Below are 72,089 nucleotides of genomic sequence, written 5' to 3'. Positions count from 1 at the left end.
GACATTAAAGTCGGGCTCAAACTACAGGAGTTTCATGCAAGATTTATGCCCGGTTTATCCCTCCCAACATTCAGAGAAAAACAATGCATCGGTTCTGATGTTGGCCCAGATTTTTTGGTAATGTGAGGCGTTTACAGATCAAATCTTAAACCTGATCGCGGACACATCAGGGACACTGGAAACATGTTTGAAATTTAGGATTTTAAACTGGTTTATTACGGCTATAATTACGTCAGTACTTCCACAATAGCCAATGAGAGACAAGTCTACAAGGAGACGGAAGTGACAAAACTTTTTTAAATTGCGACCACGAAACAATAAGAAGCTGTACGGGTCCGGTGGACAACGGGGATTGAGGAACGGCTGGTCGAAATGTGGCAACAACAACACGACTGCCTTTATTATGTCTCCTCATATAGGAGACATTATATTTTATTTACACCCGCTTTCCCGTGAGATCACGTGAGGTGCTAAATCTGGCATGATAATCTTAAGAATATCTTGTAGTGTGTGATGCGACACGATTTTAAAATCTTGTAATGTGTGCAGGTTTGAGATTTGAAAGAAGAAAATCTGTGTAGATTCTCCTCATGCAACCAGATTTCACAGTCGGTTAAGATTGAAAAACTCTGTAGTCTGAGCCCGGCTTAAAGGCCTGTTCACACCGGGACGATATTCGCCGACGTTTAACACCTCGTGACTAAACAAAGGGCGCCAATGTGAGTGTGCACACCGACGCGAAAAACGCCACGTGTAAAAGCGTAATTTTTAAAAAAACGCCTCAGGTTCGTTTTTTGGGTTTGACGCGCTGTGTTAAAAACTATCCGACCAATGAGATTGGCGCTTTTGCTCACGTGCCTGGAGCTTCTGAAGTTACAGTAAAACACAACTTGGGGACGCTCAAACACAAAATGGTCTTGCCGAGCACACATACGTAACGGCGAAGAAGAAATACGCCAAGTAGCGTCTACACTGCCGGGAAGAAATAAGACGAGGAAGATGCAAGGCAAGATGAGTGTAGAGCTGCTGGTCTCGTTGGTGTCGGAACATAAAGAACTATATGACACTATATGACTGCGACTACAAAAATCTTGATAAAAGAGAACTGTTATGGAGTGGTATTGCAGAGCAAATGGGCCTTGATGATGAGTTTAATTTCACTTAATTGTCTTTCATGTACATAGGCTTGTAACGGGGTATTTCTGTTTTACATTAAGCGCCATCTAATGTCAGGGAATGAATTTGCATGTTCACTCGGCTCATCGTCAGTGAAAATCGCTTGGGTGTGAACACAAAAAACGCGTTGAAAAACGCTGACGAATAACGCGCGCCGATATTCATCCCGGTGTGTACGGCCCTTAAGGGTACGTTTACACTACAAATGGAAAGGTTTTTCCTTTGCGCTTTTGAAAAATTTAGCATACGGACAACAAGGTTGTCAAAACGATCCCTGTTCACACGGATCCGCAAAAAAATAAAAAAATGCTGTATTATGCATGCCAGGCCAGTCAGAATCAAATGTTTCGGTGCACTGGAAGGATTTTGAGATTTAGACGGCCCTTAAAGGTTTGACTCCCTGAACAGTGCCCAGACTATTGAACTAGGGAGCTGATTGAGACGTTTGTAGTAATCCTGAAGAGCTTGATTAGCTTGTTCAGGTGTGTTTGATTAGGATTGGAGCTAAACCAAAGCCACTTGAAGGCAAGCCTGCAACCCTGGTCGAAAAAAGCATAACGTCGGCTAGCGCTGCAGGGAAAGAGACAGGAAGCTGTTTTTTTTAATGGATGTCAATTGAGGAGAGGCTTCACTACAAAACGTTTTTGTGAGTAAATAGCTTATCACTTAATGAATCGACAGCCCATTGGCCAATCTTCAACATGTTTGCTCTTAAACATTTGTTTTGGATTGATCTATTTTTAGAGGTTACACCAAATAAAATGCTGTTTTAACAGAGAAATCACTTGCGCTACAGGTAGATTTCAGTTTACAGCACTTCTCATTCATTTCTATGGTATCAGCAAACAGTGATTGACTGTCGCACAACTCAATGATGTCAAGGTTGTGATTGGTTATCAAGTCACACGTGATCCAAGTTAGCCATTACGCTTTCTCCCTCATATCTCCCAAAAAACTCTGCAGGAAAGTGGACCTTGTGCTGAACACAAAAGAAGATATATTGAAGAATGTCTGTAACCAAACAGTTGATGGACCCCATTGACTTCCATAGTAGGAAAAAAAAAAACATGGAAGTCAATGGGGTCCATCAACTATTTGGTTACAGACATTCTTGAAAATATCTTCCTTTGTGTTCAGCAGAAGACAGAAATTCATACAGGTTTACAGGGTAAAAATTGCTAGTCTAGTGGTACAGTTTAGCATGCAAGGAGGCCTGGGTCTAAAACACAATCTAATATATTACTTTTTTTTAAACCAAATTGTTGTCTAGAAATGAGATAGACTGACATTTTTTGGTAACACTTTATTTTACAGTGTCCTTGTTACATATGTTACATGTACTTACCATAGTAATAACAGTAAATTATGCATAATTACATGCAACTAACCCTCAACCAAATCCTAATCCTACCCAAACCCTATAGTAAGTACATGTAGCTGATTAATATTACTCAGTGCTTAAATATATAATTACACTGTAACAATGACACCTTAAAATAAAGTGTAACCCATTTTTTTATATATAATTTTGTGTTACACAGGAAAAGGTCATGGAAGTTTTGGTTGACATGAGATGGTGACAAAACATTCAGTTTAATGGCAAAGATTTGAGGAAGGTGCGACTAGATTTAGACTGTGAACTTGTTTCTGTCACAGCTTTTTAAACACTTTGAAAAAACCTTGCAACAACCAAGCAACAAAGTAATCAAAGTAATGAAAGTTGCATTCAAAATCATTATGATGGATGGATGGATTTGATGTCTTGACGAGACCGAGAACATGTTCTGTTTGCATGCAGCAGTGTTGCAGTGTGACTCCAGTCCTTGTGGTCGTGGGGCCACATGTCAAGAGACGGAGCAAGGTTTCCAGTGTCTATGTCCTCCATTCTGGAGCGGCAGAACCTGCCAGCTCGGTACGTATATAAAGCAACACTAGCTTCGCCTGTCCTGAGCCGTCCATACATGTCCACACTTGCCTGACTTGGCCTTACGCTCACACTCATCCGCAGTCTCACCTGCCGTAACCTGCCTCTACCTGCCTAAACTTGTCATAGACCGTACCTATCTGTTCTTTCTTGTTTTTGCTCGGTTCCTCACCTCACTCTCAGGGTACATGGACTAGCAATGCATCCAGGAATTAAATCTAAGAAACCATAAAAAAGAATATTACAGAAACCATGACCACCACCATGTTTGCCATTTAAAACCACTAAATCATAACAATCAAATCCAGAGATGGGAAACTCTGCTCGCACATCTTGTGTTTATAAATTCCATATCAGCACAAACCACATTGAAATTATTAATCAGCATCACTGCTCCACCGACCATTATCCGCTAACCCACATCAGACAATTTCATGCTACAGTGTGCAGTATATTTAATTGCTGAATAAAAAGAGCTGTCGCTGATGCTGTTGACTTCTGGGAGAGTCTCTCTCACACTCCATCGCCCCTCAGGCCCAGATCAGCTCTGGCTCTCTGGAGAGGATCAGTCTCTCTGGACTGTTGACACTCTGTGAAATACACTCATGTTTCACAGTGACACCTCAGAGAACAGCCGTTAGCGTCAGCACATCTGTCTTTGAAGGCGAGATGTGGGTTTTAATACGTACAAAAACAGCAACTGTGGATAGAAATAATATTTTCTGGAGTATTTTATAAGAAACAACTTAAAGGTGCTCTAAGCGATGTTGGGTGACGTCACTTCTTGTTGACGTTCGAAGTATTGTCAAACAAAACGGAGGCTAGCTCGACCCTCCCTCCTCCTCATCCCGTCCCCTCCCCCTCTTTCCGTGCTTCCTGAAACAGTCATGAACCATTTAGAAAAAACAAACTGGATTTACACACCTGTCCAGCAAAAACAGAGCCACCTGAATGTCGGATTGGAGGCCCTTCTGCCGGCGGAGTTCTCGCCACCTTTTGCATGCTTTTCCGATGTAAATTCGGGACTTCGCGTTCCTTCTCCTTTTCCCTATTCTTTGTTATTTGTTCATCGGAACGTCGTCTCTTTGGTCGTGTCGGCAATATCAAAATTCTCAAGAATATACTATTTTAACGTTAGTCGTTGTCTAGGACATCTCTCCTCTAGCTAACTTCCCTCATCATGCTTCCTCCCCCCACACCCCCCTTCATGTGCACGCGCACGAACCCCCCAACCCCCCAACCCCCACCCCCAAATCATTCTTGTCAGTTATTGGCTGGAACACTGTTTGTTATGTTTCGTGGTCCAGGCTGGGCCAGTTTGTTTTTCTTGCCGTTTGTGGAGCCTGTGGTGTCTACAGAGACTGTTTTTTTACAGTGTGTTCAGGGGACCGGCAGCTAGCGGATAGTGAGGAGATGTTTGCTGGATGTGACAAAAAATGTTTTGGCCTAAAAAACATGTGACATTGCTTAGAGCACCTTTAAGTGAGAAGTTTTACACTCTGATAAATATACACTCTTGCTCAAAAGTTCGGGGTCAGTAATTTTTTTTGTAAGAAAATTAATACTTTTATTCTGCAAGGATGCACTAAAAAAGTGATTTAAAAATAGGCATTTATAATGTTACAAAAGATTTCTATTTCAAATAAATGCTGTTTTTGAACCTTTATGTAACACAATGGTTTCCACTAAAATGTTCAACTGTTTTCAAGAATGTTTCTTGAGCATCAAATCATCATATTAGAATGATTTCTGAAGGATCATGTGACACTGAAGACTGGAGTAATGATGCTTAAAATTCAGCTTTGATCACAGGAACAAATTATATTTTAAAATATATTCAAATAGAAAAAAGTTAATGTGGCAAGTTAATTATTTTTGCTTTTTTTTTTGCTGTTTGACAACCAAGCTGTCACAAGTTAACTAATGGACTATTACTTGCTGATAACTATAATTATCATGTAATTATTTATTGAACTCCACTTAACATTGTACCAGTCAGCATCCTTTAACCATGATAAGCTGCCTTTAATTGTTTTAAATAGTATGTGAAACCTCATTATATGCATATTTAACTCTTTCCCTGCCATTGTCAGAATTTTCTGGCTTTCAATGTTTTTAATGTTATACAGTAGGGGCGCATCTTCTGAAAGAGTACTGAATCTCCAGATTAAAACACAGGCAAAAAAATTAAAAAATTAAAAAAACAAGCGATAAAAGCATTGCTTATGCACATTGTAGTCTTTAAAAAAAGCACAATTTTCTCAGCTTTTTGTTCAAAATGTCTTTTTTTATGAAACTTACCCACATACAAGTGTTGATAAAAAAGGTATGCATGAAGCTATAATATTTTTTTTCTGTTTGTTTGTTTAAAAGCAGAGGCTCTGTTCTTTATGTTCAGATATTCATGCAACAAAATATTCTGGGGGCCATGAAAGTTCTGTGAAAACATCAGAAATGCAGGCGTTGGCTGGCAACTTTAAAAGAAAATGTTGGCAGGGAAAGAGTTAATTCACAGAGTGGCATCTAGTTGAGTCATCTCGGAAATAAATTATTTTATTCCAATCTATATAGCCTATTTAAAAATATCTATTGGCAGCCTAGAAAAAGATGGTACAATTTGTGGTGGATATTACTTTCACTTCATTAGTTAAACTGGAAATTGGAGACCAAGTTGAGCGCATGGCATTGCGGGATACACTACCCAGCTCATTATGTTAGGCTGTATACTGCACATTTTGGCAAATATAGAAGGTCATCTGGATATTGCGAATGTGAAGTTTGCCAATTATACACACTATATACTACAGATATAGTAGTATGCTAAATATAGCCTCACTTCATGACTGTGCTTCGTTCCTCTTCCTTAGACACTAATGAATGTGAGACTGGCGTGTGTGTCAATGCTCGCTCCTGCCGCAATCTGATTGGAGGATATTTGTGTGACTGCCTTCCCGGTTGGTCAGGAGCAAACTGTGACATCCGTGAGTATTAGATGTGGTTTTCACAGATCCAGCAAAAACACTGTATGATTGAGTTTTAAATCAAACACGACAGATTCAGTGCTCGTGGGAAATGACTTCAGGGTGAACTCACTGTGAGCTTGTTCTGCCATGGTCTGCTCACAGTCATTGATGAATGTAGTTAGCTAGTCTCTTTCTTCAATGAAACCCAGTGTTCTGTGGGTTTCCACTTGGTTGGCTATTGATTTTTTTAAATATCATCTATTCAACAGGGAACAGCAGCTGCCAGGGCTTGTGTCTGAATGGAGGACACTGTAAGGTAAGATCCGATTCACCTCGATAAGCTTACTAGCACATTGAGGATGTGAAGTTACTTTGATATTTAACCATTTCTCCTTGTGTGTCATGTGCAGGACTCCCAGTGTGTGTGTTTGCCGGGATTCTCTGGGAAACTGTGCCAGACAGCAGTAAACGCCTGTGACAGCAATCCTTGTGTTAATGGAGGGCAGTGTGTCGAGCGTCAGGATGGCCGAGGCATGTTGTGCAGTTGCCCGCTGGGATACACTGGCTCCTACTGTGAGGTCAGAGATTATTACGGTTTGGTTTATTTTAACAGTGCCCACAAGTCTTTTTCTTAACCACAAGTTTCCGAGGTTGACTCAGCTCGAATCAGCAGTGTTTCTCTACCCTGTGCCTAGATGCACACCAACACTACACATTTTCTAACTCTTCCAAATCAAACATAAAGTGATTCAGCTCAACACATCGTTAACAGAGATTTAAAGACCAGAAATAGAATAGGTCAGATAAGTACACATCCAAAATGTGCAATGTTGAGTGCCTCCAGAAACAAGGGTTGGGAAAAGTCTGTGTGAACCGGAAGTCTCTACTGAGTTTACTTCAGTATTGTGACATATTCGCATATTGAATGAGACTAAATATGGTACTTTAATTTTTTTTGTAATTTTTTTTTTTTGGTAAATGTTCTTCTAAATATAGAGATTTAAGATTAAAGTGTTAAATTATCTGAATCTGAAAAAAAAACAAAAAAAAACTAGGCATCATACACTTGGCGACTGAAATTGGTTGCAGAGAAACATTGGTTACATTAACTCTTTCAACGCCGCTGATGACATTTCATTTTCCATTATTTATGACACAACACTTCCTCACGTTGACAGAATTTTTCGACAATCCATGTTTTCACATGTTTTATACTGTAGGGGGCGCTGTTACACATCTTCTGAAAGAGTAGAGAATCTCCTGATCAAAACACAGGAGAAGAAGAAGCAGAAACAAGAGATAAAAGCATTGCTGATGCACATGTAAAATAACATGATTATCAAACATTAAACGTCATATAAATCAAAACTGCCGAATGTTACTTAATGAAATGTCGAGCCAGGACGAGTTACAGGACTGTGAAGCTTTGAGTGTGTTGATGGACTCGATCGACTCCATCTGTGTTTTGATCATCGTTCTGAATCCAATCCAGGTGTAGTCTTTGACAAAAACATGATTTTCTCAGCTTTTTGTTAAATATTTTGCTTTTTTTTTAATGAAACTTACCCACATTCAAGTGTTGATAAAAGAATGCATGAATCTAGAATAAAAAGCACATGCTCTGTTCTTTCTTGTTCAGATATTCATACAACAAAATATTCTGGGGTCCATGAAAGTTTTGTGAAAATGATTTTTTAGTTTTTTTCTAATGCTGGCGCTGGCTCATATTCACACATAAACGTGCCTCGAGACATGACAAATGAAAACAATGTGTTCTAAAATCTGATCAAAACATAAAACGTATTTGATATCCTCCAAATGCATCTAATCGTAGTCTGAAGCTAAAAAAAAGGATACACATCATCATACACTGTGTATTTGCAACAAAATCGGTCTGCTATCTGTCCAAAATCTGGTAGTGTACTTCTGACAACTAGCGCTGACCCATCTACACTGCAAATCAAGGCAAAAATCATGTAGTGTATTCCAGCCTTTACGGTTTTTGAATGTTTGATATTCAAAATGTAACTGACGGAGATGATGCCACTGTTTATTTGCATGCTCATTCTTTCTTGCATACATAATAAATGATACATGTCTTTCTTTCTTGCAACTATTTTGATCTCCTATTTAACCACCTTCATAGGCTGAAAATACTGTATACTGACTGTATTTTAGGCGGAGCTGGATCTGTGTAATCCCAACCCCTGCCCGAAGGGGGCGCCATGCCGCAGTACAGGAGGAGGCTACAAGTGTGCCTGTCCTGACGGTTACTTTGGAAACGAGTGCCTGAGCCTGAAGGATCCATGTCATGAACCCCATTGCCAAGGTTAGAGGGATAAACAGTCACATAAAGCAGTTCTTTAGCATGTGAATGATGTTGACCTGATCTTTCTTGCTGTTCAGGATCCGTGTCAGACCCAGGGGTGAGCGGGTTCAGTCTTTATATGGTGTTGGTGGGTGTGTTTGCCCTGCTTGTGTCAGGCAGCTGCTCTGTGTGTGCATTACTACTGTCCCGTCTGCACCACCGCCATCGGACCAAAGAGCAGCTGCGCACCTCAGCGCCCGAAGACAACGCCATTAACAACCAGCGGCTCTGCACTCTCATCCGTAACCTGGACCACAGCGCGGCTCTGCTGCCTCCTGCCCAAACAGTGCCCACCTCTGTGCCCACGCCAGTGCTCTGCAGTGAAGAGATCGAGCTCACCCTTCCTCCATCACCTGCACCCTCTCCAGCTCTCAAACCAGCGCACGGACCCAAGACGGACATCTGCAACCGCCAGCGCGAGAAACTCAACCGCTTCCACTATGCAGAAAACCAGGAGCTGGAGGTGTGACTGACTGCACTTTGACCACTGGGGGAATAAATGACTTCTGTTGCTCGTGAACCTTGACCTCTGAGCTTTGCGTTATAGAGGTCTGATCTCAACTGAAGAAACTCTATTGACAGACAGAGTCCAAAATTTTAATTTGCTGTCTTGCCGATGATGGTTGAATTAAAGGCACACTATGTAAGATTTTTGGATTGAAATATCCACTATAGACCTTAGTTATATATTTTGTTGATTTGTGTACTTAAATTATCCCAAATGTTTCTTAGAATGTTTAAATCCAGCGATATAAGTCGTTTTTAACCAGGACACGGACCGTGTCCGTGCGTCGCCTATCAATGACATGATACCCTCGATTTCCGATTTCATCGACAGAAAACGAATCATTGTTATACAGCTCAAACACATCTCGTTTTCTTGATATACCGCGAGTATCATGTTTTACCATGCCTAATAGTCAAGTCAAGTCACCTTTATTTATATAGCGCTTTTTACAATACAGATTGTATCAAACAGTTTCACAGTGATAACATGAAAATAACACAACAAAGTTTGTTTCTAGAATCAAATTGTGTCTACCTGAAGTAAGGCAGATCAATAATATTGTTGAATATTAAATGTCTCCAACTAAGCAAGCCAAAAGCCAAGGTAACAGATAATATTGATCTTGCTTACTGCAGTGAGCAACAAGTGTCTCATATAGTAGCAGTTATAGCACAGAGTAGCATTATAACAACTTTCAACACACTCAAATGTATCTAATATGATAAAACAGCGCTGCGTTACCCCACAGAGATTCACTGATACAATTGTAAAGCGCTTTGGGTGTACAGTAGTACATATGAAAGCACTATATAAATGCCTCATTCATTCATTCACATACGCATGACCGGAAGAATCGCAATCCCTCCAGTGGCCTCGATCCGCTCCAACGGCTTTCTTAATGTTAAAGGGTAACTCTCTCCAAATTGCAACCTAGGCTCTTTTTGTTAATCTACCCGAGGCAAACTTTAGTTTAAAAGCATAATTAGGATGGAAACTCCACTTTTAAGTTTGACCGTATTTTCGTTTTCGATCAAATTGCCTTTCGAATGGGAGTGCATGGGGCACGACTATGATAGCATCAAAATTGCTATTTTTAAAACACTAAGAAGGCTCGACACAACATGAAACTTTGCTCAAAGTATCACCAGGGGCTCTACACATGAACCTGAGCATTGAGAACATTGTTTTAGTAAACACAGAGTTTACTAAAAAGAAAGATTTTGAACTGTTATTGTTTCCAGGCGCCGGCATTTTGTCAGTCAAAAATAGTCGATCTGCGAAATGCGAATGAACTGACCCTGAATTTTAGTATTGCTTCTTATATGAGGATCCTTTTTCAAATACAAGGTCAATATTGATTTTCACTAACGACAAGACAACAAATTATCCGTGAATTTATATGGAACTGAGCTTTAGGAGCTTTCCATCTTTACTCTCCTCCCTGTTACGTTGCATTCGGAGATCGACTATTTTTGACAAAATGCTGGTGGACGGAAACACTATGATAAAGTGAGTCTTACAAAACCTTTCTTTTTAGTAAACTCTGTGTACACAAACAATGTTGTCAATGCTCGAGTTCATGTGTAGAGCCCCTGGTGATACTTCCAGCAAAGTTTCATGTTGTGTCGAGCCTTCTTAGTGTTTTAAAAATAGTGATTTTGATGCTATCATAGAAGTGCCCCATTCACTCCCATTCAAAAGGCATGACTTAAAAAACTTAAAAGTGGAGTTTCCATTCTAATTATGCTTTTACACGAATGTTTGACTCAGGTAGATTAACAAAAATAGCCTAGGTTGCAATTTGGCGAGAGTTACTCTTTAATAAATCTTTAATACATTACTGGTCATCCATGAATATGATTTCTGCCCGAGTCCATCGTATTCTCCACCGGCTGAAGACTACAACTCCCATGACTCTGCGAAATCAAGGTGTCATAAAGCTACGCCTTTGTTTTGAATAAACGACCTCTAGTGGCGAAAAGTTACATAGTGTGCCTTTAAGAACATTTAACAGCCATAAATATTTCGTATCAGTCATGAAACTGTAACAAATTAATATATTTCTTTCAATGATAATTGAGATGATAAATCAGATGAGACCATGAAACAAAAATGTGAGGAATATTATCCCACGTACAATATGACACCATATAAAATTCTGTATCGGTCATGTCATTTACATCAGCGAGGATCAGATTTTCATTCTTACTAATCAATTTAAACCATCAATTTTACAGTTCCTGATAAAGTTACCAATCAACTGGTGAGTAAATCCATTTTATTTATCATATTTCATGCTTGGCGAGAGTTAATTTTGGACCCTGTCAGGTCAGAAATGAGTTTGGAAGAAAGAGCAAGAAGTGTTTTTAAAGGCCAGTAATTCAGCTTCTTTGAATCCTGGATATTTAAGTGTGTTTTGTTGTGTTTACACTTGTGCCCTATATATTTGTACACATTTGTTTTGATTGTAAGTGTGTGTTTGTGAGCGTGTAAGTGTATATGTATGACTGTGTTTGCGAACGATTCACCATAAATTCCCACAAAGCCATGCACATCATCACAACTCCCTGGGCCTCATTTATAAAACATGCGTACGCACAGATCTGAACATTGAGTTTCCGTACTCTAAAATCCACGCCAACTTTCATATTTACAAAAGCGGTCTTTGACGTGGAAAAGTGCTCAGCGACAAATCGCTGCAATGGAAATCTAAGCAATTCTCGCCGCTCTCTATTCTCAAGTAAAGCATTTGGACATTGACTGGCTCTCTTTTATATGCTAATAACATTAAAGGGATATTTCACTGCTGGAAAGATGAATGTGTATTTAAATTGGGTCATTTATGTAGTAGAAATGTGAAATTATTTTAGAAGTTGGTGCCTTCTAGACTGAGAAAAGCCAGAAAATGTATTTTTGGCTCATGTGGATGAAAGACAACAACTCCCAGAATGCACTTGCTTCGCTGCCCTACGAGGACACGCCCAAGCCACGCCTACCGGTTACAGAGGGCAGTATCGAGAGAAATGATACAACTAGGCTACTAGTCGACTTGAAACTGAAAAGACGGCGTTTATCGTGAGATCCCCCTATGGGCGGGTTGAACACATGCGGGACGAGCTCCTCCTACTGGCTGTAGTCTCTCGCCTCCGGACAAAAAAACCTGCGATGATGCTAAATGACGATTTTTGCGTCATTGGAGTTTTTTTTCCCAGACACACAATACAGAAATCTCTCGTCTCAGGGGGACATGAGGGAGGGAAGCACGGTCACTCCAAAATACTACCGGGTTTCTACTGATACAAAGCTTAATGCTAATCGGTGAAGTATCCCTTTAATTAGGCGTTTACAAGGTGGAGATCTGAAACCTTTCGGCTGCACACAATTTCAAAATCACTTGCGATTTATAAAATTCACAAACATACATTTCTGGACAGAAAGGCGTATGGATGAATCACAGTCACACATAGGCATATTAGAGAAATGATCATAAGCTCAAATGTGGGACAGGTTCTACGCAACATTGTATAAATGAGGCCCCTGACTTTTTGATACTTGCGTAAAAACAGTATATTTGTGTCCATGATTGACATTTAAAGGAATTCTGGAGAAAATAGCAGCACCGACTGAAAAAGTGCCAGGTGACATCCTTAAAAATCTTGTTAATTATTGCCTGTCATGTTGGAGATGTACAAGATGTATGATTTTTATAATACTTGGATGTATATAGCGCCATTGTACATATTTTGTACATATAAATTTTTGCCATTTTTGTACGCTGACTCCTTTCAAAATGTCGCCATTTTAATTTCCTGTTTTCACTCGTTCCACTCAGCTGGTATTTGCAAGATGGAATTGTAATTAAAGTGCATTTATCAATCAAAGGACGTGTTTGTGTGCATTGCATTAGCGGTATTGCAGCACATTTGGTATATCAGGGTGTGTGTGTGTGTGTGTGTGTGTTCGGTAATATTGTTCTGTATTACTGACTCTTCCTTACTGTCTAATTGCCATTTGGTAAGCTGTGTGAAGTGAATAAAGGACATTTGTTCACAGAGCGTCCTGCTCCTAACAGCAGTTTACTGTACGTGTCAGTGTCGACTTTCATGTTCACTATCGCAAATAATATTACAGCATGTTCGCAGAGACGTATGAACACCTCAATCATTTCTTTTGGTGGGCAGGCTTATTTGTGTTTATTTTACAGTAAGTTTGATTCATTTTCGATTCACAGATCAATCATCACTCAAATGTGCTCCTCATGCAGAATTTTACACAGAGGTTTAAAAAGGACAATATTTACAAGTTAAAATCAGTGTTGGAGTAATGCATTACTAAGTAATTATTGTAATTTAAGTACTTTTCCCTTAAAAAAGTAATGGATTACTCTTCATTTTTCTGTAATTTAACTAGTTACTTCTGATGTAATTGCATTAAATACTGCATTTTAATGCACTCTAAAGTGAAAACCAATATAAAGAAACCTGTTTTTCTCATTGTTCTGACTATGTAAGACTCTATAGGACACAGCAGATTCTGAATCCTCCTGTTTATTTTTTTAGCAGATGACAGATTTGAATATAGTGATTTTTAGACTAATGAACCCTTTTCACCTTTAGCTCAAGTTCATTAATCTACAAAATGGTTATTATACAAACACGTCCTGTGTACACAACACAAGTCAATGGAGATCCTCACATGCAGCTTCAGAAGACTTGGAGTAGCACATGACTTGAATGGACTGCTTTCATGCTGATGTGCTTTGATTCACGCTGTGCTGCTTTTTTTGGCCAATTTTGGAATTTTAATGATTCTGACAATTATGAAAATTCCAAAATTGGCCAAAAAAAAGCAGCACAGCGTGAATCAGAGCATTTCAGCATCATGAATAAAATCATGAACATTCTTAGAACTTCTCCTTTTGAGATCCACTGAAGTCATGCAGGTCTGGAATGACAATGAGGTGGGAAAATTATGGAAATGTGTTTATTCATTTTTGGTGAACTATTTAAAAAAAATAAAAAAAAATTGGCTGTTTAAAAGGAAAGATAAACTTATGGGAGCATGATTGTCACAGGATACAATTTTTTTATTATTATTATTAAAAATCAATGACAGATTTAAGTCATGATGAGGTACTTGTACTTTAATGTCCACGTGATTTTGTAATGGAGTAAAACTTTTTTATTATTATTATTTATTATAAATAGCTACACGTTTTGGGGTTTAACAGATTTCAAGGAAAGTACAGATTCCCCAAAATAATACTTATAATTGTTACTTAAAAGTAAACTACAGTTGTGAAGTACTAATAAAATACTTTATACATTTCATTTTAGTCGCAACATTTTAGTTGTTCATCCCTATTGTTATATTTCACAAAATCAACCTAACTCTAATGCATACAGTAGGCCTACGAACATAACCACAAATGTTTTGCAAATCGGTCCAAAATAGTGATTCACTAACATCACTCCTTATCTAGAACGATGATAGATATATAAAGTGTGAACTGATGTGCATTATAGGGAAAGTGAGTCAGGGATCAGCAGAGAGTAAGAGTGACAAATGTGACCTTTGACCTCTACAGAGAGGGAATGGGCGGATATAACTCTTGCCTTCCTGTTCCCACCCGTCCGTGAGGAAATGTAGGAAGTTGAGTCCTCCTAAAACACATAAATGAGCCGTGTCACACACACACACTGACAGTGATGAAGTCGGGACCCCCTCCCTCACACACCTGCTGGGTCTCAGGATACACAACCCTCCTCTCATTCACAGCATTGTGCTCAAGACCAGCAGGTCAGCTTCTCAATTAGTCGTTTTCCTGTCTTAGCTGCCATTTGTCTTTGACAGGGTGAAGTCTCGATGACAGTGAGGTGTTCGGTTAGAGAGACAATCATGAGGCCAGTCACTTTTACAAATGCTGGATAGTATTCAGGGTTTGAAATGCGAGTTTAACCATGACAGATAACATAGGAGGAGTTGCAGCTGTACAAGAAGCTCCACATCTTTAAAACTCAAATCTATGTAACAATGCAACACTCAAAGGTGGTTCAAAACCAATGGCCCACAGAATGTAAGGTTCTGGGAAGGTACAATGGCAGTGGCTATCAGAGTCGGGGGTAATACATTACAACATAATCAGATTACTTTTGTTAAGTAACTAAAGTAATGCATTAGTTGCAAAGTTACCTTTTCAAATGAGTAACGCAAGTTACGTTGTTTTCCCATGTTTCCCATGTGACAGCTCTCCTGTCCCGATGTAGAGAGAAATCAGGAGTAAGAGCAGAGGTGTTGTGTGTGTGAACATCATGATTATTATAGATCTACACTAATTTACTCATCTCACTTACACAAACACCTTCAATATTCCTCAAAATGAATAAAAACAGTGAAATGCAAAAGAATATTAGAATAATGTTATGCAAATGCTCAGAATATTCTGCAATAGTTAAATTACACAAATATACTTTCCCATAATACTGTGACATGTTTTTAAGTAAAACCATCCATCGATAACTGATTGAATTGTTTAAAGTTAAAATCAGTGAGGAAGAGGTTGATGTCAGCTGAAAGGAAAGTGTCCTCAGAGGCAGAGCACATTTTCTGTTGAATAATTGACAGTAAGAACAGGAAAACGCATTAAAAACATTAAGAGTGTAAATTCTGATTTCATGATGACTTTAAAACTGTCGTTCAAAGCAAGATGAAATGCAACAGGCAAACCCGTGGTGGTGTAGTTTCTGTCAGCGAGTCTGTATTTCACAGTCACACAGGGACATCTGGTGGTTGTCTGAGGTATTTCAATCTCCACACTATAACCATCAGATAAACACGTTTGTCATGGAATGAAACTTCAAGTTTAATATGTTCTGAAGGCTCACATTTACCACATAATCACATAGCATTACACATGATAAGTTGGGTATAATATCAAAAGATTTCTTTATGAGTTTCTCATCAAACACATGGAATGACCTACATAATGAAAGATAAAGCCTGAAGGGTGTTGTGTGGCTTCTTTAAGCTCTCCACACCATAACTATAATGATAATTGCTCAGAGGAACTGTATTGTTGGAAACACTTTCAAGGAATCTTTTTTTTTTTAACATGAATGGTAAAAACAGAGCTTGAGCATTTAAAGCGCCAGATGATATAAAAAAAAAATGCAGTGCGTGTTTATAATAACCAGAACAATATCATGCTTTGGTGTTTCATAGTAATAAATGTTATAGTCATTGTTCCTGTTGTGAACAGGCCTTAACAATAAAAGCTTAAGGTTTAATTTAGTCCTGTTTTATCTTAAACATCTCACAGTTAAAGACAATCATCATCACACTTTAAGAGTACAACGGATAAAACATACATGACAAGGACTTTGCTTTTGCTTTTTATCACGTAAAAAAAAAAATAGTCTGACTAATATAACTCGATACTGTGGCATGCAGAGATGCATCCAGTCATTATTTTTCCCATAATGCAGATCTGAGTGCCAAATGACGTATCCATGACGTCTGTACACATCTGGATGTATGAAGTGATCCTCACTATGAAAGTGAAGCTCAAGTGTTGGAGAGAGCGGTGACGGATGAGTTCTGCAGCGCTGCCGAGCTCAGCAGGAGAGACGAGGAGATGGTGGCCTGTAGGGGTCGACCTGTCGAAGAAACACACCATTTATCTCCTTCATAAACTCAATCATCTTCATTTATTATGGCTTCAACCTGGGGTTTATAAGACAAGGAATATGATCAATTTTAAAGGTGCACTATGAAACTTAAATGAGTCATCAATCCTTCTTCCAAAATAATCTCTTTTTTAGTTATGAGAAAGTCGCGCAGAGCTGAAGTATAACCAAAAAAAGAAAAAGAAAAAAGTTCTTCCGCAAAATCAATGCAGTTTTGTTTTTGAACCGCTAGAGGGCCAAAAGTTACTGACACTATTGGATGAGAACAAGATGTGTGAATGAATTGAGCTGGAGAAATGTCTGAATGAACTTTGCAATATGAACACGTTTATTGAACTGAATTACAACTAACATTGAATTGACTTGAGCTGAATAATACCATTGTCCTTTGTAGATATGGCTTAAATTGAGTTTCATAATTGATTAATTTTACGACATTGTTTTTTTTCCTGTTATTTACAACTTTTATTTTCCTTTTTTATTCGTGTGAAGCTGCTTTGAAATGATCTTATATTGTATAAGGGTGCTTTCACATCTGTAGTTCGGTTCATTTGGTCCGGACCAAGGGCGAAAAATGATACTTTGTAGCATTTTTAAGGTGTTTTGGTTCCTTTTCACACCACACTGATCGCTCTGGTCCGAATCAGTTTATGAGTTGATAAAACGAACCAAAATGCAGTCACGTGACAACATCCACATCACTCGGAACGCATTTCCATAACTGCACTTCGTTTGGTCAGAATTAATGTGCGGGAAAATTCCTGGAAGTAAACAAAGAGGTGAAAAATCCGGCAGACAACACGCCGATGTTTACTATGGAGAGACGACTGCGTGGGCTGATTGTGTCCTTGGTCATATTTTATTATAGTTTGTCTACACCACTTTAGACAAACAATAATATTTGAGAATGAACCGAGGATGCGGCTCGAAAATGTTAATAATAATGTCTATCAGGCGCCTCACCTCCTCACAACTCCAAGTTTGTCCGCGAGCTGCAAACTGTCAACAAACATTTCTCCTCATCCTATAATGCACAGCGCATCTGACTACGGCAACTGGCTTAGTCCAAAAATGTGCAGTTCTTTAGCAGTTGGTTCTGTTCGAGGTCGGATCACGTTCTCACCACAAACGAACCGCTCCAGAGTTCGTTTCAAAGCGTACCGAGACCACCTCTTCCAGGAGGTCTCGGTAGGCTTGTTTGGTCCGCTTTTGGTGCGCACCCGAGTGATTGCCGCATTCACACCTGCCCAAACGAACCGCACCAACGGGGAAAACGAACTCTAGTGCGATTCAACCGAACTAAATGAGGCAGGTGTGAAAGCACCCTAAATGGGACTTGACCTGCATAAATGATTTGCTGTGGATTGTGGGAACTGTCTGACCTGTGCTGCTGTGTTCTGCCGTGAGGTTCTGATTGGTCAGGCTCTCCTCACAGTTTTGCACTCGCTGAAACGACTCAAAGTTCACAGACGCATCATCTTCTGAAAGGCCATGTGCCACCTGTCCGTCACCAGGCCGACAAACCTCGAAACGCACCCACTGATAACTGAAGCAGGGAGGCAAACATACTCGATATTTTGCACTGAGGCCACTAGTGTGTCATTAAATACATTTTTATGACCTAAAAAGTTTTATTGTGGCTTCATAGACATTTTCAAAGCTTGAAGTAAAACTAATCTGATCACATCATTTAGTTGTGTAGAATAAACCCGAATGTGACTCACTTGCTGCACTTGCGAGCCCCAGGACAGCTCTGGATCAGGTTCTGAATGGTGGGATGAGAGAAACCAAAAAAGTCTGCTCCAGATGGGACAACGTTGATCAAGGGTTTGGCACTAGATTAAAAAAGAAGAAGAAAAAAATCAGTTTGGGAACACATTCTGTGTAGTACAAAGAGTAAACCAGTTATAGGAATGAATAAAAAACACATTTCTGGGTCACAAGGTGGCTAAATGCAAGATCATTAAGATTTTATTTTTAAATGTTTTTATTCATTTTATAAAAATTGTATACACACATTACCGTTGAATAGTTTGGGGTCGGTACGATATTTCAAATATTTTTTGAAAGAAGTCTCTTCTGCTCACCAAGGCTGCGTTTTTGATCAAATAAATGCAGCCTTGCTGCTATTTTAATTACTGTTTTAACTATTTAAAATAACTGTTTTCTATTGTAATATTTTGAAATGTAATGTATTCCTGTGATCAAAGCTGAATTTTCAGCATCATTACTCCAGTCTTCAGTGTCACATGACCCTTCAGAAATCATTCTAATATGCTGATCTGATGCTCAAGAAACATTTCTGATTATTATCACAATGTTGAAAACAATATTTTTATGGAAATATTTTTCAGGATTCGTTGATGAATAGAAAGCTTAAAAGAAAAGCATTTATTTGAAATAGAAATCTTTTGTAACATTATAAATGTCTTTACTGTCCCTTTTGATTAATTTAATGCACCCTGCATTAAATCAATAATTTATTAATTTAATACTGAATAAAAGTATTAAATTCTTTTTTAAATAAAACAGTATATAACAATGATATATATATATATACTACAATTTAATTATCTTTTTTTTTTTGCATTACAGTTCTGAGGATGTTGGGGGACAAAGTGCTTTAACGTGATGAAAATATGTACGATTCACACTGATAATGCTGGTTTGTAATATGTAGACTGCTTTAATTCCATTCAGTAACGAGTACGAGCTCCAGATGAAACTGATCACATGTTCCAGACCTCACCTGCGGGCAGCGATGGCTTTGAGCAGGTTTGTGTGGCAGGTGAGCGCAGATGAAGCAACGATTGCATTCTGTGGGTCATCCTCTGGTGCGATCTCAAACTAAATATTACAAGAATAAATGACAAGAACGTTCAGTGAGATCATCAACGACAGGTCGGCTACACAGAAGCACGCGTCTGCACAAGTGAGCACCTGTGGTCCTTGGCCGCCATCTTTGATTTGGCAGGTGTAGAGACACTTCTGATCAGAATTCTTCATGCTGGCGAAAACTCTGGTGCTGCAGAAGCCCACAGGATAGATCGCAGAGTCGTCATGAAACAGAGCCCTGTCTGTGATGATCTACCATGAAAACACAAACATAAGAGCTCAGGAAGGAAAGATACAATACAATATTTATTAATAAAGCACATTTAAAAACATCCAAGGCTGACCAAAGTGCTGTACAGAACAGAAAAAAATACAAATGAAACAACCAATAAAGGAACACACAATATATAAACAATAATCTGACCTAAATCCAGGAGTATTAAAAGCCAAAGAGAATTAAATAGGTCTTTAAAGAAGATTTGAAGGTGGAAACAGAGGGAGCTAATCCGATCACTTCGTTCTTTAAGTCTGGATCTAGGCACAATGAGTCGACAGTGATCACTGGATCTCAGAGTTCTAGGAGTGTACGGACAGAGCAGATTTTTTTTATTATTATTATACATTCAGGGTGAAAGAAAAAAAAAGTAAATAAACAAATACATAAACAGGCAGTAAAAAACAGTAAAAATGAAGGTGGTAAAATAAATATATAAATACAAATCCATTCTCATCAGCAGATAATGGAAAACTGAAAAATTAGTGAAAAGGGTTAATCAGACAAATTAAGGAAATGCAGAGTTTGTACATATGAAAAGTATGTACTTGGCCGGCGAAGAGAAAATCCACCTAGCGTGTGATGGAGGATGGGAGTGCTTCCAGTTAAGCAACATTTGTCGTCTGGCCAACAAAGTGAGAAAAGCAACAAAATCAGCAAAATAGCTGGGTACCATATAGTCAGCGGGCAGGACACCAAACTGGCCAATCATAGGAGAGGGTTGAATTTTGAGAGAGGTAATGAGTGAAAGGGAATTAAAAACAGATAACCAGAATGAGGACTGATCAAAACGTGTGTTAGAGTGGCATCTCTCGCATTCGGGGTCAACGGGCCAGTCTAGTCTTAGACCAATGCGCTCTGTGGACAACTTTACATTGTATCACTTTGTGACGAGCTCAGATAGAAGAGGAATGAACCTGATTGAGAGCTTCTGCCCAAGTTTCTTCATCCATTCCTATACTTTGTCTTGGGACCAAGTGATACGAAGTGAGTCGGTAGATATAGATTGAAAAGAGAAGATAGCACTGTATAACTCTGAAATAGACCCCTTTTGACATGGGCTAACATGTCTACCTCGGAGAGTGAAGGTTTGTTTGGAAAATTGAGAAATAGTTTGTGCATGAAGTCTCGAATCTGTAAATATCTTAAAAAAAAAAGTGACTTTTAGGAACATTAAAAGAATGAGTTAACTGTGAAAATGATGCCAAAATATAATCAATGTACAAGTCAGCAAAGGAGACAAGACCGCATTCTTTCCAAGAAGCAAATGCTCCATCCATGGTGGAGGGGGGAAATAGAGGGTTGGAGTAGATGGGAGATGACAAGGAAATGGCCTGAATCCCAAAATGACATAAAAACTGGGTCTAGACCTTCAGGCTATTAGTCACTAACACATTATTGGAATATTTGCCCACAGATGATGTGGTCGGGACACAGAGACGTGCAGACGAGGAGGAGAGCTTACAAGAGGCTTTTCCAATGCAGAGCTGTCCAAGATGGGACAGTTTTAGACTCACTATTTGCTGCCCAGTAATAAAATAAAAAGTTGGGGAGTCCAAAGCCACCCAAATGTTTTTGCAGGATACTTGGACGAATCCTTGGAACTTTACTATTCCAAATAAGCTGAGTGGTCAAACTATCAAGGGTGTGAAAAAAAAGATTTGGGGATGAAAATCAGGAGACACTGGAAGAGATATAGACATATAGACCAACGCTTAAAGTCTTGAGCTAACTAAATCAGGAGAGTAAAGTTATTATCAAATAAATCTGAAAAATTGTGTGTCACACAAATGCCTAGATACTTAAAGTTGTGCTGAGAAGCTTTAAAGAGCAATGTTTGCAGTGGATACTGTAAGACAGGCATCAGCTCACTCTTGCGCAGATTCAATTTATAGCCAGATATGAGGCCAAACTGCAAAAATAGGTTTAACACAGAGGGCATTGAGCTCTCCGGGTCAGACACAAATAACAATAAGTCATCCGCATATAAGAATAGCCTGTGTTCAACCTCTCCCCTAACAATGCCAGTCATAGTAACGATCTAAGAGCCACTGCCAAGGGTTCAATTGCTATGAAGGGTTCAATTGCTCTCGGCCCTCGACCTAACGGGAAATACTTAGAATGGCACTTGACTCCGTACACTAGCTAAAGGGGAATTATAAAGAAGCCTAATCCATGAGATACATTTGGAACCAAACCCAAAGCTACTCAAAGTATAAAATACGTACTGCCACTCAACTCTATCAAACTTCTGCGTCCATAGAGATAACCAGTTCAGGGGCTCTTGATAGAGAAGGCAAGTAAAGAACATCAAGGAGACGCCTGATGTTTTTAAAGGAGAGTTTATTCTTAATAAATCCAGTTTGATCTGGTGAAATAATGATTGATAAAATGGGCTCTAAACATTTGGTGAGGATTTTAGCTAATATTTTCACAGCAACCCCGATCAGGGAGATGGAGGGGCCAATTTGTTGAGAGCTTTATAAACAAATAATAACATTTTAAAATCAATTCTAAATTTGACAGGCAGCCAGTGCAGTGTGGATAAAACAGGGGTGACTCATCGACTCGACTCATACTCGTGGGTCCCAGTGGGGAGTCTGCGTTTTGCACTAGCTGTAGACGGAAGAAGGAAGACTGAGAGACACCAATATAAAGTGAATTATAATATTTACAACTCGTCTAGACGAGTTGGCACGAAAGCATGAATCACTGTTTGAAAGTTACTCTGGACTTTAGAGGTTTTTAAGTAGGAAAGTTCTTCACTAGAACTCTAAGACAGCGAGTTAAGCGTGCCAGTGATGGACTCCTGAGGATACGGCCAGTGAGAGGGACAGTAAAGAGTACAGGATTTCTGTGGGATTTCTCAAGGCTACTGATTTCTATGCTTGAAATAGAGAATTTCACTCTTAAAAACTGCTACTTCTTACTGCCACCATATTAGGGGCGGCAGTGGCTCAGTGGTTCATGTAGATTGTCTACAAACCGAAAGGTTGGTGGTTCAATCCCCGGTTCCACCTGACCAAGTGTCGAGGTGTCCATGAGCAAGACACTTAACCCCAGCTGCTCCCGACGAGCTGGATGGCGCCTTGCATGGCTGACACCGCCGTCGGTGTATGAATGAGTGAGTGAATGGGTGAATGTGAGGCTATATGTACAGCGCTTTGGTGGCCATAGGTCTGTGAAAGCGCTATATAAATGCAGTCCATTTACCATTTACCATTTATTATATCACACGTGTCAAACTCAGCTCTTGAAGATAGTAATCCCGAAGACCTGTCAGTGCGTTCATGCCATGCCGTAATTACCGTAATTATGAGATTTCAACTTTCAACAAAAGATTTCAACAAAAAAGCGTATATTACACTATTCTGTAGCATTAAATGATCATCATTGACAGATGATTCTGTCAGCATTAAAGACTTATAAAATAATTTCCCTCAAAACTCAACTTTCCCGTTTGAATGCCTTCTGTTTGTGATCCGATGTTGATTCTGATCACCGTATAAGGTAGAAATATTTATAAGAGATGCAAAAGACTATGCACGCTAACCATTACCATAGTAAACAAGGTAAATATGAACGCTCGAAGAAATCAGACACATCATAAAGGCTATCACAATCCTGTTTTTATTTTATCTGTCAGTAGCCTACGTCTTGTCTCTTTATACCGGACTATCATAAAATAAAGCAACTTTCTTTTCGGGAGCTTCCTCTGTTTCTCTGAATGAAAATATAACTGTATAGCCTACTGGGAGAGAGCGCTAAAGCTCCTCAGGTCGCATGTTTGTAGAAATTATCATTCTTTCTAAATGTGATGTAAATATATCATGTAACTACCAAATAAACAGAAACAGCCTCGACTGAATAAGCGTGTCCTCTTTCTTTTGTGAAATAGACCTAATGGTAAACCACTTTATTTCTGTGTGACTGCAATTTTGACACAAATTAATTCATTATGGTCAATGTATCACTTTTTATTGTGAATATGTGGTAAAACATTGATTCTTGGGTTTTAAATATTCAAGTAAACAACAAAAATGTCAGCAAACAGTCGCTTTTATCATGCTTGTTTTGCGATCACGCTGTATCCAGTGATTTCTTTCTGATTAGTTTTCTGATAAAACATCCATTTGTTGGTGAAAAGATGGGTCAGTGTGACGTTGTTCCAGAGAGGCGTGTTTTAGTGAAGCGCTGTGGAGCTTCTGGCCCGACAGTGGAAACGCAGCAGATTTTGGACCCGGTGCTACTGGCCCGGCACGGCCCATTTAAAGCCCTGGCTCGCACTGGCCCGACAGTGGAAACGCGGCTACTGTAACAATGACACCTTAAAATAAAGTGTAACCAAAAAGCCTTCGAGTGCTTGTGTAATTACAACATGTAAACTCGTAATTTTTTTGAGAGCTAAGACTTGTACCACCTGACCACTGCAGATTTAAGCAACGCTGTGCAGACCAATAAGTGTATGACATCAAAGTACAGCGAGAGCGATTTGAAAGTATTAGGAGCTTTATTTAGGGTAATTACGATATAGCGTGAACGCAGCACCAGGCTTGGTCCTCTCTCTGCCGTCACACCTCATATTATCCTTCCAGAGCTCCTCTGAGGACTCGAGACTGGTGTGTCGCTCCGCTCCCAAGGCTCTTGGCCCCGCCCTGGCTACAAGCTGGTTTATGTGTTTTATTAGGGTTGGAGATGTATTCTACAAAAATTGCTCTTCAAGGTTTGCATTCTCGAGCCACCAAACATTGTCGTACGGCCAGAACACATTAAAAGTGTTCTGTTTTCAGTTAAAACGGTGTCGTGTTAGCGGCCCCCAAGTTAATAACTAATGATCTTTGCAATGGAAGTGAATCAATCAAAACTAACTTTAGCTGGACAATAACTTTATTCTAGAGCTGCTGTAAAGCCAAAACCATCTCTGTTACTTTAATTTCCTATTATCACTGTAAAGCTGCTTTGAATCAGTCTATATTGGTAAAAGCGCTATATAAATGAAGGTGACTTGACTAAAAGAACTGAGTTTGACACATTAGGACTGGATGATTGTCTGACCTCTCCTAGGCTGTACACGGTCAGTCCACCGAGGACGATGGGAAAGAGCGGTCTCCCGGACGAGTCCAGCGAGATGGGCTGAACAAGCTTACGCACTCCTCCCTCTGCAACCTTCCTCCTCTTACAAATCCTCTTCATGACTGAAAGTTGAGCAAACAAATGCTAAGTAACTATTAAATCAAAATACAGACGCATATAAGAGAGAACAGCAAGCGAGAAACACTCACATTCTTCCCTGCCGTTCTCTCTTCCTCTCTCTTTTCGTTCTTTTTTGGGTTTCTTCAAAAGGCTGTCTTCAGATGCTGAGAGTCCGGGGGTCTGGCTGTGGCTCGCAGGTAGAGCAGCGCCCCCTGGTGTGCTGGAGCTCATAGTGACGGGTGTGTGTGTGTGTGTGCTGCAGCTGGGAGTCGGGACGGCCTCTCCTTCAGACAGAGACTGAAACTGCAACAAAGACTTCAGCAGGAATCTGGAGATACAGGATGAGATTAAGTGGACTGCATCTCACTTTTTGGTGTGTGTGTGTGTGTGTGTGTGTGTGTGTGTGTGTATACAACTTTTTGGCCCCCAGAAGATTTTGTTGTATGAATACCTGAACATCCAATATGTCAAAAGAAAGAACAGACCCTCTGCTTTTAAACAAGCTTTTCCTGGCTCGACGTTTTATTCAGTAACATTAGGAAGTTTTGATTTATGCTGTTTAATGTTGATGATCATGTTATTTTACATGTATATCAGCAATGCTTCTATCGCTTGTTTCTGCTTCTTCGCCTGTGTCTTGATCAGAAGATTCTCTACTCTTTCAGTAGATGTGTAACAGCGCCCCCTACCGTATAACAGTGAAAACACGGAAAGCCAGAAATTTCCGTCAATGACGGGGAAAGAGTTAAAAAATTTGAAACAGTAATATTTTGATATTACTATTTTCTTTTTTAATATATTTGTCATATATTGCAAAATGTGCTGCTTAATATTTTTTAGGGAATTTTTTATATATATATATATATTTTTTTTTTATTCTGGATTATTTGATGAATGGAAAGTTTAAAAGAACAGCTTTTATTTGTCATAGAAATCTTAATCCTGTTTTCGGTTGAAGTCCAAAGTAGTCGATTGTCGAGTTCACGCGCGTGATCATAGGTACTAAACCTATGCGCGTGAACTCGACAATCGACTACTGTGGACTTCAACCGAAAACAGGATGTAAATACAGGTATTTGCGCTGGCTGAAATAACATCACTTTTATTAATATCTTTCACATCTACTGCAGTCAGATTCACCCGTGTTCACTCTGAAGGAATCACTCACATGACCTGTGCACTTGTAATGACACATCAAGGATGTTAAGAGGCTAAAAGCAGGTTTAAATATTGCCCCATTGAAGTCAACAGGGTGCAAATTTTAAAAAGAGGATAACACGGTGTAGGCAACACCGATTTTTGTCGTTGTTCTCTGTATTGACAGCACTCCAAATGTACAAAAAAAATGAGCTCAATGTTAAAATTGACCGGAGTTCTCCTTTAACGTCTACTGTAGCTTTTAATCAAAATATTGACCACAAACTTTTGAATGACTTTATGAAGAATTTGGGGAAAAAATGTGTTTCAAATACAAATTAAATTTCAATCAATAATATTTTGTAATGAAGATGAATGTGGACAAACCTCCTTTCTTCTTTTGCCCGGACAAACTTCTCTTCCAGGTGAGCAATCTCATCATATAGTGCTGCGTTTTCCTGTGAGGGCACCAATTCAAGCATGGTTACACCGATAACTAGGCAATTACATATTTAAGCTGTGTTCACACGGCAAGCTTCGTCAGTGAGGTCACTGGATATTTATCTGTGACAAAAGTGCAAAATGCCGGTCTATCTGGTTCCACTCCATTCAGGAGTTCCACAAGTCCATTCAGGCTCGGCGTCAGCATGGCGAGTACCACTGTATGTATACAGAGATATATCATAAATTACAGGAAAGTTACTGACCACTAAAATAACTTAATCTTCCTGCCAACACTATCCACTACAGCATAGGTTCTAAAAGTGCGGCCCGCAGAAACATTTCTGGCGGCCCGCGATAACATCTGATAACATCTGTAAAACTGTAGGCTACATTGCTTTGAAATTATTGCATTACATTGCATTATTCGCAACTACTTTTATTTGTGTAAACTCATAATAACAAAAAAACGTTGTGCTTTTGTAAAATAAAACAAAACAATCAGTAGCCTACGCACTTTCATGATCTCCGTGAACTGGAGCGCGAGAACTGAAACAAAATATAGCCTATGTAGGCTAAAGCTTGAAATGTCCACTTTTAAACAAAAACTCGAATCGAAAGCTAATACCTTCTGAAGTTATCCGTATGAAAGGTGCATTTCTCTCTAAAAGCGCATCTGCTTAACAGCGGAGATGGAGATATGTTTTTAGCCGACACTTAGAAAACAATAGTTTATTAATAAACAATTAAAATGCCTCGCTGTTTTTTCAGACACATTTATTATCATTATTCTATAACTCACCTTTCTGTGGGCTGTGGTTCCAGAGACACAGGCTATATTTAGCACTGTGGGAAAAATATCAATTCCAGGTTCTAATTTGGCCTTAGAAAACCAGTAAAATCGACATGTTTCCCATATTAATTTGTGAATATTTTAAATGTTTAATAAAGGGGCAAAAAGTCATAAACAAAAATCAGAAAATTCGTCGATATTTACTTTTTTGCGCAGCAGTTGGTGTAGCCAGTTCAAATTAAAATTTTGGTGTTCAACTTTGCGTTTTAAAAAGACAACAACCGTTCATTTTTCGTTTTTCAATTACGGGTTAAAAAGATAGATAATAATAGCGCAAAACATTTGCGCAAATCTGTAATAATGGAAACGCGACTGACAGGCAATTATAAATATGAATGATGATGATGATGATGATGACTTGTTTGGTAAGCTTCTATTTTAAAAGTTTCTCTCTCTCTCTCTCTCTGTTCTGTCTCTCTCTCTCTCTCTCTCTCAGTTTTCCTGTGGTGCTTTGGTAGCTGGAATTGCCCCTGAATAAGGCCTATGCTGATAAGAAGCAAGGCACACTGAGGCTGTTTGTTCTACAGGGTGGGCCATTTATATGGATACACCGTAATAACATGGGAATGGTTGGTGATATTAAAGTCCTGTTTGTGGCACATTAGTATATGTGAGGGGGCAAACTCCTCAAGATGGGTGGTGACCATGGTGGCCATTTAGAAGTCCACAAACAGGACTTTAATATCACCAACCATTCCCATGTTATTACGGTGTATCCATATAAATGGCCCACCCTGTAAATAAGTTTGTTCTTGAAATGGACCGCACACAGGACTGTTATATCCCAAATTTGTCTGTTGAGGGTAGAGAACCCCAGGGATTTTGTTTGCATTGCAATTTTTCTCAAGATTTGCCAGGTTTAGCCTCAGTTATATAATAATAGCCTCAATAAATGTAAACTGTAGAGATGCAACCTGGTCATTAAAATTATTTCAAATGGGATTTTCTTTTCAGTATTTTTTTTTTCTTTTTCTCCCCTGCCCCTTTGGCGGCCCTCAGTTCAATGTTGGGTTCCTAAATTGGCCCTCACCTATCAAAACTTTAAGAACCCCTGCACAACAGGATATAGTGAAGGATCATGTGCGCTCCACTAACTTCACTCCTATTGGATGTCTTTGCATTAATTTGTATTAAGTTACACATTCAACTTGTATCGCCAAAGGTCACTGTTGCTCGTGTCATTAAAATGAATGGGATCATCTCACTTTGACGCTGGCAGTGTGAACAGCTTTAAACTCATTGTGTTACTGGTATAAAAACTTTCACTCACAAATATCATGGAACGGGCAGCCTTGCGCAGACGGATGTACTTCAGCCGGTACTTCTCATTTTGGTTCTTGCGAGGACCTTTCCTGACCTTAGGCCTGGACTCAGTGTGGCTCGTGGGAGAAGGAAGGTGTCCCAGCGACGAAGCGGACCCTGAACTTGAGAAGGTCGACTGAGCAGAAAACGCCTGCAATGCATGCTGTCTCTCCTCATCAGTCTGCGTATGCGAGTTACAAACAAGAGTTTAACACACACAAAAAATCAGCAGAGCATTTTTGTCAGATTGAAAAAAGCATCACATGGGTTATGCCATTAAATTGTTGGGAACTATTTAAAGGTGAAGTGTGTCATCTCAGTATAATGAACATAGAAGTAAGATTAGATGGACTTCTTAAAAAGTAGAAACACAGCAGCTCTGTTTGATTTAGAGGTGCACGTCACTGCAGCTGGTTCGACCAATGTGGACAAACCACAAACCACACCATTGTGTTGAAAAAAAATCCCTCAAAAAAAAAAAAAAAAACTCAATTCACCTTTGACCTAGACCACACAAAATATAAACGGAGAACATCAATTATGTGGTTGTTTAATGTGTTTATGCTGACTCCAAAAACATATAAAAAATAAGAAAATGATGATTGGACAGTTGGACACCACAAAAAACAAAAAGCAACAACAAAACAACGTGGCACTTAGTAAGCGTCATGTGATAACTATTTCTAAGTTAAAATAGGTGTAACGGCTAACTGACATGTGCTTATGGACTTACCAACAGGGCAAAAACTCCATTTCTGCTCTCAATCCTCTTGAAGCGTCTGCTGCCTTTCTGTGTCTGTAACAAACTGTGAAACTAAAGCAAATGCTGAAGACTGAGAGCTGACTTTCCATGAAGACTCTCTCTGTGACAGACTGCTCTGACTTTACCCTGTTTCCTAAACCAGTCATTCTAAAACTTTAATCAATGTTAAAATGAAAGACAAACAAGTGAAATCATGCACTAAATTAAACACATTGCTGGCACTGAATGGAAAACAAAGTAAATATGGTACATGACTGACAGTGAAAAGCATGAGTGTCATAAATCAGGCAGTGTCTCACCTCTCGATACATGACCGCCTCAAGGCTCGACTTTGCACTGTGAATAGGGTAAAAGATACAGCGTTTGTCTTGACATCTGTGCGTTGCGATGTAAATATTTGAACTTAAGGAATATTTCTGTACTTTGACTGCACCAGTCCACGATCAATGATCCGCTGCTTGATCTCCTTGATGTGCATGGGCCGCCCAGCCTCTTCCAGAACAATCTTAAAAATCAGAAAACTCATTGATTTGATCACATGAAATGTATGTGAAACAGCACGGTTTAAGAGAGATGTTCACCTGAGCAGCATCGAGCCATGTGAGGTTCGGTTTATCTGCAACCTCACTGGGGGTTTCACTGAAAAGAGCAGAAGTAGTACAGTATATGACCATGTAAAGCTTTCACACACATCCACCATAGGAAGCAGTGTTCTTATATTAATGCAGTAATCTCAGTTATCAGTTTAACTATTATTTATAGTACTACTATAGTAACAAAATAATACAGCTTCATACTAAATCCCACTGAGACGCACAGCCCTTGTGAAAAAGTGCTTTTAATTGTACTGAATGTGCTCTTGTATGGCCAGTTGCATGACGCTAGCTTAAGTTTCTGAGTAGGTTTAGTGGTCTTTCCCACTGAAAAAAGAATGTATAAAGAATGCACACATATAAAGTATGTATAAAAGATACTTCAATGTCCTAATTGAGCTAAGACCTAACCTGAGCCCTGTCTGTGAAACAAAGCCAATGTTTTAATAATCTTTTGTCATGCGATTAACTAACAATTAACTAACAATGTGTTGACTAACATACTAGAGCACATCAAGCACTTTAAATGTAATTTCAAAAAACACTAGTTAAAAGTGTTTGAGTTATTCGTCTATAAATAACCCACCTTATAAGATTTTTAAACAAAACAAACCTCTTTTATAATTTATTTTCACACAAAATCTGTTGCTCCATCAATGTTCAAGTATATTTTTCTGCAGTCATTTACAGTGGGAGTACTGAAAAACACGTTTCTTAGTAGTCCAGTCATTTTAAGCCAAAATGGGGGTCAACCTTGAACAAAATGCAACAGAAGCAAACCCAACTGGATTTTGTTTCCTCAATATGTCCTGAGTAAGGAAAAAAAGCCCAGAAGAATCCCATTACGGGAAAGTTTCGAAAAAGACCCAAATATAGCCTATTCATACGCCTATTCATTCTCTTTCTTATGTGAATACGGTAAAAATTTTAACCTTTAGATATCACCATGAAAATTACTGTGTTGATTACTTACATCAAGATTAGGGCTGCACGATTTGGGGAAAATGTCATATTGCGATAATTGAGGTCAATATTGCGATTACGATTTGCGATATAATAAACAAATGGTTTCATGAGTCAACTTGCTTGGTTCTCAAGGAAAATAAATGCACACACAGATTAGTGATAATCAGCCTAAAGAAAAAAGTTCTTTAGTCAAGAGCAGTGAGTGTTTTTCTCTGTTCCCTTTGTTCTTTGATTAACTTTAGCGACAGATTTTTTTTATTTTTTTTATTGCATTTTAACAAGAACAAAACATAATTTACATACAACAGTACATATAACCATACATGTCAGGGGTAAAGAAAAATAATAATAATAAAAAAAAAAGAAAAAAGAAAAAAAGAATAACTTTAGCGACAGATGTAATTAGTGGCTACTGTGTACTGTCCCTTTAAGACCAGCCGCTGTCAGAGACTCTGATCTCACACGCGCCTCATTCTTTCACGAGTCATCACAACTCTTCATGTTCATCATAAGATACTCTTATGTTATGAAGACACTCGACAAAAAGACATTTTGGCATAATTGTGTGTGTTATTGTTCGTTCAAGCTCGAAAGAGAACTGTATTCTGTCATGCTGTTTTGTGCGCACGCACGATATTAGCGCGAGTCTTTCTGTCTGTCACTTCACAGGCAGCGCGTTCATTTTGGCATACATGTGTGTTGTTCGTTCTACCGCGAAAGAGAACTTGATACTGGCGCGCGTCGGTGTGTGTGTGTGTGTGTGTGTGTGTGTCAGGAGGACATTCACAGGCAGCTTGTTCTTTTATGTCTTATCGCGCATGAATGGTTTAAAAGCATTTGCATTAATAAGTGCGTTAACAGCGCTAATTTGTTTATTTAATATAAAATCGCAGCATTTTGCGTCATACAATCGCGTAGGCTTGACATCGCGATTGCGATACGATTAATCGTGCAGCACTAATCAAGATGAACAAAAAATGTATTAAAAGTTTTTTTAAATTGTTTGTTAACATGGACAAACGGTGCATATTGCATAATCTAATTACGTATGTGCTAATTTGCATAAATACAACAGATCTAAACATTGGGTATAGCCAGGTGAAAATGTCTTGTTGAATCTTGTTGACACATAACAGTAAAATACTTAATGTTAAGGTCTGAATGGAACCCATTTAGGCTACCCATGAGCATTAATACATAGAGGCAGGAGGAAGTACTTTAGAAACCAGCCTTTATTAATTATTATTAAGAGATGGGGTTTGGGGCTGGGTCTGTGGGACTGTTTCTGGGGGACGAGTCTGAGGGAAGAACAGGAGACAATGGTAAGGAGAATGCAGAAGACAAAAGGTAAGTAAAATAAAAAGTGAACCCCCAGAAACAGTCCCACGGACCCAGCCCCAAACCCCATCTCTGCAATAATAATTAATAAAGGCTGGTTTCTAAAGTACTTCTTCCTGCCTCTATGTATTAGGGGAGCGCGGGGCACAACCTAACGCGGGGTTAGTTGTAACACGCTTGTTTTAAATACTTCCGCACATGCTTGGATGACGGAACTTTGTTTATTTACTAGTTGCCATATCAACACTATATAGAAAAAAAAAAATCCGCCAAAATTATTTTCTTTTTGGAAGATATCCATAGACATTTATTAAACCATAGCAAAAGTAAATTTCTTACTTAAGTTAATTTTTGATCTCTATTTTTTGTGTTTATTTAAAATAAGACAAATCTGATATTATTTTAATCTCCAAGATGTTATTTAACAGTTGAGATAGTTCTTTAATGCTTCGCTAACTAGCAGAAGACACTAGCAGGGTTTAAATCCCAGTTGTGCAGGCGGGGGCATGTTGTAACACTGCGTTACAATGTGCCTCTATTAGAAATATGCTATTATATTCTATACTTTTATTAATTTTATTGAGAAAACGTGAGAAAAAGGTGAATAAAGACTGAGAGTCAATGTCCAGAAATTACTAATTATTTATTTGTTTTGAACTATGTTGTATAGCTGTGTTTTCCTGTGTTCGTAGTCAAAACTCAAAAATGAGTTTCTATTTAATTATTAAAAATTGCCATTATTTTATATGAAAAAGTTTTTTAATTGTATTTTATTTAGAAAATATTTTAGTTTGTTTTGTATATTTTTTTTATTAGATCAGATAACATTTTAAGTTGCCATATGTCATGTTACAATGTGCCCCACACATGTTACAATGTACCCCACCTATGGGGCATGTTGTCACATTTCACTTCCATTCTTTCGGGCTATATCGAGAAAAAAGTATATACTGTATTAATAAAACAAAAACACATAAGTGTACTAGACATGTGGGAAATTAATGTGGGGAAAAAATAAATACTCTGAACCATAAGTAGATTTGCACAAACTGAGAAAGTCAAAAAGCGTTAGGTTGTGCCCCGCTCTCCCCTAATGCTCATGGGTAGCCTAAATGGGTTCCATTCAGACCTTAACATTAAGTATTTTACTGTTATGTGTCAACAAGATTCAACAAGACATTTTCACCTGGCTATACCCAGTGTTTAGATCTGTTGTTGTATTTATGCAAATTAGCACATACGTAATTAGCTTATGCGCCGTTTGTCCATGTTAACAAACAATTTCAAAAACCTTGTAATACATTTTTTGTTTATCTTGATGTAAGTAATCAACTCAGTAATTTTCATGGTGATTTCTAAAGGTTAAAATGTGTACCCTATTCACGTTACAAAAATAATGAATAGGCGTATGAATAGGCTATATTTGGGTCTTTTTCGAAACTTTCCCGTAATGGGATTCTTCTGGACTTTTTTTCCCCTTACTCAGGACATATTGAGGATACAAAATCAGTTGAGTTTGCTTCTGTTGCAATTTGTTCAATCTTTTTTCATAAAATGACTGGACTATAGAGGGTGTGCCTTTAACCCTGTTTTTGTGTTTTGGGCAAAATATTATATTACTATCACGTGTTTGGATATGTACTTCAGTAGTGCCATATTATTTAGAACAACACCACAGTACTTCAACCCTGATCGTGGTAACATGATTGCAGAATTTTGTGCAATAATGTAAAACAGCTGTGTGGCTTCATTGCGTAAGCAGTGAAGGCAATATTTTATGAAGAACACATTGATTATATGATCATCCGCCTAAACTCACGCGTCGAGACTCTCGGCGGCTCCAGTCAGGCTAGTCAGGCTGTTCATGCTGTCCAGCGCTGGAAACAGAGAATAACTGCCCTGCCCATCAGCCTCCATCTCTGACTCAAAGTTCAGCGAATCCATCCCTGCCCGATCTGTGCTTTACATCCACGCCTGGGGCGAAATAACACACATCATTAGCTGTGCTAGTAGTGCTAACTAGGCTAAAAACAAAACAACACGATCCAGCCGTACAGAAATGTCGATGCAAGTTCACCTGTAATCTCACTCGATATTTATTCCAGTACCCATGCTGTGCAGGAAAGAATAAAAATGCTTCTGATCTTCAATTTGCTGACATGTTTGATTTAGCATTTGTGTTCAGTGCTCATGGGAACCACTGATCGATTGAGTGAATCATTCGTGTTTCCGGGGGGCATGTTTAAGGAGCACACATCACATCCGCTTGAGTGCCATCTACTGTATATTTTATGATTTACATAAAAAGATCTAAATCAAAGAGGGGGAGGGGAAGTGGTGTTTAAAAATACACAAATACATAAAACATGCATAATAAGAAGTATATTGTGATTGTCAAAACATTTGGAAACTGAACAGAATTTCATTAGGTTTTCATTTAGGTGTAATGCGGTTACCATCAATAACAATTAGTAAAGATCTTGAACTGCTTTTATACATCCTGATGGAGGTTTTATTAAATGTGCTAAAACTATACGTACACTAGCCTATATATAATACTTTAAAATTGATGTTTGATTTGTTTGTAATCAATTAGAGAGAGAGAAAAAAAATCATAGACCATGCATTCCTTGTGCCGTTCCGCTTATTTAAAGGAGTCATAATGTAGAAATTTCACTTTTCCATGAGAATCAATGTATGTTATGATTGCATAATGATTGTACACTGGCCGGGAAGCCGATATTTAAAAGTGAAGCGTTTGTTTACCTCAGGGTTTGTAAAATAGGCCACGTGCACGCGCACGAAAAAACGAGATTTTGATTTCTTCCCCCTCTTGACGTCAAGACGGGGGAGGATATACCAAATATGGACACCGCAAACCTATGCCGCGGGAAGCCCGCCCCTCTCCCCCTCTCCCCCTCAGATTCAGTTTAGTCGACTCGAGAAAGATGGAGAAACCGAGTGCACACCTGAGATGCTCTGTGGTTGACTGCCACAAACAACATGCAAATGTGTTTTATCTACCAAAAACGGACGAAACTATCAGGGAACAGTGGAGGAAATTCATTTTTAATGACGCTGTCCCAACAACTCTTTCAAGTGGCGTATCGTGTGTGCGTTAAACATTTTACACCGGAATCATTTAACGTTACAAATTTGGGGCAATATCAGGCGAACTTGGCCTCGAAGCTCCGTTTGGGAAAAGGTGCCATCCCAACCATCAGGGACTTGCCAGAAATTGAAAAGGTAAGACTGTGTTTTTATTGCTCTACTGTGGTTAACAGCTAACTGCTAATGCGGCTATTGTATGTAACGTTACCTTCGAGGTAAACACGGGGAATGGACTCTACGAATGCTAGCCACATCTTTCCACTTTGTTTTACACTAGCAGCTACAGTAGTGACGGTAGCCTACAGGAGTCCATGCTCAGTGGCTAAAACTGTTTTAGTATTGTTTTGTTCAAGTATGAAAACAATATACCACTAAACATTATTAGCCAAACTCATGCAAAACATGCAGTTTGAAAATAGCTTTCAGTTAGTGGGGCTTCTGTAAGAATGTATCTGGAAATGGTGTATTTTTTCTACGACCAATCAACGCGCCCCTCATTTGCATTATTATAATGACCGTCCACGACAGCCAAAACATCGCATCAGATCTCGCGAGACAATAATGCCTTTAGAAATAAGGGTCTGAGGGGCTCTGTGTTGATTTTTTTTCCACTTTTCTTTTTTAGAAGTGCCTGAAAGACTATAATAGAGCATTGGGTATCCAAGGTAACACAACATTATGACTCCTTTAAGTTCTCTTCTGTTTACCGGGAACGTTTTACAGTGGGAGGTAATAAATCCGGCCACTTCACAGAAGCAGTGGACAAGCTGAGTCACTTCCCAGTCCTCAGAGAATCTGACCTGTTTCCTTTTTGCTCACCGCCACTGTCAATCACTTAGTGTTGGTTTTATATGCAACTATACGATTAGTAGCCTATTGTGCAGTGCAAGTTGTATTAGTCTGAACATATTTGTTGAATACTGTTTGTTTTAACAGATGATCTAATCCGCCTGTGCTTTTACTGTGGGAGTTTTAACAGATGATCTAATCCACCTGTGCTTTTACTGTGGGAGTTTTAACAGATGATCTAATCCACCTGTGCTTTTACTGTGGGATGCAGGACCAGGATGAAGCACAATGGGGAATTTATTTACATTGCAAAATGTAAAAAATGAAAAGGACTTTTTTTTCATGATGTATACTTTTTTTGGGGGGGGGGGGGGGGGGGGGGGGTTGCAGTTGTAATTACAACAATTTTGTGCATCATCAGCATAATAAAGGCATGATTAATAATGTTTGATTTCTTACCTTCCATTGTACAACACGTGATGTAGAAATACCAACTATAGTCAGAACAACATTATGTTGATGAGAACTTCCAAAAATCAAAGGAACAGTAAGAATATTAGCAGAGATCACCTAGAGATACCCTATAATTCAAAACATATGTAGGCTACCTACACGTCCCTGTTTTCCCGGGTTTGCTGTGACGGCTGTCAAAGGTGGAACACCATGAATGTGTACAGAGGCCTCCTGTGAATGAGGAGTACTTATGTATGCAAGTAATGGTGTCCCTTGCTGTAACATTTGATTTATTACCTGCACCTTATGTTTTAGTCCGCTTGCGTTTATTGATTTGTTTGTCTGTCAGTCAGAAGGATTTTTAAAAAAGGAGTGTATCCTGGAGTTTTTTTCTTTCTTTCACTTTTCTAACATTGCAAGCCTTGTTGGAAATATGTGCTGTAGTTTTGACAGTATTTTATTTATTATTTACTCATTATTCATTAAGAATGAACAATAGCCTACTTCTACAGCATTTATTAATCTTAGTTAATCTAATTTTTTATATATATTTACTAATACATTATTAAAATCAAAAGTTGCATTTGTTAACATTAGTTGTGAATTAACATGAACAAAGATTAAGAAGTATTGTATTGCTCACTGTTAGATCATGTTAGTTAATACATTAACTAATGTTAACAAATGACACCTTATTGTAAAGTTTTACCCATTTTAGTTATATTTATACTATTGCTTGAATATTTATTTTCTTATTGATATATTTCTTTTTTTATTATTATTATTTTTTGTTGGTTCTTGTGATGGTGTTCAGCACTTAGGCTAATTACAATACATTTTGTGTATGCTCCCAATAAGTTTAGTTCAGGGCCCGTATCCCTAAAGAATTTTTGTGCAAAAAGTGGCTCCTAGCGGCCAAATTCTAAGAAAATTCTCAGAGTCATGACGTTTTCTTAGAATTTCCCCTAAAAGTGACACGAAAATCCCAGTTAATATAAAAGCTATTCCTCAAGATTCCTAGCGCTTAAAAGGGCTCCTAAGGCGAGATCTGCTAAGAGCAGGGAAGAGGACTTTTAGTGGCTTAGGAGTTCCCCTGAGCAGCTGCACAAAATGGCCAACAGAGGAGGCAGGAGAGATGTCCTGCAAACACTGGATGACAGGGAATTATTGAGACGCTACAGATTGGATCGTGCAGGAATCATGTTTGTTATTTTATTTTTTAACAAGCCTTCATAAATAGACCAGCCAGCAATCACAGACATTGATAAAAGCTGAGCCGTGTTACCCTCGTTAAGACCACACTGAGTTGTAACGTTGCAATTTCTACTTCATTAAGGACAGCCCCTTGAGATAGGCCATCTTGTTTTCAATGGGGTCCATATGGGAGTGAAAGTACAAAATATGCCAGCTAGGATATTAATATGAGCAAATAAGACACGAATCGTTATTTGAACAGGGTGTAATGAGCTTAAGTTTTCACATATTTTAGATTCTAATGTTAGGCTATAACCCCTACAGCTTACTATTCATTTTCCAGATATTTTCTTGAATGTGAACATTCTGTTATACTGTTACAGTCTGCATAAGATTAGAGTGTATAATTATGTTTATTGATTTGAGGGTACATCCTTTGCTCCTTCTCACCAAAAGTTCATTTTCATCAAACTTGTAGGATCAACCAATCACGGCTTTTGAAATGATGACTCATACCTAGCAACGGGGTCAACCACACCTCCTCACTAAGATAGGATTTTCCATCCATTCCTTGCTCAGAGTTCACTGAAAATGTTCTGGAATCACTTCTAAGCTAAAACTCCTGGCAAGGAATTTTTAGGTTAAGTTAGGAGCTCTCTGAGAGGATTCTCAGAATCTTTAGGGATACGGGCCCTGGTGAATAAGTTTAACCACTTGGCTTAAAAGTAGGGCTGATGTGGTTAAGTGGGGGCAGGTTTCATGGATATGACACTTTCATGTGAGAAATATGAGGGGGTGTATTTCCTGGAAGATTGGCTTGCTGTGAAAAGCACCTGCACACTATACTATACATCTATTGGAAACAGGAAACAGGAAAAACTTAACGTCCAAATCAGCTAGATCAGCGATTGCCGTAAAATACAGTCTAATTAGTCATAATTGAAAAGAGTAGCCTATCGGACTTATGATGCTGCCCTGGGGCCGTATTCACAAAGCATTTTATCTTACCACTAGGAGTACTCCTAAGATTTTAGCTAGGAGTTTCTCTTAAAAGTTATTCACAACGGCTTTCAGACCAACTCTTAGTAAAGAAAAATGACAACTCCTAAACTAAGAGTGAGTCTTCTTTGCTATGGATGACGTCATTACTCATGCACGAGCTTGACTGAAGTGACCACCTTGATTGGCTGATGATTGTAACGCAGGAATGATTCAAACACCTCCCCTACGATGATGAGTGACAGGTGACCGGTCTGAGAATGCGTGCGCTACAAGCAGGCTACAAGTAATGCGAAGGACGGAAGATGATGAATAACTGAATAAATAGCCTAAATGAATAAAGAGTAAGGCAAAACAAATAGCCTAGTAGCCTAATGAAACATATTTATTGATGCAATATCTTTGTGTAGCACTAAGAATGTAAAACGGGACGTAAAACGGGACAGATATCAGTGCACCCCCCTTTAAATTTCGAACTGTTAAAGTTATTGTTAGTTACTTGTATTACTTTATTGCATTGTGTTCAATTTGGTGAAACCGGAGTCGTCAGCAGGGGGCACTCGGGAGTTGCACGGCGCATGAGTGGCTGACTAGCTAGCAGCATAGAAGTAGTATTCAGCACGAGATGAAGCGCGCAAGTGCAGAGAAATGTGCTCCTTGTTTGAACAGTGTTTTTCTATGTGTTTTATACAGGTAAGCTGACAATAATCTTTATACTAGTAAATTCATAACAGTATTGTATTCTTATAGAGCTGTAGTTTGTGCCTGAGACGTGAAGAAAAGTTGTTTTTACTGTGATTACAAGTGTCGTGCGTGAAATGGCGGACGATAGTGTTAACAACTCAAGAGGAAAATTAGTAACTTTTAATGTGAGCAAAACAGAGGAATAAAGGCCTAAAAAGATATATACTCGAGATGTGAGTGCGTGACGAGGGATAATTAACCAAATAGATGTGTACGAACATTATTAAGTCGTGTGTAGTGACGTGTCTGGGCAGTCTGAGTTAACGAGGCACACGTGTCTGTTCTTAGCCCACGTGCATAGACCTGTTACCCTCATGTAGCATTACTTTGTCAGCCATTACATGTAAAAAACGATTTCAGTACTGTTAAATAAGAACTCCAGTCAGATTCAGAGGTAAAACACTTTTATTAATCATTTTGTGAGTTTATAGTGAGAACACAGTAACTGTTAAACGGTTGAAACATAGTTCATGATATAGTCAGTTCATTAGCATATTTCATGGAGTAAAAACGGATTAAAAGATAATTTAAACAGTGATATGAAAGAGTATTAAAATATGTGTGCAGTTATCAATGCTAGAGTAATGTGAATGTAGACTAACTATTACTGAGATCTGAATATCTACTGTTTACTAATTCCAAATGCTATTTTCATGGTTATGTTTAATGATTCACTTGTATTCATTTTAAAAAGAGAGTTTGTAATACTTTAATGATGGTATTCGTCAGACCTTTCCTTTTATGTCGTTTTATAGCAGGCACGGCACATGTTTAGATCTATGTTAATATGTTTATGTATTTAGAGCATATATTTCTTGAGAATTGAGTATTGTATAAAGAGTAATGCGCCTAGTGTTACGTACCAGCTTATACATTTGCACAATTAGACGTGTGATTGTTTATGATAATTTGTTAATGTATCACACAATAAGAGCATAGAAGTAGTATTCAGCACGAGATGAAGCGCGCAAGTGCAGAGAAATGTGCTCCTTGTTTGAACAGTGTTTTTCTATGTGTTTTATACAGATAAATAAATGTGTTGCCCCAGGAAGTGACATCGCTTCATTCCTAAAAGTGTAACATATTTTGGCGAGCCAGCCAGGAGGAGGCGACAGAGTGACCAGCACCATTAACCCCCTCCTTCCCAACGAGTCGAACCTTGAACATAATGGACGCCAGTCAGAACGTACGTGATAAAGTGAGTGCAGCTCTGTGGCAGCTAGGGGAAGAGTCTCTCGTTGACGTCTGCAGGTACCTGAAATGTGATAGCCTGGACAGTGGAGAGTCCCGCAGCAGGACACGGAGGGCGCTCATCAGGATGGCCGAGTGTCAATTGGATGAGCTTGAGGAGAAACTAGATGGTGATGAGGGTGAACAGTACTGTGTTGATTTATTATCATTCATTGAAAGACAAAGTAGGGGGCGTAGTCAGTCAGATAAAGTGTTCCCAACAGAGAAGCCAGCTAGAAAAGAAGAACTAAAAAAAGATTTCTCACCACACACCTCTCTTTTAAAGACTGATTCACCATTCAAGAGCCGGCTAGAGCCAGTTAGCCCATTGCCGGAGGTAACGATGCGAAGGGAGTTTAAAATTTGTGGGCAAATTAGAGAGAGTGGTCAGAGGGACAAATTGTCGTATCTCAGTTTAGTCCGCCAGATTGAGCTGGGAATACAAAAGGGGCACACACAGACTGAAGTGGTTGAGGCTGTAATCAGGGCTGTCAGTCCAGGACTGCCGTTGAGAGACATGTTAGAGATCAAGCGTGGGCTGACGCTCAGTGCACTCCTCACCATCCTAAAGGGCCACTATCGAGTAGACAGTTCGACAGAACTTTACCACCAGCTTCTTAACATCTCCCAAGAGCCCAAAGAGACTGCCCTGAACTTTGTATTCCGTGCGATCGAGCTGAAAGAGAAACTGTTATGGAAAGCCGCGAACGAAGACACCGATGAGCAGTACAGCAGAGCTGTCATTCAGCGCAAGTTCCTCCGCTCGATCGAAACTGGACTGTTGAGCGATTCTGTAAAGTTCCAAATTCTACCCCACCTCAGCGATGTGAGCATAACAGATGAGGAACTGATACAGCAAGTGGATGAGGCGGCCAAAGTCGAAAGTGAGAGACAGGAGAAACGAAAAAGATCCACTGCTGGTAAAACTCCCAAAGTACAAGAGCTTCAAGCAGACTCTCAGGTAAAATCCACAGCTGGCCAAAGCCCCTCTAAGCACATGGAGTCCGACTCAACAGCGTCAATTAAAACAGTAAAGCGGAATGAGACTAAGCCTGACAGCATAAACGCGCAGCTGATGATGGAAGAGCTTCGCAAGGAAATGCAGCAGATGTTTCGGGCTGTAATGGAGGCAAGTCCCCGCCCTCCTGAACAGAAGCAGAGAGCGAAAGGCTGCAAGAAATGCAGGGATGAGAGAACAGGTGAGAGCTGTTTGCACTGTTTCAAATGTGGGCAGGAAGGCCACTTCTCTCGCGGATGCAGAGCATCGTCGGGAAACGGGCAGGGACTACTGAGATGGGGCCAGCAGTAGTCCAAGAAACAGCGCCCCAAAATGAGCGGCCACCACCCAGCTCAGTCATTCAACCTACAGCAGCCTTTGAAAAGAGAGCAGCTGGAGCCTCATCAGCTGTAAGTGTAGTTAACTATATACCACCTCGATACCAGCCACAGTTAGTAAGTCTTGTGGGTAGCCGATGCATTGTGGATTGCATTATGGACAATTGCCCAGTTAGAGCCCTGTGGGACACGGGAGCACAATCCAGCATTGTGAATGACCTCTGGCGACTGAACCACCTACCCCACACTGTTGTCAAACCCATCTCAGAGTTATTGGGGGAAGAGACACTGACAGTCTTTGCTGCTAATGACACACCCATTCCATATATCGGCTGGATTGAAGTCAGTTTCAGGCTAGGCAGTGACCACACCAAGACAAATGATTTACAAGTGCCAGTACTAGTGTCAAGTGACCCAGCAGTTGCTAGTGACCCCATTATCGGTTACAACGTCATTGAGGCCATCCTCAACAGGAAAGAGGAAGACACTGAAGGTGAAAGGAAGCAGCTTGCACACAAAGTGAGTAAAGCTTTTGCGATAACAGTGAAGACTGCTCATCGTGTGGTGAAGTTGATGCAGAATGCTTATTCAGAGACTGGAGTAGTTCGTACTGGCGGAAAAAGAGTACCCATACCAGCAAAACAAGTCACCACTGTCTATATAAGAGCGCATGTAAGTTCACGAGCCCAAGGCCAACAGATGTTCTTTTCACCTGACATGCTTAATCCTCCACCAGAAGGCGTGATATACAATGATGTACTGGTGCAGATCCCAGAAAAAAGAGTGCCATACATACCCATCTCCATGTCCAACACTACGGATCGCACCATCTATCTCGACCGTCACAGAGTGATTGGTCACCTGGAGCCCATCAAGACCGTATACACAGCACCTGTGCGAACAACAGAGAATGAGACGACAGCCATAATGAAGGACAACGAAGAGACAAAGTCTAGCGAAGCAAGTAGAACTCAGCCAGATAACAAGCAGGCAGGAAGACCAATGTCATGGGACCCCCCTGTAGATCTCTGTCATCTCCCAGAAGGACAGCAGGAGGCGGTAAGGAGGGTGTTGAGGGAGGAATGTGAAGCCTTTTCCTTTGACAGTGATGATGTGGGCTGTATACCATCCCTCAAGATGCATATAACCCTCCAAGATACCAGCCCTGTCCAAAAGACCTACATGTCCGTTCCAAAGCCTCTTCACAATGAGGTTAAGGAGTACTTGCAGGATCTACTGAGAAGAGGGTGGATCACACACTCTCGATCCCCTTATTCGTCGCCGGTGGTGTGTGTCCGCAAGAAAGACGGCAGTCTTCGTCTCTGTGTTGACTTCAGAGAACTCAACCGTAAGTCAGTCCCCGACCGCCATCCGATACCGAGGATTCAGGATATGTTGGATGCTTTGGGTGGGAGCTCATGGTTCTCGGTCTTAGACCAGGGTAAAGCGTACCACCAGGGTTATCTGGATGAGGAGAGCCGCCCTCTCACAGCTTTCATCACACCCTGGGGGCTTTATGAATGGGTGCGCATACCCTTTGGCCTGAGCTCGGCACCCGCAGAGTTTCAGAGGAGTATGGAGCACTGTTTGGAAGACCTGAGAGACACAATTTGCCTCCCGTACCTTGATGACAACCTGGTACACAGTAGGAGCTTCAAGGAGCACTTGGAGCACATCCGTCTTGTTCTCCAGCGTTACAAGGAACATGGTGTGAAGCTGACCCCAAAGAAATGTGAGCTGTTTAGATCGAGTGTAAGGTTTCTTGGCAAGTTGGTGACAGGAGAGGGTTATACAATGGACCCTGCAGAGATGGCTCCGGTGCAGGCGTTAAAAGAGAAGACCCCTGCCACAGTGGGTGATGTGCGCCAGATCCTTGGGTTCCTCTCCTACTACAGACCCTTCATCCCCAATTTCTCCCGTGTGGCCCACCCGCTGTATAACTTACTCACTGTCTCCAACCCCGAGAAGTGCACTCCAGACCCGACTGTGAAGAAGCCCCGTAAAACAGGAAAGAAAAACAAGGGTCACTTACCATCGCAGACACCTGTACAGTGGACCAACTCTCACCAGGAAGTGTTGAACCAGTTAATAGATGCACTCACGAAGCCCCCTGTCCTTGGATATCCGGATTTCACCCAGGCATTCGTATTACATTGTGACGCATCCCAAGTTGGCCTGGGCGCGGTGTTATACCAGAGACAGCAGGGGAAGATGAGAGTGATCGCCTATGGCTCCCGCACCCTGAGTCCAGCAGAGAAGAGGTACCATCTGCACTCTGGAAAGCTAGAGTTTTTAGCGTTGAAGTGGGCCATCTGCGAACGTTTCCGGGATTATCTTTACCATGCCCCATCGTTTGTGGTATATACAGATAATAACCCACTAACATACGTACTCACCACCGCAAAACTCAACGCAACAGGACACAGATGGGTGGCGGAGTTGGCCGATTATAACTTTACCATCCGGTACCGCCCAGGCAAGAACAACTCCGATGCAGATGGGTTGTCACGGATGCCCTTGGATATTGAGGACTACATGCGTTGCTGTACGGCTGAGGCCAGTCAAGATGTCATCAGTGCGTCTATGGAGAGAGTCACAGCGGAAAAGACAAACCCTTGCCGGGGTGTTGGGTTGATTCAGGTCAGTGCTTTGAGCATGGTGAAGGACAGTGGAACCAGCCAACCTCTCACCGCAGATCAAATCCGCAAAGCACAGGAGGAGGATGAAATCCTGTCGAGAGTCCTCTGGTACAAGTCACAGAGCAGGAGGCCGAGTAGAACTGAAGTGAAAGCAGAGAACCCTGCAGTGGCCATACTGCTGAAACAATGGCTCAAGGTTCAAGTTGGTCCAGATGGTGTCTTGCGCCGCAGAACTTCCCGTCGAGAACAACTGCTGCTCCCCAAAGCTTATCATCCGCTGGTCTTCAAAGAACTACACCAGGACATGGGTCACTTGGGGGTCGAAAGGACGCTTGACCTGATTCGAGAACGGTTCTACTGGCCACAGATGAGCAAGGATGTTGAACATTTTGTCAGTAATGTGTGCGAATGTCTCAAGAAGAAGAAGCCGAGTAAGCAGACCCGTGCACCTCTGGTGTCCATCCAGACCACTTATCCCTTCCAGCTCGTCTCCATAGACTTCCTGCATTTGGAGAAATGCAAGCATGGCTATGAGTATATATTAGTGGTCATGGACCATTTTACGAGGTTTGCTCAGGCCTACGCGACAAGGAATAAATCGTCCAAAACAGTAGCTGACAAGATTTTCAACGACTTTGCACTCAAGTTCGGGTTCCCAAGCAGACTACATCACGACATGGGCAAAGAGTTTGAGAACAGACTGATGGCTAGCTTGAAAAAACTCTCTGGCATCCAGGGCTCACACACAACACCATATCACCCCCAGGGTAACGGGCAGGTGGAAAGGTTTAACCGTACCCTGTTGTCCATGCTGCGTACCTTGGATGACGAGGAGAAGGAGGATTGGAAGGAGTCCCTCGCGAAAGTTGTCCACGCGTACAACTGCACAAAGAATGAGGCAACGGGTTACGCGCCTTATTACCTTACCTTTGGGCGTTCTCCTCGCCTGCCTATTGATCTTTTATTCAATCTGGGAAAAGATGAGGCCCATGACACCTATGATGACTACGTGAGTCATTGGAAGACGAGAATGCAAGAGGCATACCAGATTGCGGCAAAAACAGCTGTCAAGGGGGCGGTTCGGGGAAAAGTCCTCTACGACAGAAAAGTCCAGGGGAGAGACCTTCACCCCGGCGACAGGGTTCTCCTCAGAAACCTCACTCCCAGAGGGGGTCCTGGAAAGATCCAGTCCTATTGGGAGGGCCAAGTGTACAAGGTGAAGGAGAGAAAAGCCGATGGCAGCCCAGTTTATGAGATCAGTCCAGAAAATGGTAAAGGAAGAGACAGAGTGGTTCACAGAAATCTTCTGCTGCCCTGTGATTTCCTTCCCCTTGACCAGCCACCAGCAGAGATTCGTCAGCCACAGAAGGACTCCCAGAGTTTTCCAAAGGAAAGAACCAAGCCAGAACGACAGCCTCTGCAACAGCTAGAGCAGAGTGACACCTCCAGTGACGAATACAGTGGCAACTACCAGTGGCATCTCAGACCTGGCCGAGGGAGACGGCAAAGACAGGGTTCACTGAATCCTCTAGCAGAGCCTTTCCAGCCTCAGCAGAGTCCTCAACGTCACAAAGACGATGAGCCACTACAAAGCGAAGAGGATGTGCCACTACATAGCGAAGAGGATGTGCCACTACATAGCGAAGAGGATGTGCCACTACAAAGCGAAGAGGATGTGCCACTACAATCTCAGAGACCTGATGTGAGTTCTGACAGGTCTGAGAATGTTGAATCAGAGGCCGACCCGCTGGTTCGGACGCTAGGAGAGCGACAGGCGGTAGGACCGCGACCCCAGAGACTGAGACATCAGCCTGTTGTACTGAGTTATGATACATTAGGTCAACCGTCCTTGGTAAAAAGAGACTGTAAGGTAACAGAGAGTCAGGTAACACAGATTAAGGGTTACTGGAGGCCTTGGATGGCTGAGGTGTTCTAAAGAAATGTTCATTTGTTCCCGGAAATGTCAGGAGACATTTAATTTTGTGGGGGAGAGTGTAGCACTAAGAATGTAAAACGGGACGTAAAACGGGACAGATATCAGTGCACCCCCCTTTAAATTTCGAACTGTTAAAGTTATTGTTAGTTACTTGTATTACTTTATTGCATTGTGTTCAATTTGGTGAAACCGGAGTCGTCAGCAGGGGGCACTCGGGAGTTGCACGGCGCATGAGTGGCTGACTAGCTAGCAGCATAGAAGTAGTATTCAGCACGAGATGAAGCGCGCAAGTGCAGAGAAATGTGCTCCTTGTTTGAACAGTGTTTTTCTATGTGTTTTATACAGGTAAGCTGACAATAATCTTTATACTAGTAAATTCATAACAGTATTGTATTCTTATAGAGCTGTAGTTTGTGCCTGAGACGTGAAGAAAAGTTGTTTTTACTGTGATTACAAGTGTCGTGCGTGAAATGGCGGACGATAGTGTTAACAACTCAAGAGGAAAATTAGTAACTTTTAATGTGAGCAAAACAGAGGAATAAAGGCCTAAAAAGATATATACTCGAGATGTGAGTGCGTGACGAGGGATAATTAACCAAATAGATGTGTACGAACATTATTAAGTCGTGTGTAGTGACGTGTCTGGGCAGTCTGAGTTAACGAGGCACACGTGTCTGTTCTTAGCCCACGTGCATAGACCTGTTACCCTCATGTAGCATTACTTTGTCAGCCATTACATGTAAAAAACGATTTCAGTACTGTTAAATAAGAACTCCAGTCAGATTCAGAGGTAAAACACTTTTATTAATCATTTTGTGAGTTTATAGTGAGAACACAGTAACTGTTAAACGGTTGAAACATAGTTCATGATATAGTCAGTTCATTAGCATATTTCATGGAGTAAAAACGGATTAAAAGATAATTTAAACAGTGATATGAAAGAGTATTAAAATATGTGTGCAGTTATCAATGCTAGAGTAATGTGAATGTAGACTAACTATTACTGAGATCTGAATATCTACTGTTTACTAATTCCAAATGCTATTTTCATGGTTATGTTTAATGATTCACTTGTATTCATTTTAAAAAGAGAGTTTGTAATACTTTAATGATGGTATTCGTCAGACCTTTCCTTTTATGTCGTTTTATAGCAGGCACGGCACATGTTTAGATCTATGTTAATATGTTTATGTATTTAGAGCATATATTTCTTGAGAATTGAGTATTGTATAAAGAGTAATGCGCCTAGTGTTACGTACCAGCTTATACATTTGCACAATTAGACGTGTGATTGTTTATGATAATTTGTTAATGTATCACACAATAAGAGCATAGAAGTAGTATTCAGCACGAGATGAAGCGCGCAAGTGCAGAGAAATGTGCTCCTTGTTTGAACAGTGTTTTTCTATGTGTTTTATACAGATAAATAAATGTGTTGCCCCAGGAAGTGACATCGCTTCATTCCTAAAAGTGTAACATTTGCAACATTATTGAATTAATCTGTCACTATATGCCTCTGCCTACGTTTGCAAAGAGAAGAACATTTTAATTTGATTCACAATGAAACGTTACAATTAGTTTACATGCAATGAGTAGCCTAGTTTTGGTTGTTGTTGCGGTGGCGTTATTGCATCCCTAGTTATGCCTACAATGCAGAATTGTTCCCTCGCGATTGGAGCTGTAGCCGCCGCATACGCGTTTCAAAACATCGCAACGTGAAATGCCACAAAAGCGGTTTGTGAATCTTCTGATTCCTCTCATGCTTTTAGTGAATCATTCGTGTTTCCGGGGGGCATGTTTAAGGAGCACACATCACATCCGCTTGAGTGCCATCTACTGTATCTTTTATGATTTACATAAAACATATTTAAATCAAAGAGAGGGAGGGGGAGTGGTGTTTAAAAATACACAAATACATAAAACATGCATGATAAGAAGTATATTGTGATTGTCAAAACATTTGGTAGCCTAACTGAACAGAATTTCATCACATTTAGGTGTAATGCGATTACCATCAATAACAATTAGTAAAGATCTTGAACTGCTCTTATAGATCCTGATGGAGGTTTTATTAAATGTGCTAAAACTATACGTACACTTTATGTAATACTTTAAAATTGATGTTTGATTTGTTTGTAATCAATTAGAGAGAGAGAGAGAGAAAGAGAAATCATAGACCATGCATTCCTTGTGCCGCTGTGCTTAATTACGTTCTCTTCCGTTTACCGGGAACGTTTTACAGTGGGAGGTAATAGATCCGGCCACTTCACAGAAGCAGTGGACAAGCTGAGTCACTTCCCAGTCCTTGGAGAATCTGACCTGTTTCCTTTTTGCTCACCGCCACTGTCAATCACTTACGTTAGTGTTGTTGGTTTTATATGCAACTATAAGATTAGTAGCCTATCGTGCAGTGCAAGTTGTATTAGTGTGAACATATTTGTTGAATACTGTTTGTTTTAACAGATGATCTAATCCGCCTGTGCTTTTACTGTGGGAGTTTTAACAGATGATCTAATCCACCTGTGCTTTTACTGTGGGGTGCAGGACCAGGATGAAGCACAATGGGGAATTTATTTACATTGCAAAATGTAAAAAATGAAAAGGACTTTTTTTTCTGATACTTTTTTTTGGGGTTGCAGTTGTAATTACAAAAAAATTGTGCATCATCAGCATCTATTAATAAAGGCATGATTAATAATGTTTGATTTCTTACCTTCCATTGTACAACATGTGATGTAGAAACTGTAGTCAGAACAACATTATGTTGATGAGAACTTCCAAAAATCAAAGGAACAGTAAGAATATTAGCAGAGATCACCTAGAGATATCCTATAATTCAAAATGTAGGCTACCTACACGTCCCTGTTTTCCCGGGTTTGCTGTGACGGCTGTCAAAGGTGGAACACCATGAATGTGTACAGAGGCCTCCTGTGAATGAGGAGTACTTATGTATGCAAGTAATGGTGTCCCTTGCTGTAACATTTGATTTATTACCTGCACCTTATGTTTTAGTCCGCTTGCGTTTATTGATTTGTTTGTCTGTCAGTCAGAAGGATTTTTAAAAAAGGAGTGTATCCTGGAGTTTTTTTCTTTCTTTCACTTTTCTAACATTGCAAGCCTTGTTGGAAATATGTGCTGTAGTTTTGACAGTATTTTATTTATTATTTACTCATTATTCATTAAGAATGAACAATACTTCTACAGCATTTATTAATCTTAGTTAATCTAATTTTTTTATATATATTTAGGCTACTAATACATTATTAAAATCAAAAGTTGCATTTGTTAACATTAGTTGTGAATTAACATGAACAAAGATTAAGAAGTATTGTATTGCTCACTGTTAGATCATGTTAGTTAATACATTAAATGTTAACAAATGACACCTTATTGTAAAGTTTTACCCATTTTATTAGTTATATTTATACTATTGCTTGAATATTTATTTTCTTATTGATATATTTCTTTTTTTATTATTATTATTTTTTGTTGGTTCTTGTGATGGTGTTCAGCACTTAATTACAATACATTTTGTGTATGCTCCCAATAAGTTTAGTTCAGGTGAATAAGTTTAACCACTTGGCTTAAAAGTAGGGCTGATGTGGTTAAGTGGGGGCAGGTTTCATATGACTCTTTCAGTGAGAAATATGAGGGGGTGTATTTCCTGGAAGATTGGCTTGTTGTGAAAAGCACCTGCACACTATACTATACATCTATACTATACTAATATACTACATCTAATGCAAAACTTAGTATTCCTAAAGACTATAAAATTAGAGTCTTTAAGGGACTTTGGTATTACTACACTTTCAACCAGATTTGGCAGGTTATAGGTGTTACGTAAAGTATACGAGGATGCAAGTTGCAAGTAAAAGATCTCTTTATTGGGAATGACAACAATAAGTCCAACACGCTGCAGACAGCAGGAGAGTGGTTACGCTCGATGGGCAACCCGGAAAGATGAGTGATGATAAGACTGAAGAATTCCCCGGAGGGAAGATCAAAGTGTAGAGTCCACAACAAGAATGGAAACAGGAAGCAGGAATCAGCACAACAATATTAACTCAAACAAGGGCAAAGAGAACACATGAGGTGAACAGGAAACGACACGGGAAAACTCCAACAACGATCAAGACGAAAGACAAGGCATTAGCCTACATAGTCATAGGCTGGCTCATGGAATGCAGCTAATCAGCGGTAACGCCCCCACACACGAAAGAATCAGTAGGCTACGCACACTACACACACACACACACACACACACACACACAAAAGACGAGAGAGAGACAGCGGATCTAACAACCGTGACAATAGGTTGAGTAGTTGGCTCCATTATATTGGTTCCATTTATTTGAAATAGCCTTCTTACTACAATCCTCAGTAGCCTACATTTTATTTGACATTTTACGCATACAGAATACAAAATGTGTTATATTATGCGTATACATTTCGAATTATATCTGGACTTTAATGAGTACAAAATGTGATGTAGAATGAGAATGCTAATGATTAGTGTCGGTTGTTTTCCGTTTTAAGGCGACTGTCTTCAAATGCGCGTTCCCGTGACGGGGGTGCTTTTTTTTTTTGGCATGCCAGACCTTGTTTTAATATTAAAAGTAGCCTCTGTCCTTATCTGTTGTCCGTGTCCTCTTTGCTGTTTTCTTTTCCACTGCGTGAGAAAATGGCGTGACTGAGAACAGCGTCACTTGCGTGCTGAATGTATAAGAGTTGCTGAAATGCAGTCCCAAAATTGATTGATATGACAAAACAGCTCTAGTGTGATTTGTCCAGGATTACACATTGTGAATGTATGTATTTTCCATGAGAGTACAGAGCTGTATTGTGTGTGTGTGTGTGTGTGTTTGTGTACTGTACACACATGCTGGATATCAGCTTCTGGGACAAAACCTGACTGATGGTGATCCATGATTTTCTTATTAGTGCTCAGAGTTGACATTTTGTGGACTTCTGCTTGTCCACTCGCCTTTTGAGGATTGACAACAGGTCCTTGATGGGATTAAGACACAGAGTTGCCTGGCCACGGATACAAAATTTCCATGTAATGATCTCCGAGCCACTTCAGTATCACTGCTACCTTGTGACATGAAGCTTCGATGCTGGAAAATGCACAGATCATCACCAAACCGCTCCTGAATCATTGGGAGAAGTTGCTCTTGTTTGTTTTGATACCATTCTTTGTTTATGGCAATGTTTTGGGGCAGAAGCCTGCTCACATACCAGACACTTCGACTGGAAAAACATGCCTTGAACCATAAAAAGCAAAATCTTACTGGAAAAATCTTATCCACCACTTTCATAAACAACAACATGCTTTGCATACCAGTGGCCACATACTGTATGTAGAATATCATGAAGATCTCTTCAGAGGATTTCTTGGGGAAAATAAAACATTCTGGTATCTTAAAAAGTGTTCATTCCGTGGACATTCGCTTTCTTTTAGTAAAGTTTTACTGCCGAAAGACAAGTTTGGCTCAGACAAACCTGATATATTTGTCATAGCTGCATGCTCTGCCAATGCAAATACATTTATATTAATTCAACATGTATCTCCAACACAGTGGGTGGCCAATACAGAACTTGTTCTCCTTTTTTAATGACACATCTAAGGACACCCACCATCAATGTCAGCTAACAGCTCAAAAATAAATAAATAAACTGGCCACATGGCTGAATGCTAAAAGAACAAATGACAAGAGGCAGGTGCATTGTAGAGTGCAGAGGAATGTGTAATGTAGGAAGAACATGCAAACAGCTACATACATTTGCAGAGTGAAGTTATAAGAGCAGACCACCATCTCCTGATCAACTGGAAATGTAGGAAACAAACATGGTGTGCTCTTAAAGTGAAGGACAAGTATGCTCCTATACTTGGAATTTGTCCTCTGCATATAACCCATCCAAGTTAGTGCACACACATTAGGAGCAGTGAGTAGTGAACACGTTTCCAGAATGATTCTGGTTCACATGGATATGCGGAAGCCAAAAAAAATAAAAAAATCTGTATCATAAATTTTTAAGGCCAGACAAGTAATTTGTTGAGGTCAATTTGTAAAGAAAGACTACACGCCTGCACACGTATATATTCAAACGTGCATACCTTTAGACTAAACACGTAATATGCATGTGCAGCTATGAAAAATGAAAACATAATCAACATGAATTATCAATTCATCTGAGTCAAACTTGACTGAATTTCCCACCACAACAGCGCCTTCATACCTGCATGTTGTCCGCATACTCCAGTATCAACAGTGTTTGAAGATTCATAGTTGCATGTCACATCCTGGTTAAGTGTGTAAAAAACTACATATATGTGACCCTGCACAAAACCAATCACGAGTCGCACGTGTATATTTGTGGCAATAGCCAACAATACATTGTATGGGTCAAAATGATCGATTTTTCTTTTATGCCAAAAATCATTAGGATATTAAGTAAAGATCATGTTCCATGAAGATATTTTGTAAATTTCCTACCGCAAATATATAAAACATTTATTTTTGTGAGTGAATGCAGCACAATCGCGAACATAAATGCACAACTTTAAAGGAGATTTTCTCAATGTTTTGATTATTTTGCACCCTCAGATTCCAGATTTTCAATAGTTGTATCTCACCCAAATATTGTCCTATCATAACAAACCATACATCAATGCAAAGCTTATTTATTCAGCTTTCAGGTTATGTATAAATCTCAATTTCATCAAATTTACCCATGTGGCTGGTTTTGTCATCCAGGGTCACATATAATATACTGTAGGCTACATACATACTGTATATCACTGTGTGTACACACATAAGCTGATCGACCTTGCAGTGCCAAACCACATCTAACTAAATGTTTCCCCAGAAATGTGTTTAAAGAAGTTGTAAGTGTCAAAAGCAGTCTTAGCAGAAGAGTGGAGTAACATCTCACCGAAAGACCAGTTCACCAGCCGCTGGCAACACCAGATACTGCTATTTTTGATATTGACTTTTATGGTGCAATTCATGTCTTTCCAGGCGAATGTGGGAAGCTGGATTCATCATACTCAGGAAGCTGAATGGATGGATCATGTTCAGGATTTTTTTTTATTAATTTCCGAAAAAGTTGCTCAGCTTTTCAGGATGTAAATTACAGCAAGTTCAGGGACGTATTGGAGCCAACAGCCTCGTGATCCTTTTATGAGGCCGCAACTCCTCTCTCTCCCACTTGGCTTACTGTCTTCAGCATACTATCTCAATAAAGGCAAAACATCTGCATTGAAAACCCTTTATGTTGCTCTTGTTGACATTGTTGTTTTTGGCGTATGCCTACTAACAAAACGTCATTAGCATAGAAACCAATGCAGATGTTCTGGAACACAAAAGAGCACCACACATGACACGCAAATCAGATCCGAACATTTACAAACGGATACTCAAATAATAGAATTTTGACTGACAGTGTGAAGTATCTGAATCTGCTCACTTGTTTTCATTCACTCCCTCAAGTGGACTTATTAGTGAACTAATGCAAGGAATAGTGAATGAGGGTATAGGGGACGATTTTGAACACAGCAGCTAGGGATGGCAGGTGGGGTAAATGAACTAATAATCAATAAATACTAATATATAATAACTAATAATAAATGGAAAAACAATGGTGAAATATTGATGCTGTCCTGAGTTTTAAAGGCCCGTTCACACCAAGGACGATAACTATAATGATAAAATAGACATCGTTGGAATCACTTTCAAAATGATTTTTTTCCAGCTAATGAACAATAAAATCATTGACAGCCAATCAGAATCCATCCTGCTTTAAAGCGCTCAAGCTTATGTTGACAGATGACATAAACTGCAGCATGCTTACAATAAACAGAACAATATCGTCTGCTGGTGTGACGCTAATATAGTTATCGTTCTTGGTGTGGGGTTAAAGTCTTTATGTAAAGAACTATTTTAAAAAAGTGCACTTTGTAGTTTCAATTAAAGTTTGCATTTGAAATAATTTTGTTTTTAAAAATCTTTTGATTCATCTTTATAATCTTTTAATCTACTTACATATTACAGCGCATTTAAAGTACTTGATTATAATTTTAACTGTAGTGTGTTCTTTGCTAATACATTTAGAGTTAATGTATTTTAAATGTACAAAACTGCAAAAAGTACCTGACAATCAAAAAAATGGCATTAATGACATTATATTTTAGTTCAACATAAATTCTTTTGACAGTACATTCAACACACTTTAACCATATTTCAAAGACAAATATAAGTAATTATAAAATTACACTATATGTCCTACTTACGTGTGTCAAAAAAGCACTAAATTTCAGCTAACTGTATTTAAATTCTAATACATTCTTAATTGAATTGCATTTAACTGTCCAAAAATATTACAATCAGTTTATACTAAAATATATTATTTTAGAGTATATTATTTCCACAATACAGTATAAGCACTCAAAAAAGGGTAACACTTTATTTTACAGTGTCCTTGTTACATATTATGTTACATGTACTTACCATAGTAATAACAGTAAATTATGCATAATTACATGCAACTAACCCTCAACCAAATCCTAATCCTACCCTATCCCTATAGTAAGTACATGTAATTGCTTAATATTACTCAGAACTTAAATGTATAATTACACTGTAACAATGACACCTTAAAATAAAGTGTAACCCAAAAAAGCAACCCTGACTTTTGAATGACAAACACATTTGGCATCAGAAAATTAAGTCACATTGAGACAGCAACAGAAAAAAGAAACAAACATCTCATTGTGTATTTTCTGCTTAAAAGGAAATTTCTTTCCCACTTGTGATGATGCAATCTTTTCCACAAAAATGTTTACACACTAATTCTGCTGAGGTCACAAACCACATGTTTTTCTTCTTTTATTAATTTGACATAGCCTCCATTTCTTTTGCTCCTCAGTTTGAAAAAGATGGAAGAGCTTGAACTTTGCGCTCCACTTCCTTGCAGTACTTTTCTGAGAGCCCAGCTGCCCTGTGGTCACAAGTGGAAAAATGTGATTGTCTGTATAAATCATTGCAAGATGTGTGTGACCATGAGCCCAACATATAATCTCAGAGGGGAAACAAGATTGTAACTCTCTTTTTCTTTCCCCACAACCTCTATATCTGGACACTTACGCCACACTTAAATGAATGTCATTGCATTACATCAAAAACCTAAATGGCAGAAATACAGTGCAAACACACTCTCAAGAAAAACTTTTCACATAATAAGCTTGTTTTGCTTTAAATTATTGTTTTGATGTAAATTATTATATCCGATCCGATGGCGGGGATACAAAAATGTGGAAGTAGAATCTGTAGTTTTCACTAAAGTCTTGGAGTGTTTTGTGTCATCTGGCGCACTTTTGCTGACAACTGGAAGCAATTTCTAACAATGTCTTACTTTGACGTCATGTGCATACTCTCTATAATGCTTTTCCCTTTCATTCTTGCATAGCAAGCAGATTTCTTTCTATCTTCCTTTTTTTTTGGAGTGGTAGAAATGATTGAAATACTAAAATTACTTGCTTCATACAAAGTTGTTTCAAATATTTTTTACACGTTTTTTTACATAAAAAAACACTGAATTTATGACAATCTTTTGGGCCTTAGACTTGTTCCCGATAAAAACCCTGAATGCCACTTTGGGCTCTATTTTAAGGATCTGAAACGCAAGTATCAAACGCGAAATGCAAGTAACTTTGTGGGCGGACGCAAATCTACAATGAGTTGGTCTGAAGTAGCTACATTACTCATAGGTGTGGTTTGGGCGTAACGTGAAATAAACCAATCAGAGCATCATCTCACATTCCCTTTAAGAGCAGGCGCGCTTGTTCCCTGGTGGATTGCTATTATAACGGCGGATTTGCCAGGAACGGTTCACAGCCGAGGAGACCTTTTGTTCTCGTCAGGGCCGTAAAACACAGAGAACTAACATTGGGGATGGAGAAACCCTCCAAATTAGCTTCGGTTAAACATGCGTATAATAATTTGGGTAAATGTGTAAGCACATCTTCATGGACACCACAGTGATTTCCCTCATGTGGAATATTTTTCCTTGTAATTATGTATGGTTTGCAAAAATGGCAACTGCTGTGTGTAGATGAGAGAAGCAAAGTGTATGCGCGTTGTGCACACACTACATTATGGCCAAGCATGCGCCCTTAAAATAGCATCTGAATAACATGCCACTGACTTTAGACTAGGTTTTTCCTGGTCTGTGGTGGAATTGTTTTGTTACACTTGTGTCACGGTTCGGTACGTTTTCGATACAGCAAAAAGAAAGAAATGCCAGAGAAATTTCCTTGATTTTTTTTTTTATTCTTTTTTTATTAGAACTAACATCATAAAGTATGACATTTTTTTCTTTGAGCAATGATGGAGCTATAATTGACTCTTCTTAGGAGCATATAAAACAAAACAGCTCCTTGGAAAAAATAAATGTAATATTTTGTGCTTATAAACAAATGTTTATTTTAGTTAAGATTAACATTTGAGGGCAGCAATGTTATTCATAATGTCGAAATAAATCCGACATAACGTTACTTGAAAGCATTATAGCCTACTAGTACTATTCCTGCCAAACTTCCAAAGTTGCAGTTAGTGTTACTACAGTAAATCCATGGTGAATGTTGCTGATCTGTGGACACTGTATAGTTCATTCATGTCACAATGTTTCTTCCTGGTTTCCACGTCAGCGCTGTTTGATCCGTTAATAACGGAGAAATGTGAATGTTTCTCACTAGATCTCACAGCGATGTTATTAGGCTACTTTAGTGGCGAGTTCAAATGCTTTCTTTACTGGATCTCTTAGCGCTGTGTAGTATTAGATCGGCTCGCGCTGCTTTGGTCCAAACTGATAAACAGTCCGTCACGAGTAGCTCAGTTTCGTTCCGCTTACATTGCGTTTGCCATTTGATGTTGTGGTCGCGCCAGCGTCTACATTATGAGCGCGCTCGCGACGCGCTTACATTTGAAATAACCGTTCGGTTTGAAAATGCGTGCCTTGTACCGAACGGTTTAATACAACCCTAAAACAGTGACATAATCGATTATGGCACTTTGCCGCATCGATGCTGAATCGTGCATGCCCCGCATTGCGATGCATCGCCGAATCGATTATTGTTGACACCACTAAAATTCATACATTTTTAATTGTGCCATAAGTGTCCAAACACTTTTTTTCCCCTCATGTGGAATATTTTTCCTTGTAATTATGTATGGTTTGCAAAAATGGCAACTGCTGTGTGTAGATGAGAGAAGCAAAGTGTATGCGCGTTGTGTACATTATGGCCAAGCATGCGCCCTTAAAATAGCATCTGAATAACATGCCACTGACTTTAGACGAGGTTTCTCCTGGTCTGTGGTGGAATTGTTTTCTGAAACTGTAAAATAGCACCAGTGAACGTTTGCGCCGGAACACGCCTCCTCTTTTCGCTGAACCGCCCCCAGGAACGCAAGTTCATTCCCTAATTTACCGACGTGTGTCTGTGGAGGGAAAAATCCGCTGTGCGTTGGGTGCAAAATAGGAATGATATATGCGTCGGTGTACAAAGTCAATTGTGCTGGGTGCAAGATAGGGCCCTTGGTGTGATATTTTGTAGTTAATGCAATGAAATTCATACATTTTTAATTGTGCCATAAGTGTCCAAACACTTTTTGAGGCCACTGTGTCCATCATTCCTTATTTCATTACTCATTCATAACTCATATTTTCATTACAGTTTAATGTAATTTTTAGGGCTGCCCTGACTAAAGATTTTTTCTGGTTCACTAGTAGTCGTTCATTTAAGCCATTAGTTGACTAGTCGCACGTTTATGACATTAATTTAATTACTTTTAATAATTTATTGATAAACTAGTGTTTATGAGTCAATGTCGGTGGCAAAGAGAATAGTGTATATATAGAGAAAAATGCATTTTTCTGTCTACTTTACTCTAAGGACATACCTGAGTTCCCTTAGCTTCTTTTCTTTAATCTCGTCCAGTCGGGCTCTGCGATTGCGTGCCTCCTCCTCCAGTCGTTCCCCCTCTCGAAACAGCTCTCGGCGCTGGCTGACGGCCTGCACTTCTCTCTCCCGTACCTGCTGTCTCACAGCCTCAGCATGCCTTTGGATGTGTTGATGCCGCTGCTCCTCTTTTTCTCGTTCTTTCTCAATGAAATCCTGCTGTGCCCTGGAAAAGGAGAATACAGCATACAATCTTCAATGTTATCTCTGTCCATTCTCCCCTCCTCCACTTTCATAGGATAAAATGTTCTGTCAGTAAGTGTAGTGAATTCTTTGACATGTGTGTGGATTATTGAGGTAGTTGTTTAATTTTCAAGTTGACTCATTGGGTTTTGTAATGCTTAATATGCTGCATTATAATAAACAATAAAAGCTTACCGCTGTGAAACATTCTGGGCTGCGTTTCCCAATAACGTTGTCTCTTAGCGCGCTAGGAAGACTCTTAAGGTCTAACTTAACTAAAGGTATACCATTACTAGGCATGTTCCCCGAACCATACCATAGGAAGCTGCTTAAGATATACCTTCTTACGTGCGACGTTACCTGGTGCTGTCCGTGGCGATGGTGCTGAATTGGTTGATATCAATGGCTCGAGAATCAATTATTCTCTCGTGCAGGGGCTACTTTACTGTTACTTTTATAAAAGAAGCACTTCAGAAATAGTTGAAATTGCATTTATTAGGACTCTAAAAATAATCCAAACTATAATAGCCTATAATAGCCTAGCCTACATATTTTTAAATTGTATCATATATTGCTGCCATGATAACCATTTCAAATTTTTACGTGCTTTCTTCTCTTTCCCATTTTTGTTCGCTGAGGTGGAGCTGCGATGAAATATTGTTCTTGTAAATACTTTCCAGCATTTCAGTAATGAAAGTGTACATCTTACGTACGGTGCTCGGCAGTGATCAAAAAGGATTTAAACAGTGAATTTTGAATCTCTTCTTGTAAACTCAGAGATGTGGATTCAGACGGCAATTAAATTCCCACACGACCTGTTTGTCAAAAAACAGTAGGTACTAATTTGGCCAGGGATTTTTATGCGGGTTGGGTGAGAAAAAACACTGATATTATGGATTCGGACGGCACTAAAATCGCAGACTTACCCCTGTAAATGTTTAAAATACGAGCCCATGAGAAACAATTAGCGTCCGAATAGGCCTAGGACTTAACTGACAGTAGCCTATGCTTTCACTGGCCTTTAAAAGCGCTCTTTAATTAAATTAATAATATAATATATAATAATATAATTAAAAATCTGACAACAATCAGTGTAATGACAATTTTATTCTTTGCATGAAAACACTTGAATCAGCCTAATTTAATACTGTCTGGGTGTATTAAAACTTCATAATTATAATCGTATAGACCTGCAACAGTGATAAGGTAAAGCTAAGAGTGGTCCAGACCAACCTTCCGAACGTATGGCTTACAGAAGGTGTACTTAACTAAGAACGTTTTGGGAAACACGTATTATCGATAAGGTACAGCTGGTGTAACTTAAGAACAACGTAGCGCTAAGAAGGTTTCGGGAAACGCAGCCCTGCTCAAGAAGTGCTTGCAGAAATTGGTTCTGGTCTATCTGCTTGATCGTTTCGGGCTCTAACTGATTTGATTATACCAATGCCATTATTAACTGTGTGTTTACATTTGCTTTAGATGCCTTGGAGTTTCCAATTATGGAAAGGGCATTTAGGATTGTGGCCAATCACAATGCACTGGGTCAGCTGGCCAATCAGAGCAATCTGTGCTTCAGACAGACTGGGAATTTGGACCTCTGTATTTCTAAAACCTTGTGTACGGCCATGCTAATAGTACTTGATACATGTGATGGTGTTTGTACCTCAGGACCCTCTCAAACTCTGCTCTCTCTCGTCTGGCTTCAATGGACAGCAAGTGATCCTTATGAGTGATTTGCACCAAACGAGCAGCCTTTAGCTTCTCGTCCTCTTCCAGCTTTTTCATAGTCTGCTCTTTCTCTTTTCTTCTCCATTCCCTCGCAGCCGCTTCCTGGTTCCTCCGTGCCCTGATCTCATCCTCACAGTTCAGAGAAAAACTAATTTATTTGAAATCCAGAATCCAGCATGCAAAATGCATTACGCCATCATGGGTATACATCTCATACAAAGGAATTTAGTAATTTTTTATAAAGACATACTGTAACATTTTACCTGCTCTGCTTTATGGTCTCTGTCCCGTTCTTGAAGAGCTCTCAGTCGCGCCACTTCCTTCTCTTTTTCTTTTTTGATTCGTATCTGCTCAGCTTCATACTCTGCCTCTCGTTCCTAGAGTTAATTAAACACATCTGGTATTGATGTGGCTATTCAATGTGGCTTGGTGGGAAAGCCAACTGCAGCTGCTGATGTCGCCAGGCCCTTGAAGTTTTTTGTTTAGCTTGTCTCAACATGTTCCTATGATTAATCTACCATTATATGATCCTTCCTTTGATCACAGTACAGGAATAAGTAGGTCAGACTTGAAAAGATATTTTCTCCTTGTGGTCCACTTCTAATATTGCGCAAAATCAATGGACAGACTGGAAAAAATTCATTTCTAATGAAGAATATTACGGTCCAGTTGCATGGAGGTCTGACTTATATGCATAAATGTTCTGATTCAATTTGAACTTTTGCAATCTTATTGAAAACAATGAGCACAAGAATTACCAGCATTTTTGCACTGAAATATTAATATTTAAACACTTTTTCTGTAAAATGGATGGTTATAATTATGTATGTATATATGTATGTACTGTATGTATTTGAGGAGTGGAGAAGAGTGTCTTCGTCTAGCATGTGTCGTCGAGTCATAGCCAATCCTGTACAAGCCCAATTGCCTGTGCAAAGCACTTCACAGTTTGTTACTTGAGATTTTGGCCAAATGACAGAAAAACTGACCAATCGAGTCTCTTCAGAAAATTTGGACTAAACCACTCAGTTCCTTTTACGAACTCTTTATGAGAAAGTGGTCAAAGTGTTAGTTGCGAAGACACAGAAAGCTCTCCGATTTCAGCAAAAAGATCTTCATTTGTGTTTTGAAGATGAACAAAAGTTTTACGGATTTGGAACAACATGAGGGTGAGTAAATGAGGACAGAATTTTCATTTTTGGGTAAACTATCCCTTTACAGTAGTCTGTAGTACTTTTTACAAAAAGGGATCAGGGAACATTTTATCTCACATTATAAGTCCAATTCACACTGCGCAGACAGACAGCAACAGACAGTTCATCTGTGTGTTTCCGGATCAGTGCTTTACCCCTGTTGGCATCTATTGGCATCTATTTGCATGGCTTATAGGGCTTTTTACCGATATAACATGCTGTATAATGCTTGTCGGCTTGTGGAATGTCAGAGAAGTGACGTACTGTAATCTGGTGTTTGTCCACATTGGTCGCTGTCTGTCGGTGCAGTGTGAATTGCCCTATATGAATGCTTAATTAATCTTATTTATTGTATTTGATTAACAAGGTAAGAACAACAAGAACAGTCTGCCCCTGATTTTAAAGTTTAAGATTACAGTGGTGGATGTCAAGAGAGGCGATAGTGAGAAACCCATTGAAAAGACTTTTCTTACCAACTTCTTGGTTGCATACTCTACAGCACGCAGATCTGCTAATCTCTCTTCTTCCTTTTTCTGCTCTTTAGCACGCAGGTTCTCCTCATTAATCCTTTGAATATCCTGAAGCAATTTCCTCTGCTCCTCCTTCTTCCTTTCAATGACCTGAGATCACATTACACAAAGAGTGAGTTCGAAATCTACCAGTACTTTTGATTCAGATTGATCTGGAGATTCATTGCATGTACTTTGATCTCCTCCATCTGCATCTTTTCCATGTTTTCCAGCAACTGCTGACCCTCCTGGTCCTTCATCTCATCCTGAAGCATTTTCTCCTCCAGACGCATCTGGATCTGGTCGAGGACGCGCAGCTTCCCGCTTTAATAACACCCACCCATCAACCAGGGAGCAATACATTGTATGTAGAGTATATGGAATACAGTGCGTAAACATCCTTACTGAATCATCTGCTCTTTGCGCAGTTGTTCGATTTTTTCCTGAGTTTCTACGGCCCGGCGACGCTCCACCTCCATGATGGCATCCAGCCTTTTCTCCTCCTCCAGCCACTTTGTGCGGTTCTGTTTCTTCTCCTCAATCTGCGCATCCCGGACAACATGGCACTGCACTTTCTGAATCAACTGCAGGAGTACAAAGACAACATTTGCATGTAGGAAATAACCAGTGCGTCATGGTTTGACTTGTTAGTGTGGTCCTATCTACCTCATTGAGCTTCTTGACTTCGTCTTCTTGTTCCATTCTCATGGCGTTGGCTCGTTCCAACAGGTACTGAGCGCGGTCCCTCGCCTCTATCTCGAGCTCACTGAGGTTCTGGTTCTTCTGCCGAGAGAGGTCCGCCTGACGCATCTGTGCTTTTCTCTGCTCTGCAGAATCCTGATATGACAACAACCAGATCAGGGGCGTTTCCTCAGAGGAGGCAAGGGAGGCAGTGCCTCCTCAAAAAATAGGATGAGAAAAATAAAATAACAAAAACAACACAAATATTTCAAAATGTTAACAGACCCCCTAAAGTGTGCGGTTGGTTTAGTGGGGGGTAATTAAGAATGAATGGGGGAAAATCATGTGAGAGGAGGTACTGCCTCCTTCTATCGCGCTATAATTGGTTCGTGTGATAAATACCACCTCCTGCCACTTAGATAACACCGCTTTATGTCACTTCAAAATTCAAACTTGAAATGGCCTGAAAACATGATGACACTGGTTTAGTGAAATTAAAGGTACATCTTCATGTCTGTGACCAGTGTTTACCGAGCTTGATGTAGAGTTCTCAACGGGTCGGGTCGGCCCGACAAACCCGACGGGACCCGCGGGTTCGGGTCGAAAATATAATCAAATGACTCGGGTCGGGTCGGACCTCGGGCTTAATCTTTTCCGCTCAGTAAAAAAAACAAAAAAAACATTTATTAATCATCGCTGCTGGTCACCGTAAAGAAAGTCTGGCTGCTGCATGTAACGTGCATCATGGAGAGGGGCGGGGGCAGACCTGACGCCGCTGCGTGCACGCCTTTAGCCTGGAGAAGAAGATGGAGTTGGTGAGAAGTAAACTTGCCGCAGGTGAATTCACCGTCGCTACTACAGCCTAGCCTATTTATATATTTAAAGTGTATTGTTTCAGTTGTTTGTATTGTTAAAAGGCGTGAACATTAAAGGTTGATTTGAATTCCCGTCTGCTGGTCATGATAATACGTGTATGAGAGAAAGAAAAAAAAAAAAACCGACGCGGCGTCGGGCCGCGGGTCGGGTTCGGGCAGATAATTCATGTTTATGTGTCGGGTTACATCGGGTCCGGGCTTTAAAAGCCACGGGCCGGGTCGGGTCGGGTTGTAATTTTCAGGCCCGTTGAGAACTCTAGCTTGATGACTGATGATCCGAAAATAAGTTGACTATTAAAAAGAACAGCTGAACATCAGGTCACAAATAAAATATGTTGTTTAAATAATTTAGTGCCTTTAGTTATTATTTTGAAATAAATGTAAAAATTCTTAACCTAATGAGATTTATATTTGGTTTTAATAAATAGAACAACAATTACATGGCTAAAATACAAAATGGATTTGTATTTGGTTTCTTTTTTGATGTAATGTAGAGTAATGTTACAACATTAAGTGTAACTGGGACATTAATTTACAATTGATTTATAAAAAAAAAAAAAACTGTAAGGACTTTGCCTCCTCGTTTCAGAGCACTGAACTAGATTTACAATTCCTGAAGCATATAGCAGTGCTTGGAAGCCAACCAAAGAATGTTGTGGGGACCATTCATACAGAACACATTTTTGCATTGAAAAATGCGAGATGTGGGCAGGGGAATGGGGGGAATGGTCAGAGACATCTGTCTAGCCCATGTTTACCTAGAAAAACAATGTGAAATACAACGAGTTCTGTTTAAACGGCGCAGTGTACATGGTGAGCTTCATTTCGTTTAGATTAAAAGATGCAGCAGAGCCTTTGATGTTATCATGATATGTTTGTTTTTTCAGCTGCACACACAAATCAACTAATCAATGTGAAGTTCCATGTGAAATGCTTACTCGCTTATTCTCACACACACACACACACACACACACATACACACACACACATGCTCCCGCCTCAGACCTGCTCTGCTGCTTCACTGAGAAGCAGGAACGTTCGCACCCTGGACGCTTAAATTTGTGTAAATATGCACTGTAATACTGATGTTGTACTTAGGGCACATCATACACATTATTATCATTATTAAAGTATTATTGCATTTTCTAATTTTCACTATTAGTGTGATGGCGTAAATATAATGTGACCTGGGAAATAAAACAGAGATGACGTGGTTTCATTATTTTATTCTATCGATATTAGATTAGCATTGTTGTTTCATTGAGTTTAATACATTCTTAAATTCCATTCATACAGAATTGTTTGTTTGTTTAATTCATTCTTGTAAAAATGTGCATGCATGAACAAAGAACAAACGTTGTTGTGGTCTTTTTAAAATAATTTCTCATGATGTAGCGATTCAAAGGAAATGACTGAATTAGTAATTGGAGCACTGCTAGTAAAAAGCAATACAAGAAACATTTATATTTTATACTGGGAAAATTCTGGGTGGCTTATGCTTTTTCTTAGGGTGGCCCACACATCATGCAACCCCGGTAGATCCGCTCCTGCATGTGTGTGTGAAATTAAAAAAAATTGAAGACAAATTGCACATTTAGTTTGATATGGTTGACTCACCAGGGCTTCCTCGCGGGCTTGGCGTTGGGCCTCCAGCGCAGCTGCCTTCTCCTCTTCACTAGGAACATGAGACTCAACCATGATCCGCCTGAACTGAGCCGAGGACAGGATGACAGACTGTCCAGATGGGTCCTCACTTGGGATTCTGGTTAAAAAAAAACAAGAGCAAAGAGCAGGCTTAAAGGGGTTATGAACTGCATTCATTTTTAATGTTTCCTGAGGAGCACTTATAATGTTAGTAGGATTTTTACACCAAAAATGGTCATAATTTAAAAATAAAAGGGGCGTGTCTACTGTGAGACTTCAGTGTAAACGCCGACTGCTGTGATTGGCTTGCATATTAAATAAGTATTATACGTGGAACTCTCTCGAAAACTTTCACTATGTTTTTACTATTACAGCTGTCCAGATAAACTAATTGTGAAAAGTGGTGATTATAGCATTATATTTAGATCTACTCCCGTCGCATGAAAGGTTGCAGCGATGAGCTTGTAGCCGATGACACACATGAATGCGGTGATCTTGTCAATGCAACTCGATTTCTGCACTCCCACGAATGCTTTCATCATAACTAACAGTGCAAACACAATGTGAATAAGAGATTCATTGTGCAGTGAAGACAGCGTCATTGATTATAATGGACTCAGTCACTGATAACCTTGAGCTGTTTGATTGGCAGCTCCAGCGATTATAGGGAGCGTTCTTTGATCGCTGTCAGTATATAATTTAATCACAGTTTAAATAACAGATTGCTACTAAGAGAAACGATGTGAAGTTGACTGTTTAGTCACTGGATTGATTTACTGATGCATAAACGGCAATAAACAATGAACCTCTGACTACATGAAATCAGAAATCACTGATCACAGATTAAGCATTAGAATGAACACGGTTACTTACATATTGTTGCATTACTATCGGGTTCCTATCTTGCACTAAAAGTCTGTTTGCAAAGCCTGCGCCGAAATTGTGACTGATTTACCAAATAATCCACAGTGAACTGTTCCGAACAAACAAATAATGCACATTCCTAGCATGGAAGGTAATGTTACTTTTAGTCCAGTGATTCTGTAGCTCTCTTCTCTTCTAATCTCACTAACATGCCAGTGGGCGGGGCCAAAGATGCGATGATGTAGAAGATGGTCTTTCGTCGCACTATTTCGTCATAATATGACAAAATCCGAAACTAGTTGTCTTCAGAGCTTGGTTTCAATAAAAGCTGTTTGTGGACTAACAAGGAAGTTTTGAGTTCTGAAACTTACGAGATGTTTTTATAGTGCAATGACCTCGTATATGTCAAAAGATTAAGGATAATTTAATTTCTCAATTCATGACCCCTTTAAAAATAGTGAAAACACAAATGGCCAATATGCAGTTCAGGGTATACAGATTTACTGGTTTTATTAAAGTCAACATTTCTAACAAGTAATGTAAATATCTCAATAAGGATAACTACATGTCTCCAGAGTGTATTTGCTTCTACTTGCCTGAGGTCTCTGATGAGGTCTTTAGTGATGATGCGGACTGTCTCTGGCTCTTTGGTTGCAGGAGCAGAGCGTGACAGTAACCTTGACCTCACGCTTCTGCCTTCAGCATCATCTTTTATATCAGTAGCAGAATGCTGAGAAAGATTCGATAGACTGTTGGATCTTCCTTTACTTTTCATTTAATGTCTAAGACCATAAAGCAAGCTTTTTTCTACCTGTTTGGGGGTCCCAAAAAGGCTCTCGTCCACATGAGAGGTGAGGGCCCGTGTGCGATAGCGGCGAGTCAAACCGCTGCTGCCCGACAGTTTCCCAGATGATGACTCAGCGCTTTGAGGCTGAAAAACATGTCAAATTACCAACTAGTGAGTCGCTATGTGATTTAAGTCTCAGGAGTCTTTAATACAACAACAAAACAGTTAGTTTCTGGTTATTTTTTTATTCATTATAAAAGTACCGACTCATAACATTCATTCGTTCTGGAATTGGACTACACTTCCTGCTGAATATACACGGGTGGTTAAAAGTTTGGAATAATTGTATTTATTTATGAATTTTCATGTTTTTTTAAAGTATCTTCTGCTCACCAAGGCTGCATTTATTTGATCAAATATACAGTAAAAAATTTAAAATATTATTAACATTTAATACAAGTGTTTCCATTGTGAATATATTTAAAAATGTAATTTATTCCTGTGATCAAAGCTGAATTTTCAGCATCATTACTCCAGTCTTCAGTGTCACATGATCCTTCAGAAATCATTCTAATATGCTGATTTAGTGCTCAGTTTATCAGTTATAATTGGTGCTCATTTATTAATAATGGTTTTTATTGCTGTCAATTTAAAAAAATTAAAAAAATTAATTACTTATATTTTTATGGAAATTCTTTTTCAGGGTTCTTTATTATAAAGTATCAAGTTAAAAAAGAACAGCATTTATTTTAAATATAAATATCGAATCAATTTAAACTGGTTATTATTTTTAATAATAAATAATTAAGTTATTATTTCTATTTTCTTTCTCGTTTTCAAAAATAAATAAATAAAAGTTAAGCAGCAAAACAGTTCAACGTTGATAATAAAAAATATTTCTTGAGCAGCAAATCATTATATTAGAATGATTTCTGGAGGATGTTTTGCATTTTTCATTAAATAAATGCATCCTTGGTGAGCATAAGACACTTAACGTTAAACATTTAAAAATCTTACTCATTCCAAACTTTTGACAGCCAGAAAAAAATAACATTTTATCATTTTAATGCCCATAATATAGTGTAAGTTACATGGTTTGTAAAAGTAACGTTACTTACCATTTCTATCGAGCTGACGTGAAAAAGCTCATAGGATAGACGTTATGACACAGAAACAAACAGAGTCACGACAAAGTGAAAAGGGATGCCACACAAGTATAAACTAATTGATGTGTTTAAAAATGGCGCTAAAATAAAAGAAATAGAGAATAACACATGTGTTAACCACAGCTAGCCTACTAGCAATAAAACCGACTCTCCACAGTGGTAGTTTGTTATTGTCTTTCCATGGAGACGCGGTTACTGCGGTTACGTACAGTGAATAGAAGAGTTCCTGCAAGACAGGAAGCTGCCGTTTCAGGACCGCATTTCTAGGACCCTCGTTTTTTTATTATTATTATTAATTTATTTTATGTACTAGGAGTTTGTAGGATTTTAGACCACTTTTTTTTTTTATTTTATTTAACCTTTATTTAACCAGATTATCTCATTGAGATTTAAAACCTCTTTTTCAAGAGAGACCTGGACAAAATGGCAGCATATTAACAGTGCATATTACAAATACGATCACCAAGCATACGCACAACAACAAGGAACATTTAAACAAGATCCTCAAGATACATAAACAAACAACATCAGACTACTTAAAAGTACAATGTAGGCTATACCTACCATAGCCTAGGTTTAAAACGATTTAGTTATTTTAAAAACAGTGACAACAATTTATGGCATCTATTTCCAAAACTTTCATGCATTGTTTAAATTCACCAAAAGAAATAAGAGTTCGCAATTGCAAATCAGTCTGTAATGTGTTCCAGGTGGCTTGGGCTGCATAAAAAAGCCTTCTTACCAAGCTCTGTACGAACCGTAGGATAACAAGTAGGCCTACAAGTTACCGGAGCGTAAATTATAAGAACTGATTTTACGTGACATAGGAGCAAAGATAAGAGGGAAGCATATCCAGCATAGACTTATAAATAAAAATAAGCCAATGTATATGCCTCCTCACTGACAATGAGGGCCAGTTTGTCATTTTGTACAAGGTACAATCATAGGTTAAATTGGGCCGGAGCGCAGCTCCGCCTCCTCGGGGCCACAACACACCATGCCGGAGCTCAGCTCCGTCTCCTTCAGCACCAAATATTGTTATTCCACTTGAATTATTTTTCATCTCCTGGTAAATACATGGCATAGACTGAATAATTAGCAAGACTACGATACACCCAGGCTACATGGAATTATCAGACGTCATAATTTTATTAATCCCTGCGTTCTCTGGTTCAGCAGTCAGCACCATCTATGGTCAGCACCCCGCCCACCAGCAACGTTACCATGGAGACCCGCGAACGGCTATTAAAATCAGTCTTTTAAATTCAACCGCCCGATGCGATGGGCTCATTGTGCTGTCTAATTCTTTATCGAGTATACGTGAGTATTTGGTTTAATTTATCTCAGATAAATAAGATACGTAATTATTCAAACACAACCTACAACTTCATTTTCTAATGTGACTAATGTAGCCTCGCTCGCACTGTTTAGTTTTTCATTTGATTTGTCTGCTAAGGCCAACTCTCACGCATTCACGCTCTCACGTGACGCCACGGACGCCACACATCAATTTTCTCACGCACAGTAAAATCGCAAAGCAAAGAAGACACAGAGACCGTCAGACAAGACAGAGCAGGATACTTATGTTATAAAAAAATAATCTCATCTCTCAGATTCTGTCAATTTTATTTCGAAATTCAAGCAATAAATACCGTTTTGGCGCTTGTAACGTGACAGTATGGAAGCTTGTTTCCGCCACTGAATAATAAATAAATAATAATAATAGCGACTTTTTATCTCACAATTCTGACTTTTTTTCTCACAATTGCGATATCAATTCAGAATTGTGACTTTTTTTCTCAGAATTGCGAGATATGAAGTCAGAATTGTGAGAAATAAAGTCACAATTGGGAGATATAAAGTCAGAATTGCATGATATAAAGTCGCAATTGCGTGTTATAAAGTCAGAATTGTGAGATATAAACTATTCTGAGGTAAAAAAAAAAAAAAAAAAAGTCTGTCTTTTTTCCCCTTAGAATTGGACTTTATATCTCACAATTCTGAGAACAGATGTCAGAATTGCGAGATATAAACTCGCAATTATGTGATAGCCTATAAAGTCAGAATTGCGTGATATAAAAGTTAAAATATCAAGTTCAAAACGGTGCGCAATTAGGTCCGCAATTAATCCGCTTATTAGGTAAGATGTGTGCTTCCATTTCAGTTTCAGCAATCCCTTCACTCGATTGGGATGTTCTCTTTTGTTCTGGGCGGCAAGTGCAATGTGTAACAACTGTAACATCGGGCATATTTTGTAGTAAAACACATATTTATACCGACTCCGAAAATTCTTCACAAAGAATGGCCTTCTCAGCTGCTATAGTTGCAACTCTTGCGTCATCAGAACAGTGTGTTCAATGCATCATCACCGTTTCTGTTTAAACGTTGCACAACGTTTTTTAAACAGAAACGGTGATGTGCTGAACACACTGTTCTGATGACGCAAGAGTTGCAACTATAGCAGCTGAGAAGGCCATTCTTTGTGTTCTTTGTGAAGAATTTTCTGAGCCTGATGAAGTCGGTATAAATATGTGTTTAATACTACAAAATATGCCCGATGTTACAGTTACTGCACTTGCCGCCCAGAACAAAAGAGAACATCCCAATCGAGTGAAGAGATTGCTGAAACTGAAATGGAAGCACACATCTTACCTAATTCAGACTAAAACACATCTATTTAGCCTCACATACTGACTTTATTTGTAGTTCATACTGTTTTAATACCCTGTATTTTCTTTCTCATTTTTAGGAAAAGCACTTAATTACCATTGTTTATTTCTATACCAAATGTCATACACTTGCAATGAAGCTAAATATATAAACAACTACATCATTATGTTGATATCCTATATTTTTACAATAAAATTTACGACAAACATGTCTTCTAATATCGTCAGTTGTTGCGTATACCGAGCTGCATCGAACACATTTGTAAATTACTTTCCTTGAACCCATTGTGCGAGTTCACTTTAATACCGCGTGCTTTATATACATGTTGCTGCTGATTGGACTGCAGTTCTGACACACCCACCAAACAAGATAAAACGTATCTCAAACCCTGTTGCACACCGGTGCACGCCGTTTTCAGGAAACATGGCGTTCAACCCGGAAACCGTAGCAAAACGTTGCGCACCGTTTTGAACTTGAACGTGCCCCAGGATTACTGGTGATCTACGGAAGCCCCAAAGGGACATGGTCATGTAAAAAATATGAGTTAGGGAAAAAAAATATTTCAATGCTTTTGCGTTCTCTCAGAAAAGTTTCGTATAGTGTTCACCAAAAAAAACTTTGTGTTGCTTGCAAAGATCTTTTGACTGGTTCATCTCTTATGATTGTGCCAATGTAGTTTAGAAACAGTAATAAAACACTTTGAATTAAATATAATATTTTTGTTTGATTTTTACAGCTGTTTGGGGATTATTTAATGCGCCAAATTCTCTTTTTTACTTTACAGTAGGCTACCGAAAAGCTTTATACAGTATGTAGCCTAATGTCTACTTCTAATGTATTACTTTAACAGTTAAACTAATCAAAAGCAAAATAAAAATATGAGTGTCTGTGTATATTACATGATACAAATGTTGTATTTTTGACCAATTTTAAAGTTTTACTACATTTTCTTCCTGGAATCCACCTTTTTTTGTCTTGAGAAAAAGGAATGCCTATCTTGTGTAGCCTACCTAATATTTAT

General features: G+C 39.3%; 3 protein-coding genes and 1 long non-coding RNA gene across 9 annotated transcripts in view; 2 read left to right on the top strand and 2 right to left on the bottom strand.

The window, feature by feature from the left end:
• LOC307160076 (uncharacterized protein) overlaps positions 1-13,047 on the top strand; it is a 69,269-nt gene extending 56,222 nt beyond the window's left edge. Inside the window, exons 9-15 of one of the 2 annotated variants that reach the window (XR_013821494.1) lie at positions 2,975-3,088; positions 5,968-6,081; positions 6,333-6,379; positions 6,474-6,641; positions 8,242-8,392; positions 8,470-9,467; positions 9,527-13,047. Coding sequence is in view for 1 of the 2 variants with exons in the window: in XM_079873899.1 (XP_079730025.1) it covers positions 2,975-3,088; positions 5,968-6,081; positions 6,333-6,379; positions 6,474-6,641; positions 8,242-8,392; positions 8,470-8,900 (1,025 nt within the window). In the remaining variant the exon portion in view is untranslated. Of the gene's footprint in view, positions 1-2,974; positions 3,089-5,967; positions 6,082-6,332; positions 6,380-6,473; positions 6,642-8,241; positions 8,393-8,469 lie in introns of both variants that reach the window. The other variant, XM_079873899.1, reaches the window with a different exon arrangement.
• Positions 13,048-15,677: 2,630 nt separating this feature from the next.
• On the bottom strand, positions 15,678-34,559 carry tbrg1 (transforming growth factor beta regulator 1). Of its 4 annotated transcripts, none has more exons than XM_079874531.1 (15): positions 34,397-34,550; positions 34,139-34,293; positions 30,004-30,061; positions 29,845-29,927; positions 29,722-29,758; positions 29,393-29,465; positions 28,628-28,840; positions 26,451-26,521; positions 25,016-25,254; positions 24,789-24,928; positions 19,565-19,711; positions 19,374-19,471; positions 18,349-18,459; positions 18,007-18,170; positions 15,678-16,594 (listed from the first exon to the last, which is right to left on the bottom strand). In XM_079874531.1, exons 3-15 carry the CDS (start codon positions 30,012-30,014, stop codon positions 16,503-16,505), a joined length of 1,479 nt encoding a protein of 492 aa, XP_079730657.1. In that variant the 5' UTR covers positions 30,015-30,061; positions 34,139-34,293; positions 34,397-34,550; the 3' UTR covers positions 15,678-16,502. The 4 variants fall into 4 exon arrangements, with proteins under 4 accessions (XP_079730657.1, XP_079730654.1, XP_079730655.1 ...); XM_079874528.1 differs by having other exon boundaries at positions 29,393-29,455; XM_079874529.1 differs by having other exon boundaries at positions 28,628-28,810; positions 29,393-29,455.
• Positions 34,560-54,919: 20,360 nt separating this feature from the next.
• cfap45 (cilia and flagella associated protein 45) lies at positions 54,920-68,618 on the bottom strand. 2 transcript variants are annotated; one of them, XM_079873906.1, is made up of 12 exons: positions 68,351-68,618; positions 67,257-67,376; positions 67,042-67,175; positions 65,555-65,699; positions 63,048-63,218; positions 62,787-62,965; positions 62,576-62,705; positions 62,346-62,492; positions 60,943-61,056; positions 60,615-60,808; positions 58,710-58,934; positions 54,920-55,749 (listed from the first exon to the last, which is right to left on the bottom strand). In XM_079873906.1, exons 1-12 carry the CDS (start codon positions 68,351-68,353, stop codon positions 55,674-55,676), a joined length of 1,638 nt encoding a protein of 545 aa, XP_079730032.1. In that variant the 5' UTR covers positions 68,354-68,618; the 3' UTR covers positions 54,920-55,673. The 2 variants fall into 2 exon arrangements, with proteins under 2 accessions (XP_079730032.1, XP_079730033.1); XM_079873907.1 differs by lacking the exons at positions 67,042-67,175; positions 68,351-68,618 and having other exon boundaries at positions 67,257-67,369.
• On the top strand, positions 61,764-62,689 carry LOC307160102. The gene is made up of 4 exons (XR_013821499.1): positions 61,764-61,848; positions 62,240-62,314; positions 62,417-62,514; positions 62,615-62,689. It is a non-coding gene; the product is annotated as an uncharacterized lncRNA (long non-coding RNA).
• Positions 68,619-72,089: the final 3,471 nt, after the last annotated feature.

This window comes from Squalius cephalus (assembly GCF_949319135.1).
Source record: "Squalius cephalus genome assembly, chromosome: 6".
Lineage (NCBI taxonomy): Eukaryota > Metazoa > Chordata > Actinopteri > Cypriniformes > Leuciscidae > Squalius > Squalius cephalus.
The sequence above is the reverse complement of the archived record's forward strand: the minus strand, read 5'-3'. Positions and strand labels throughout refer to the sequence as shown.

Excerpts from the sequence above, each read along its gene's own strand:
- tbrg1 (XM_079874528.1), bottom strand. The coding sequence starts at position 34,263 with ATGGATTCGCTGAACTTTGAGTCAGAGATGGAGGCTGATGGGCAGGGC. Across the intron at positions 26,522-28,627 it reads CTGCCCGTTCCATGATATTT|GAAAACGCAGCACTATATGA; the intron begins GTGAGTGAAAGT and ends GTGCCCTCACAG. Across the intron at positions 18,460-19,373 it reads AAAGCCATCGCTGCCCGCAG|TGCCAAACCCTTGATCAACG; the intron begins GTGAGGTCTGGA and ends TTTTTAATCTAG.
- cfap45 (XM_079873906.1), bottom strand. Across the intron at positions 62,966-63,047 it reads AAGTCAAGAAGCTCAATGAG|TTGATTCAGAAAGTGCAGTG; the intron begins GTAGATAGGACC and ends GTACTCCTGCAG. Across the intron at positions 58,935-60,614 it reads GAGTTTGAGAGGGTCCTGAG|GGCACAGCAGGATTTCATTG; the intron begins GTACAAACACCA and ends CTCCTTTTCCAG.